Here is a 72,089-nt window from a genome sequence, read left to right as displayed (position 1 = left end):
CTTCCCTGCGCGGCTACTGGGACGCCTACAAGAACGGAGCTGATGAACTGACCGCCAATCTTGCTGCTGCCGAAGCCTTTTTCAAGGCCTTTGCTCAGGGATCCAATATTCCAGTTGATTCCCCCTGCGCCGCTTCAACTAGAGCCTATTATGCCGCCCTCCCCAACCCCCCGTCTGGACCCAACAAGGCGGCTATGGAAGCATTCATGGATAAAATGATTGCTGATGGTAAAAGAACACCTGACCCCGTATGTGCTGCCTCTACCCGTGGTTACTGGGACGCCTACTACAAGGGTGCCACTGAATTGGCGGCCAACAGAGCTGCCGGCGAAGCCTTCCTTGAGGAATATGTGAAAGGATCCACCATCCCTGCTGATTCTCCTTGTGCTGCTGCTACACGAGCCTACTGGGAAGCTATCCCCAAGCCACCCAGCCCCGCCAACCGTGCTGCTATGGAGGCATTTATGAACAAGCTGATCTCAAGTGATGGTGGTAAGAGAAGCCAAGATCCAGTGTGTGCCGAATCCCTGCGTGGCTATTGGGCAGCCTGGAAGGATGGCAAGGGAGAATTGGAATCCAACAGGGCTGCTGGAGAAGCTTTCCTGGAAGAGTTTGCCAAGGGATCATCCCTGCCGGCTGATTCTCCATGTGCTGCCGCAACAGTTGCCTACTACACCAATCTGGCCAATCCTCCTTCCGGCCCCAATAAGGCTGCCATGGTTGCTTTCATGGACAAGATGATCAGTGGCAACGGATCTCGTACTGCTGACCCCGTGTGTGCCGCATCCCTGAAGGGCTACTGGGAGGCATGGAAAGCCGGGGCTGGTGAGCTAGAATCCAACAGAATGGGTGCTGAATACTTTATGGAGGAGTTTGCCAAGGGCTCCAAGGTGCCAGTTAATTCTCCCTGTGCCGCTGCTACCAAGGCATACTACCAGGCCCTTGAAACACCCCCCAGCCCACCCAACAAGGCCGCTATGGAAGCCTTTATGGCCAAGATGATAGGTGATGGATCCAGACAGCCGGATCCTGTGTGTGCAGCCTCAATGAAAGCCTACTGGGTTGCCTACAAAGCTGGTGCCTCTGAAACCGCTGCTAACCTAGCTGCTGCTGAAGGCTTTTTTGATGCCTACAACCAGGGCATGGACATTCCTGCCGACTCACCATGCGTTGCTGCCACCAAAGCCTACTATGAAACACTTGATCGTAAACCCAGTGGACCTAATGCCGAGGCTATGATTGCCTTTATTGACCACATCATTGCAAAGAACGGAAACAAGAGGGAGTATGATCCTGCTTGTGCCGAAGCCACCAGAGCCTTCTTTACTGCCCACAAGAACGGCGAAGGAGAGCTGAAGGCCAACATGATGGCGGCCCAAGCATTCTTCCAAGAATTTAAGAAGGGAATCACTATCCCTGCCGACTCTGCCTGCCTGGCCGCCACCCTTGTGTACACCGACAAGATCAAGCACTACCCCAGCTACCCCAACGCCATGGGCATGATCACCTACATGCAGGAGGCAGTTGCTCAGGGCAACAGACAGATTGATCCAGTGTGCGCCGCCTCGATGGACGCCTATTTTGAGGCATACATGGGCGGCAAGTCGGAGGCTAAGTCCAACCAGGCGGCTGGTATTGCCTTCCTAGACGCTGTGGCCAACAACCCTGATTACTCACCAGACAGTGCTTGTGGCAAGTCAGCCTCAGCCTATATGGCAAATTTTGAACTTAAATAAAAAGTATTTGGACGGGAACTGGTGAATTTCACTTGTTCAGTTCCCAGGCTAAATTTAATATTGTAGTATACAGTAAATTGTTTATAATGTCAATTTTGGTACAATAATTGTAATGTAATTTAATTTTTTATGTACAAATTTTCAGTAAGATGTGTTAAAAAATCAGATCCTAATCTGAATTAGTAAATAAATATGTCATAAACATGAAAGAGAAATAAATATTATGACAAGAAATTGCTTTTCATTAATTTATAATATGACAACATAAATTAAAGTGAAGCTTTGGAATGGTAGGACAAACCAAATTAACTCTTATATAATGTCAACTGAAAAACCAGAATGTAAATTTGTAAAAGTCTAAAGAAACTTGTAAGTAAATTTGTTGCCATAAATACAGGATACTGTTAAAAGACATACATACATTTTTAGGATTCGTTTATAGAGATACTTTACCAGTAACTTTGTACTAGGAGGTAAACATGTATAGCGAAGCTAAATAGATTAGAAGGTTAAATATACGAACATTAACAAATATATAGCATCAATTTAATCTAATTTAACACAATGTTAAAGTTTCAATTCTGTAAATATATAACCTAAAATTATCTAAATTTAATTGTTAAATTTTTACTATTTTAAACTTTTTAAAAGCGAAGCTTTACTATAATTAGGGTCGGTCCGTCCGTACGTCTGGAACGGATAGATTTTTTCGTTAATTTAGGTATGTTAGAATTTTCCTATCGATTTCAAACTTTGCATGATGATTCCTTTAGTAGTTAGGTACGATTTAGAAAGCGTGGCAACAACTATACAATCATTACCAGAATGTCCTTACTTCCATTTTAAACATGTTGATTTTATAAACTTTTTTAACAACTAATTTTTATGTGATCTAATTATCTGATTGATCTTATTTTTAGTATATTGATTCCTGTGACAAAAAAGTACAATATTATAAGCGAAGCAACTCTATAATCAAGTCCTAAAAATGTAGTTATGTCCATAAACATTATCCTGTATCAAGCAGTTTTTTAACAAATTTACTTTCAACTTTGCTTTGACTCTTATAAATTAATATTCTGATTATTCAGTTCTGACACTATTCAAGTGTTAATGTCCGTTTGTCCTACCATTTCAGTGCTTCGCTGTTATGGATGTTGTCATCCTTGTTCATTCATATAAATGCTTCGCTTATAATTTCATATCTGTTAGTCTTGTGAATCAAGTTAATATCGTACCTAATTTCTCCAGGAATTACCATTCCAAGTTTAAATTGATAAGACAATTATAACATCATAAAATGTTTTTAAAGGTTTGAAACGTTTGGGCATTTTAATAATATTTTTATTGATTTTTTTTTTTATAAGAATTGAAGCTTCTCTATGATACATTTTTAGGTAGGACGGGTTATTGTGTCTTCCCCCTTTCCTTTTTCGGGAAAGAAAAATATGACGTAACTGGAAAAATGTTCCTTATAAGTAATACAAAATCGGGACAGATTGTATTGTGTCTCAGTATCCTATTTATTTTCAAAATAAAAAAAACTTTTAATGAAAAATTCTTTATTTCTTTGGTAACAATACAAGTAGTTTGTACAAAATTTAAACATTGGATACAAAATATGAATACAAAATATTCTACAACTAACAATTTATTACTATATAATTTCAAGAAAGTTACACAACGAAAAATACCCCAAGAAAATGGTTTAAAACCATCGCAGGACCAGTCGGTTCAGTGGTTACAGAGATCTTTCGCTTCAGACAGACGTACTAACGAATAGACATCGTTTATTTTGTTTTATAGCTAAATTTTTCTGACAAAAAAGTTGACTGAATTAAATTTCTTTAAAAGGTTTCGTGATTTTTGAAAGAAAATCTATTATTTAATATGAACATAATTACCCATTTTTATCAAGGACCGGAGGGTAAGAAAAGTTGAAGACAAATAAATCTTGCTATATATTCATTTAAAAAAAAACTTTATTCTATCCTATTTAAAAAGAAGTCAGGATTTTATGTCTGAAGCCTAAAATCTCAAAAACTTCTGAACCGCTTGCATTCTCTATTTTAGGTATGCGTCACATAGGTCCTGTGAATGTTTTAGTCCATTCTATTTTTAGATTGGGATGGTTTTAAGCTATTTTTCTAACCCCCTTCTGAAAACAAAGCCCCTAGAAGTTAGAATAGTATTAAATATATGTATACATAAAATTGAGTACATTTTAAAAATTAAATGACAAAAATCAAATTTTTTTTGAAGTCCCCAAAAAGTATTTCTATGCCTTCACCAGCTATCTACATATGTACAAATGGCAGTTTCCCTAAAAGTGCCTCATCAAGCATAGAACCCCCCCCCCCTCTTTCTCTAAAATATTTGAAATTAATTGTTAATTAGGGGGAGGAGGGTGTTAGTTTAATTATTAGGTTAGGTTAGGTTTTATTGGGAATTGGGTAGCCATGCAGGGTTGGGGTGTAAAAAAATACACTCACACCCCTTTATTTACATTAATTAAAAAATAGGGGTTGGGGAAGCTTATTGCTTGGCAGGCAATTTAAGAGAAACCACCGTAAAAATTAACTTTTTTGGCATTTTAAAAAATGTCTTAAAAAAGAACACAGTAATAGTGTCTGACTGCTTATGACGTAACAAAAAAAAATTAGCCAATGAGAGGCCGCTATTGACCAATGGTAAAATTTATAGTGGCCTCTCATTGGCTATTTTTTTTTGTTACGTCATAATGAGTCAGACACTATTACTGTGTTCCTTAAAAAATAGTTAATTATTAAGTAAAAAATACTATTTTCGTTGTTGAATTAACTTAAAGTAACTTATTTCACGTAGCTTAAAATGCCACATATACAATATAAAAATATAAATTTATTTTTTTCCCCGTATTAATTCTAAACCGATTAATATCCGGTGGATTCGAACCGGTTCTCAGCCATACGGAAAATTATGTCTTGCATCGTATTATATCCAGTTTTCTATGTATATAAAAATGTACAATTATAAGATTAAAACCAGTTTTTTTAGCCCGTGCCTTCGGCATCTCGTAGAAAGCTGTTTGTAATACGATGCGAGAAATAACTATTAAAAAAAAAATGGACGACGACTCAAATGTCGTCTTTGTGATAAAAATATGTGGATTTTTGCATTGGATTTTGGTAGATTTTCTTTTCAGCGAGTACAAAGCTACTCTACAACTCGAGTTCTTTGTTCACTTGACAGGTACAACACGAGGGAAATCTAGAAAAAATTTAAATTAATTTCATAAATTAAATTGGGGAAAAAAACAGGGATCTAAAGGGATAAGACAATGGACGATATATACATCACCAATATGATAATAAAATATTTGGTTTAAAAGCTTGGACAAAAATATTTTGGAATCTAGAAGGATAAGACAATGGCTGATAGATTGATGTACATAACCAATGATAATAAACAAAATAACCCCTTCTGTAGATTACAATTAGTGGTTAAAACGTTTTGAAAACAAAACAATTTCAATAAACGTCCCCAAAGTTGTTAAGCCAACTAGTAAGCAAAGGTAATATAAAACTTGGAGACTAGTGTAATAAACAGCCCAATGTCCCCTCCATACCTTTGTGCAGAGGTGTATGTTCTGCAAATTTGAAAAATAAAGGGGGGGGGGGGTAAAAAATAAAAAAAATATGTGGTTAGGGGGGGGGGATGTAAAAATTAACCCTTACAGATCGGGGCCCCTATTCCTACCTTAATAGATCGGGGGTGGGGTCATATTGACCCCCCCCTCTATCTCGGCTTCTGTTACAGATAAAGACGTAAAATTTTTTTCTGGTGGTTCATGTGTATTTTTAGAGAAAATTACTTTTTCTAGTCATAGCGATCAGGCCGCTCCTTAGCCGCTTTTTAGATCATCGCCAAAAAACGGCAAATAACGGAAACCGCCATTTTCGGCGGTTACGGCGGTAAAACGGCGGTTGGCGGCGCCAATTAATATTTTTATCTGTTAATTATTGCTCAAGGATTTACCAAAAAAAATTATAGGTCTCTAGCTGTAATAGAAGCCACGATATTCATGATATATGTCTGTAGTAAAAGCCGGACAAAAATCGGTCATAAAGTCGGTCAGGGTGCGGTCAAACGGTCATAACACCATTTTTCTCATTCACCAAAAAAATTTTAGGTTTCTACCTTATATACAAAGTCATAATGTAGAAATTAAGATTTATTTAGAATTTTTTTTTAATTTTGGTGCTACCCAACCGACTTTGACCGGACACCACGACCGACACAGACCAGATATCCTAATAAAATCAACTCTTGCCGACGTATAATTACTAAACTTAAAAAGTCATGAAGTCACAACTCTCTGACTTACCTACAAAAAAAATGACATTGAAAAAATAGAGGGGGGGGGTCAATATGACCCCCCCCCCCCCGATCTGTAAGGGTTAAGAGACTTGAAAACATTATTTTCAATTATAATATTATATAATATATGAATAAAAAAAAGAGTTCTGAAAATAATTTTCCTTTTCCCCTTCCTTGCTGGAAAAACTAGGAAGCGAAAAAATTAAAACTTTTGCAGCCGGGGAGAAAAATAAATCTTGTGCAGAATGTACACTCCTGCCTTTATGTAAACAAAATGTTACCTAAACGTGTCAATAATCAATTCCTCCCCATCTTGGTCCAGAGCTAGAAGCTTGTGTTCAGTGTACTCTTGTTTACATCTGGTTTTGTGCCCAGGTATCTGTCCTGATAGGCATGCCCTACCAGCATCTAAAAAAGATATAATTTTTGTGACATGGCCGACATACTGACGGATCAAGTAAGTTGTATGTTGGAGACATCAGGTTATCCTTAATTCATATTTACAGACTGACAGACAGACAGACAGATAGATAAAATGACAGGGACACAGACAGATAGACAGACAGACACAAAGACTGAAAAACGGATTGACAGGGGCGTCCAAGTTTTTTTTTTTTTTTTTTTTTGGGGGGGGGGGTGTAAAAATTTGTTAAGGGGGGGGTAATTCGTTTTTTTTTTTTTTTGGGGGGGGGGGAGGTAAAATAACGTGCGAAGCGCGAAAATTTTTTTTGTTAGAGATTTTTGATTTGGGGGGGGGGGAAATACACCCTCCTAAATTGTTGCTTACGGCACCCCCAAGCAAGGGGTAAATTTTGAAGGGGGGGGGGGTAAAATGAAAAAATATTTGGGGGTGCCTACGGCATTTTCAAACAACGTTATGGATTGACAGAAAAACAGACAGAAAGGCAGACAAACATAAATACAGAGGGACAGACAGACGGACAGACAGACAGAAAGACAGACAGAAAGACAGAAAGACAGACAGAAAGACAGACAGACAAAAAGACGAACAGAAAGACAGACAAAAAGACAGACAAAAAGACAGACAAAAAGACAGACAGAAAGACAGATAGAAAGACAGACAAAAAGACAGACAAAAAGACAGACAGAAAGACAGATAATAAGACAGACAAAATGACAGGCAGAAAGACAGACAGAAAGACAGACAAAAAGACAAACAGAAAGACAGACAAACGGATAGACAGACAAACAGACAGACGGAATTACCTCTACAAAGAGTGATATCCACGACTTGCATATAGTTCTTATTATCTCCATTTTGATCATTCAATATCCACATCGGACAGACAGACAGATAGACAGACTGACAGACAGGTGGACGAACAGACAGTCTTACCTCTGCAAAGAGTGATATCCACAACTTGCATATAGTTTTCATTATCCCCCTTCTGTCCATTTAATATCCTTGTGGGCGTTACAGATGGACAAACAGACAGACAGGTAGCTTTACTTCTTGCAAAGAGTGATATCCACGACTTAACATATAGTTCTCATTATCCCCCTATTATTCATTTAATATCCTTGTGGGCGTTACAGATGGACAAACGGACAAACAGACAGGCGGAATTACCTCTGCATAGAGTGATATCCACGACTTGCATATAGTTTTCATAATCCCCCTTCTGTTTATTCAATATCCACATCTGACAGACGGACAGACAAACAGACAGACAGATTGAAAGACACACAGACAGACAGAAAGACAGATTGACATACAGACAGACAGACGGAATTACCTCTACAAAGAGTGATATCCACAACTTGCATATAGTTCTCATTATCCCCCTTCTGATCAATGAATAGCGTTAGGGACAGACAGACAGACAAACAGACAGATAGACAGACTGACAGACAGACAGACGGAATTACCTCTGCATAGAGTGATATCCACGACTTGCATATAATTCTCATTATCCCCCTTCTGGTCATTCAAGATCCATATGGGCGTTACAGTCAGACAATCAGACAGACATACAGACAGACAGAAAGACGAACAGACAGACAGATAGGTAGCTTCACCTCTGCAAAGAGTGATATTCACGACTTGCATATAGTTTTCATTATCCCCGTTCTGTTCATTTAATATCAGGGCCCTTACAAACAGACAGACAGACAGACATACTGACAGGTGGACGAACAGACAGTCTAACCTCTGCAAAGAGTGATATCAACGACTTGCATATAGTTTTCATTATCCCCGTTCTGTTCATTCAAAATCCACATTGGTTCGTCCCGTATATTACGGGCTACTTTGGGCATTATCTGAAATTTGGACAAATTATTGGTGGAAAAGTTTGAACTCCGCAAGTTTGAACCAACCATTCAAAATTATACAAGAATATCCAACGTTTTAACCCTTACAGATCGGGTACAATTCCCACCTTCACAATAAAAGACTGCATAAAAAAATTGGTTGGTCTAGAGCTGTTCTAAAATTCGGCAACTGGCAGCTCAAAAACGGCAAAATTACAGGTAGGAAATAGAAAATCGGTCAAAAATCGGTCTAGGAGTGGTCAAACGGTCATGACCTTACTATTCACGGAAGTTCATTATTGCTCAAGGATTTACCAAAAAAATGTATAGGTCTTAATACAAAAAAGTCATAATGTAGAAATTAAGATTAATTTATATTTTTATCTAATTTTGGTGCCACCTAACCGACTTTGACCGGACACCACGACCGACAAAGACCAGATATTGTTATAAAATCAACTCTTGCCGACGTATAATTACTAAACTTAAAAAGTCATGAAGTTACCGACAAGAGTTTCTTTATAAAAAGTAACCAAACGAATGTGTGAATGTTGTTATAAAACTTTGGGTACCAGTATAATTAACTTTGGGTACCAGTATAAAACTTTGGGTACCAGTATAATTAACTTACCCACTTCCTTTCTGTTTCACAAACATTTTCTTCTAATACAATGTTATCATCTCCAAAGGGATCTAAAAATATATTATAACTTTTAAAAATTTATTTTTAAGTTTTTTAGTTTATACTAGCAGATACGCCACCCAAGAGGCCTCTAGGGGCATTTGAGGTAGTTAGGAGCGGGAGTAGACCCTTTACTTGCCATTCTATTTTAGGTTTTAAGAAATAAACTAAAAAGAAATTTTGTGGGGGGGTATTTTTTCCAGGGGTAGGTACTTTTTTTTCTTTTGGGAGGGTGAAGATACCCTCCCAAAAAATAGTTCTAAACCTTTCCTGGACCTATCAGAAGCTTTTCCATACATGAGTACCATGCCGGTTTAAGCTTACCATCAGATTTTAATAATTTTATCAAGGGATCTGTATAAAATATTTGAAAACACGGATGACAACATCCATAAAATCGAAGCACTAAAACGGTAGGACTAAACTGGTAATGATTATAGAGTTGCTACACTTTCTAAATCGTACCTAACTACTTCAAGAATTGCCATGCAAAGTTTAAAATCAATAGGACAATTCTAGGAAAACAGTAAAAGTGTCTGACTATGACGTCAGAAAAAATTAACAATTAACCAATGAGAGGCCGCTATATATTTTACAATTGTGGATACTGGCTTCTCATTGGTTAATTGTTAATTTTTTTCTGACGTCATAGTCACACACTTTTACTGTTTTCCAATTCAAGGACCGACCCTAATTATAGAAAAGCTTCGCTTTTAAAAATTGCAATCAAATTCCATACAAGTCCCCAAAAATGTTAGCACAACTCGAGTAAGTAGACGTTTAGGTACTGATGACCCCAAAGTTGTTAGGACAACTAATAAGAAAACGATTTTAAAACTTTAGGGACTATTATTATTGTCCCCTCGCTCTCTGGGAAGCAATAAACAAACTTCAATCTACCGATCAATCTTTCTATCTATCTATCTATCTATCTATCTATCTATCTATCTATCTATCTATCTATCTATCTATCTATCTATCTATCTATCTATCTATCTATCTATCTATCTATCTATCTATCTATCTATCTATCTATCTATCTATCTATCTATCTATCTATCTATCTATCTATCTATCTATCTATCTATCTATCTATCTATCTATCTATCTATCTATCTATCTATCTATCTATCTATCTATCTATCTATCTATCTATCTATCTATCTATCTATCTATCTATCTATCTATCTATCTATCTATCTATCTATCTATCTATCTATCTATCTATCTATCTATCTATCTATCTATCTATCTATCTATCTATCTATCTATCTATCTATCTATCTATCTATCTATCTATCTATCTATCTATCTATCTATCTATCTATCTATCTATCTATCTATCTATCTATCTATCTATCTATCTATCTATCTATCTATCTATCTATCTATCTATCTATCTATCTATCTATCTATCTATCTATCTATCTATCTATCTATCTATCTATCTATCTATCTATCTATCTATCTATCTATCTATCTATCTATCTATCTATCTATCTATCTATCTATCTATCTATCTATCTATCTATCTATCTATCTATCTATCTATCTATCTATCTATCTATCTATCTATCTATCTATCTATCTATCTATCTATCTATCTATCTATCTATCTATCTATCTATCTATCTATCTATCTATCTATCTATCTATCTATCTATCTATCTATCTATCTATCTATCTATCTATCTATCTATCTATCTATCTATCTATCTATCTATCTATCTATCTATCTATCTATCTATCTATCTATCTATCTATCTATCTATCTATCTATCTATCTATCTATCTATCTATCTATCTATCTATCTATCTATCTATCTATCTATCTATCTATCTATCTATCTATCTATCTATCTATCTATCTATCTATCTATCTATCTATCTATCTATCTATCTATCTATCTATCTATCTATCTATCTATCTATCTATCTATCTATCTATCTATCTATCTATCTATCTATCTATCTATCTATCTATCTATCTATCTATCTATCTATCTATCTATCTATCTATCTATCTATCTATCTATCTATCTATCTATCTATCTATCTATCTATCTATCTATCTATCTATCTATCTATCTATCTATCTATCTATCTATCTATCTATCTATCTATCTATCTATCTATCTATCTATCTATCTATCTATCTATCTATCTATCTATCTATCTATCTATCTATCTATCTATCTATCTATCTATCTATCTATCTATCTATCTATCTATCTATCTATCTATCTATCTATCTATCTATCTATCTATCTATCTATCTATCTATCTATCTATCTATCTATCTATCTATCTATCTATCTATCTATCTATCTATCTATCTATCTATCTATCTATCTATCTATCTATCTATCTATCTATCTATCTATCTATCTATCTATCTATCTATCTATCTATCTATCTATCTATCTATCTATCTATCTATCTATCTATCTATCTATCTATCTATCTATCTATCTATCTATTTATCTATCTATCTATCTATCTATCTATCTATCTATCTATCTATCTATCTATCTATCTATCTATCTATCTATCTATCTATCTATCTATCTATCTATCTATCTATCTATCTATCTATCTATCTATCTATCTATCTATCTATCTATCTATCTATCTATCTATCTATCTATCTATCTATATATCTATCTATCTATCTATCTATCTATCTATCTATCTATATATCTATCTATCTATCTATCTATCAATATATCAATATATCAATCTATCAATTCTAACCTCCGCCAATTCTGAGAGAAATCTCTGGGTTATCCTCCTCCGGGGTCCTGCCAGCTCCGCGAGGTGGTAGCGGCGTGGCCAGCGAGTTTATCAGCCTCCGGGTAGTCTTACTGCTTCCCTTCAAAGCCTAAAAAATAAAATTGAGTAAGTATAATCTCATGAAAATGTAACAGGATCTGTGTTTGTACCAAGATCTCGCTAACCGCTAAACCAATATGGTTCCCATTTACAGGATAGCTTCTCATAGGTTATAACTATTTTGGGGAAGGGTACCTATCCTCAGGGTAGTTTTAATCCTTCCTTTCAAAGCCTAAAAAATACAAGGATGAGTGAAAAAGCAACACGACCTGTGTCTGTCTGCCTGTCTGTACCAAAGGATCTCGCTAACCGATATATTTTTCCTTTGCAAGATAGCTTCTCATAGATCCTGGGAAGGTTTATAACACCACTAGTTTAAACAAACCAATAAAATTCAAAGAGAGTACCCAATGTTTTAGTGCTAACAAATTACTTTGGGTACCAGTGTAATTTACAGTCCAATGTCCCCTTCCTCCTCCCTAAACAACAAGCTAAATAAAGGTGTACTAGTTTGAACACTCAACTTAATGAACCAACCAATCAAAATTCAATAAAAGTACCGAAGATGTTGAGACAACGAATAAGAAAACGTTAAAATATAACTTTGAGAACTATAGTAATAAACAGTCCAATGTCCAATTATTACTGTAAAATTTATTATTATACGATACGATACATGCTTTTTTAGTATGGCTCAAACCTGTTTTAATTCAGCCGAAATTAATCGGTTTCATATCCAATCCATACTAGTAATAAAAATTTTCAATGGACAATTAAATGTTTATTGCACTAGTCCCCAAAGTTTTATAATAAAGTTTTCTTTTTCGTTGGCTTAACAACTTTGGGAACTTCCGTAAATTTTGATTGTTTTGTTCATTAAGTTGAGTTATCGGATCTACTGCAGTTCACGGTAAAATATTGCTGGTACCAAATATTGCCAAAAATCTATGAATTTAAAAGGCTGCTAGCTGCCAAACGGCTAAACGTACAGATCATGCCCGCACACTGTTTTAAGCGGCATAAGAAGGCCTACAAATAATCTGGAATAGCCATAAATCAATAATGCATAATCATCTCGCAGTGCAGAGAAATGCGCGAAAATGGCCTATTTTACGCGTTTTTTCTTTAGTGAAGCTTTTCCTGTGCATCATTGGATCTTGGCTATTCCAGACTATTTGTAGGCCTTCTTATATCGCTTAAAATGGTGTGCGGGTATGATGTGTAAAGTCAGCCGTTTGGCAGCTAGCAGCCTTTAAAATTCATAGATTTTTGGCAATATTCGTTACCAGCAATATTTTACCGTGAACTGCAGTAGATCCGAGTTATCAAATGTTATCAAGTACTAATTTTAATCTACAGAAGGGGTAATTTTGAATATCACCATTTAGGATGTACATCAATTTATCGGCTATTGTCTTATCCCTTTTAGATCCCTGAAAATTATTACCTTTTGAATCTTTTTTTCAGGGTAGGCAACTGTAGGGTCACAAATATTATACTCCAAGCATTGAGCTGTACGATTGTACGGCAACCCAGCTGTGGGTCCATCTGACCTACGCCGCGATGGGTTACTTCGCTCTTGATCGGGTATTTCATTACTGAAACATAATAACATAAATTTTCAGTATGACATTTATTCCAAGAATATTAAAATAAAAATCATAAAACTAATAACAGTTTTGTTAGACCATATTGTTTATTTATCTGTCTATATGTCTATCTGTCTATCTGTCTATCTGTCTTTCTGTCTATCTGTCTATCTGTATATCTGTCTATCTGTCTATCTGTCTATCTGTCTATCTGTCTATCTGTCTATCTGTTTATATGTCTATATGTCTATTAGAGGGTTTTTAAAAAACAATTGCTTCACTTTTTTCAATATAAATACAATACAGTTTTGGCAAAAAACTGACAAAAATATTTTTTTCTCATTGTCATTGCTTGGGCATAATTTGGGTTAACTGTTTATAATTCTATAAGTCTATCTGTCCATGTGTGTAATTATATAACTATTTGTATGTCATTTATCTATATGTCTATCTATCTATATGTCTACATGACTAGTCAATCTGGTCACATTTATCTATCTATAAGTCCATAATCTGTCTATCCAAATATCTATATATCTGTCTGTCTAAATGTCTACCTGTGTTTATTTCTAAAGTTCATACTTCTTTATGTCTATCTATCTATCTATCTAACTGCCAAGATACCTGAAAAATATGGCATCCAAGCCTTTGGTTGTTTCAGGACGCACACTAAGAATCTCATGCGAGGCTTCTTCCGCAATATCTTCCAACGTGCTCAAAATTGGCGCGAAAAAATTGCGGGAATTCCACACGGGAAGACGACTTTTGGCGGGAAACGCATTTCTGGAGTCTGCGGATTTTTGTTGGCGTCGCCCCCAGAAAAATCTGATGATTTGTTTATGTTTTGTCATGTTATTAAGTTTTTATTTCATATTTCTGTTAATTATATATAAGTAACAGGATGTATGTCTGTCTGATTGTATGTCAGTCTGACGGTGTATGTACCATAAGATCTCGCTGAAGATGAAGAAAGTCCCTCAATGACGACATAAAAATGAGGGAGGAGGAGTGGGAAAGAAAATCCATAAAATAGATATGGATAATCCCTCATTTTTATGACGTAACATGTTGATTTTTTTAGGGACTTTTTTCGTCTTCGATCTCGCTAATTGCTTGACTAATATGGTTCTCCTATAAAGTGAAGCTTTGCCAGGAAAGGTTTATAACTAATTTGGAGAGGGTTTCTACACCTATCAAAGAAAAATTACCCATGGAAAGAAATATTATGAAGATGATTAGAGTCCCACCACAGATTATAACGTCATAGGATAGAATAACCAATGAGAGGCCAGCATAAATTATACCATTGGTCAATTATACTGCCCTCATCTTGCCCCCTTTTTCCCCCTTCTTACCTCAAGAGGCCTTTAGGGGCGTAGTCCCTAGTATAACTATAGTTAGCTTAACAAAGATCACCAAATTGAAGTAAACTTAAAAGTTCAACTAATAAAAAATAACTTATATATTTCAACAGATACAATTTACCAAATGTACAAATATATCATGGAGAGGGGAAAAATAAATTTATTTACTATTAACCTATCCCAATAATGCCTTATTATGTTAATTTTAGTGTAAATGGATATAGAATATATGGATATATTGACAGGGGAAATTTGTCATCATTGGAAGTTGCTAATATGAGACTCATTCATTGTTCAGTTCGTTCATCCAGCAGAAGGGAAGGGGAGATGGGTAAATTAGGTAGATAGGGGGTATTGTTATACTAGCCAGCTGCGAGTATCACTTCATTAGAGTACATGAAAATACGGTGCAACATCCAAATATTTATATATCGTTTTTAGTATACATTAAATTTTATAACTTTGAAACCTCCGGAAATTCCATTCAAAGGTCATATTGAAAAATATAGAACAAGGATGACAACATTCATAAGTAGCGAAGCACAAGAAATATGCAGGGATGGAGGGGACATTGGGCTGTTTATTACACTAGTCCCCAAAGTTGTATATAACGTTTTTTTCCGTTGGCTTAACAACATTGCATGGGTATTAATATTAAATTTTGATTGGTTGATCAATTAGTTGAGTGTCACAACGTTTTTAACCACTTATTGTAATCTACAGAATAGATAATTTTGCGTATCATCATTCGAAATGCATATGAATTAATCGCCTATTGTCTTATCCCTTAAGATCCCTGATTTATATGGCAACATTTATAAATATAAAAATCCTATATTTGCAGGGATCTAAAGGGATAAGACAGTGACCGATAAATTGATGTACATCCTCAATGATGTTATACAAAATTGACCTTTCGTTAGATTAAAATTAACAGTTGAAATGTTTGGACATCCAATTTAAAGAACCAACCAATCAAAATTCAAGAAAACTAACCCTAAATTGTTAAGCCAATGAATAAGAAAATGTTAATATAAAACTTTGGGGACTAGTGTAATAAACAGCCTAATGTCCCCTCTCTCCCTGCTAATATTTGGTCCGGAAATTCCATTGAAAGGTTATATTATCTATAAAGAAGGTGTATCAACTTTTTTGCTTTTTATTTAAGATAGCTAGCCGGTTCTTTCAGTAAGTAGTAGATGTAAAAAATTTCATAGAATTCAGATATGCAATCGGTTTTTTTGTAGACCTCTTATTTTTTAAGTAATTTAAGTTTTAAAAAAAAATAATTAAGTTGGTTTTAAGGTACTAAAACGCAACAAAATAAAAGAAGAAAATAGCCAGTATGAACAAAAATAGTAAGATCTTTAATTTGACACCTTACTTTTAAAATTCTGTTGAGTAATTGTTGAAAAAATCTATTTTTTTAACCTCTGTTTAATCAAAACATTAAACCTAAATATTTTCTCATACAGACATAAAAAATATGGGTTCATATATACCATTAGAATGAGAAAAATAATATGAATTCATTCTAAGCAAAATTGAAAAAGTTTAAAAAAATTGTAATAAAAAATAGAAAAAATAAAAAAGTTTATTTTAAGAATTGTAACTACTAAACTAGCCAATCACAAATTGCAAAAATTGACGAATCGGGAAGCTTAACCTATAAGATTAACCTATAGAATTGCCAGAAAAAAAGGAGAACGTTCATACAATATATACAATAAATACTACAATAAATATAGTGATATTAAAGAACATGTAAAGAATGAAAAATTATGAACAAATATGCATCAGTCTGTTTATAAACTTCAAAACAATGCAGTTAAAAATACATTATTGTTTCTTGTGTTTAAAAAATATCTGCTACATTGCATTGTCTTTTGTTTAGGTTTGGTTCAGGTTTGGTTCAAGCTAACCCTTTAAAGCCGAAAATTATGATTCTTAAAATAAACTTATTTTTTTTTATTATAGTTTTATAAAACTTTTTCAATTTTGCTTAGAATAGATTCGTAATATTTTTCTGATTCTAAAGGTATATATGAACCCATGTTTTTTTTGTCTGTTTGAGAAAATATTTAGGTCTAAAGTTTTTATTAAACCGAGGTTAAAAAAATAGATTTTTTCAATAATTACTCAACAGAATTTTAAAAGTAAGGTGTCAAATTAAAGATCTTACTATTTTTGTTCATACTGGCCATTTTCTTGTTTTATTTTGTTGCGTTTTAGTACCTTAAAACCGACTTAATTATTTTTTTAAAAAACTTAAATTACTTTAAAAATAAGAGGTCTACAAAAAAACCGATTGCATATCTGAATTCTATGAAATTTTTTACATCTACTACTTACTGAAAGAACCGGCTAGCTATCTTAAATAAAAAGCAAAAAAGTTGATACAACTTCTTTAAGATTTTTTTGCTATTATCAAATTAAACGTAAACCTTATTTAAAGTAACTGTCTGTCTGTACTGAAGGATCTCGCTAACCGCTAAAATGATATAGTTCTCCTTTATAGTTACTAGCGGCTACGCCCCTAGAGGCCTCTAGGGACATCTTAGATAATGGAAAGTAGGAATAGTAGACACTTCACTTTTATTTTTAGGCTTAAAAAGGAAATATGTTGAGTTTTTTTTTCAAGAGTTGAATATTTTTTTTCTAGAGGCTATTTCTCTTCGGATAGTGGATATACCCTCCCACAAAATAGTTAAAAACCTTTCCTGGACCAATAAGAAGCTTCACTGTAAAGGAGAACCATATCGGTTCAGTGGTTAGCGAGATCCTTCTTTATATAATAGGACTAGCGATTGCGCTCCTAGCCTCTACGGGCTCTGTATCTAAAGGGTATGAAAAAGACACAAAAACAGTCTAAACCATCCCAAGACTTATATATAAAAAAAATCGCATAAAACCACAGCTACTAGGACCTATAAGAAGGTTCTATAAAATGGAGAACTCAATCGGTTCAGTAGTTATCAAAATCTTAAGCTACAGACAAAAAAAACCTTACTACTTTATATAGGACTAGCCTAAGCTTTGCCCGAAGAGGTGTGGTCAACCTAATTTTTGTATTTTTTTGAGGGGGGGGAATGGGACAACCCCCACCCCCCAAAAAAATATATATATAGCTTAAAACTATCAAAGCACCAGTAGGTATATTCCCTGAAGAGTAGAGCCCAATCGGTTCAGTAGTTACTGAGATCTTAAGCTTCAGACAGACAGACAGACAGACATCGTTTTACTTTATATTATAGATAGAACATGTAATAATTTCACGCGGAAATTTCTATTTATTCGCCTTTTTAAGTTTTTACACATTTTTGTTGATAATTTTAAATTAGCCAACCGTAAATAATCGCAAAAATATCTTAGCGCGAAAAATATACAAAACATCTAATTTTAAAATATATTTAGCAGGTTAAAAGTTAGGTTTAAAAGTTCGTCCCAATTATTGCAGACAAAATATCCCTGAGATGCCGAAAAATATTATGATTGTACCTTTTTATACTCGTAGAAAACTGGATAATATACGATACTTGATTTTTCAGTGTGGATGAGAAACGGTTCTTATTTATGGATACTAATCAGTTTAAAGGCCATCCTTATACTAAAGTAACAGGATGTCTGTTTGTGTGTTTGTTTGTACCGAAGGATCTCGCTAACCGCTGAACCGATCGGGTTCTCCTTAACAGGGTAGATTCTCATAGGTCCCGGGGAAGGTTTATAACTATTTTGGGGGAGGGCACCACCACCCTCCCAAGAGAAATCCCCAAAAAAATTAATTTATCGATTTAACAAAGAGAGTTCAACGAAACATAAACGTCAAACGCAACATAGACATATTTAAATATAAAAAAAAAACATTTAAAGTGCCACTAGAGACCTCTAGGGGCGTAGCCGCTAGTACTAGAAATTGTATGACAACTCGCAAATGCAAACAGTTTTGAACAAGGATGACAACATCTACTTACAAGTAGCGAAGCACAATAAGATGGTTTGTTCATGTGTTTTCTGGCATTACTGACAAACCGACAGACAAACAAAATCATACACTAGATGCTCATCGGTATAGAGAATATAAACCAAATAAATCAGCCTTCTATCTTCAATAGCAGACAAGAAAACCACAATACGTCACTGACTGACAGACAGACAAAGTGAATTATAGAGTAGCTTCCAGGAAGGGAAAATACATTTGGCTTTTTATTATGTTACTCCAAAAGGTTTCAAAATAATGTTTTATTATTCGTTGGTTTAACAATTTTGGGGACTTTGATTGGATGGTTCATTAAGTTGCATGTCCAAACGTTTCAACCTTTATTGTAATCTACAGAAGGGGTAACTTTTGTCTTATGTCTACTAAAATTAGAAATAACCTGCCATAATTGTCCATTCTTTTTATTTTTTTGCAACATTTTTTGCAGAACTCACGCGCGCAAAATTTAGGGGTTGAAGTTGCAACTCATTACTATGGTTTCACGCCCAGGGAGCTAAAGGGATAAGACAATGGCCGATAAATTGATGTACATCCCACATGATGATACACAAAATTACCCTTTCTGTAAGATACATTATTAGTTGAATTGTTTAGACACTCGCTTAAATAAACCAACCAATCAAAATTCAATAAAAGTCCCCAGAGTTGTATACGAATAAGAAAATGTTATAATAAAACTTTGGGCCAAGTGTAATAAACAGCCCATTGTCACCTCCCTATTTCACGTCGCAATTATAAAGAAAACAAGGATGACAACATCCATATAGGTGCAAGCGAAGCCCCCCCCAAAAAAAAAAATAATAGATGGACTTACGTACAAAGTGAGTCATAGATCAGATGTTCCGCTGTTATTTAAAAGATTTCAATAATTCCGACACGAAAATTATATATATCTTTTACAGCTTTTATAATTTTAGTTTCTTAATAAAAAAAATTCCAAATAGCAAAAAAAATACTTTATTCAAATTTTCTTTGAGTAAAAGGAGTAAAATTTCATGGATCTAAAGGGATAAGAAAATAGCCTATAAATTGATGTACATTTAAAATGATGATGCACAAATTTACCCCTTCAATAGATTACAATCATATTGGTTAAAACATTTGTACAATAAACTTAATAAACCAACCAATCAAAAGTCCTCAAAGTTGTTAAGCTAACGAATAAGAAAACGTTATTATAAACTTTGGTGACTAGTATAATAAACAGCCCAATGTCTCCTCCCTCCCTGAGTAAAATTAGATTAATGATTTCTTTTTGTTTATATAAAAAAAAGCTTGAAAAAGACACATTTTTACACTTGATTAACTTTTGCCACCTTAGCTGTAGCTAATACATGGAAAAAGTCAGGAATCTAAAGGGATAAGACAATGAACGATAAATTGATGCACATCCCCAATAATGAACAAAAAATTAATTAAAATTATTGGTTGAACGATTGGAAGCAACTAAATAAAAGAACCCAAAGTTTGAATCCAACAAATAAGATAACTTTATTATAAAACTTTGGGTACCAGTAAAATTTACGGTCCAATATCCCCTCCTCTCTGCAAATATTAGTAAACAAGGATGACAACATCCATAAAAGCAAAGCACTGAAACGGTAGGACAAACGGACATTAACACTTATATTGTGTCAGAACTGAATAATCAGAATATATTATGTATAAAAGTCGAAGCAAAATTGTAAGTAAATTTGTTGAAAAACTTCTTGATACAGGATAATGTTTATGGACATACTTACATTTTTAGGACTTGATTATAGAGTTGCTTCGCTTATAACATTATACTTTGTTGTCCCAGATCTTAACATACCAAAAATCAAATCAATCAGATGATTAGATCACATAAAAATTTGTTGTTAAAAAAGTAAAAAAATCGACATGTTTAAAATGGACGTACGGACATTCTTCTAATGATTATAGAGCTGCTTCGCTTTCTAAATTGTAACTAACTACTAAAGGAATCACCATGCAAAGTTTGAAATCTATAGGACAATTCTAACATGCCTAAATTAACGAAAAAAACTATCTGTCTCAGACGTACGGACGGACGGACGGACCGACCCTAATTATAGAAAAGCTTCGCTTTTAAAAACCAGTATCACTAACTGTATATAATTCAATAATTTTTGTAATTTACCAAAATGCTAATTCAAAACATTTATTTCTAAAATCTAAGCGAATCTACTTTGTATATATATATCAGCGGCTACGCCCCTAGAAGATTCTAGAGGCACTCAAAAGAAAATTTAAAAAATAACTATTTTTTTTGGGGGGGAGGGGGTAATTTTCTTATTGGGAGGATGGAGATAACCTCCTCCAAAATAGTTCAAAACCTTCCCTGGACATATAAGAAGCTACACTGTAAAGAATAACCATATCAGTTCAGCGGTGAGAGAGAGAAACAAGCTTACTACTTTATTTGATAGGATTATAGAACAGGGATCTTAAGGGATAAGACAACGGAACATAAATTAATGTATAAATGGTTGAAAAGTTCAAACACTTTTAGTTTCAAACCAAGCAATCACAATTTAATAAACTTAATGAGTCAGCGTATAAGAAAACTGGTTATAAAACTTTGGGTACCAGTGTAAAATACAGTTCAATGTCCCCCCTCCTCCCTTAGGTTTTATTATAAGCAAAGCTTTTCTATAATTAGGGTCGGTCCGTCCGTCTATAAGTTTCTCCGTACGTCCGTCCGGCTTTTTTCGTTAATCTAGGCATGTTAAAATTGTCCTATCGATTTCAAACTTTGCATGGTGATTCCTGTAGTAGATAGGTACGATTTAGAAAGCGTTACCAGAATGTCCGTACGTACTTTTTTGTTACTTTTTTAACAATAAATTTTTATTTGATCTATTTATACAATTGATTTGCTTATTCAGTTCTAACATTCTACAAGTGTTAATGTTCGTTGTCCTACCATTTCAGAGCTTCGCTTTTATGGATGTTGTCATCCTTGTTTAGATATAGCCCAGTTCACAAAAGGCAAAGGTCGACCTCCGGAGCTTTAGTTCGACCTAAAGAAGCTTTAGGTTGACCGATTTTATAAAAGTATTTGTGGGTTGTACTTGTTTAGGTTGGCCTACAAAAAAATCGATCGACCTTTAAAAGTTATTTGTGATCTGGGCATATGATTTAGCCTATGTGAATCCTATTTAAAAAAAATAACTCAACCAAGTTCTAGTTTCAGTTAGAGATTTAAAGTCTTTTATATAAGGGAGGGAGTGGCCATTGGACTGTAAATTACACTAGTACCCAAAGTTTCATAACCAATTTATCTTATTTGTTGACTCATAACTTTTAGGTTCTTTTTATCTAATTTTGATTGGTTAGTGCAAAATAATTGGTGTCTAAACGTTTCAACCAATAATAAGGTAATCTTGTTTATTCTCTTGGAGGATGTATATCAATTTATCTTCCATTGTCTTATCTCTGAGTATCTAAGATTTCATCATACATGAATAAAATTCAGGGATCTTAAGGGATAAGACAATAAATTTATGTAAATCTCCATTGAGGATAAACAAAAACACCCCTTCTGTTGATTAAAATTTATGGTATAAAAGTATGATCAAATAAATAAGATTTAGGCGTTATGAAACTTTGGGTACCAGTGTAATTTACAGTCCAATGTCCCCTCCCTCCCTGTATAAGTTGTAAGATTATTATATGTCTAAAGTTTAAGATATCTACTGAACGGGAGACCCTTCACATAGGTCCGAGGATGGTTTAAGACTATTTCATTTTTATATTCAAATCTTTTAATGGTTTGATGCTATTTTTCAATCTTCAAATAGTTTCTACTGGCATAGCCACTATTATTCAATAATCAATGAACCATGTAAATGATTTCAATTAGGTATTATATATTTCTCGCACCGCATTATAAACAGCTTTCCGCAAATAAAAAATGTTCAATTATAAAATTATGCCGATGGCACGGGCTAAAAAAACTTGTTTTAATCTTATGAGTGTACATTTTTATATTCGTAGAAAACTGGATATAATATGATGCTAGACATAATTTTTCAGATAGACGGCTGAAACTCTACGGGGCTTCGATATAACCTAACCTACCCTGACCCCTTTTTATTAATTTTAATGAAATGATCTTCCATTCATCAATCCCTCCAATCCTGAAAAAAATAACCACCAATTGCATGTAATTGTAATATATATGTAATTCTAGTCGATATATTATCACTTGGATGTTGCACCAGATTTTCATGTACTCTAATTAAATGAAACTCTCCAATCCAACCCCTTTACCCCATCCACATCTAATGGATGAACGAACTGACCATTAAATGAGGTCCATATTAGCAACCTCAATTGACGACAACTTTCCCCCTGTCAATATATCCAACGTATTCTATATCAGAGAGAGAGAGGGGACACTGGGATGTTTATTACACTAGTCCCCAAAGTTTAAAAAAACCGTTTTCTTATTCATTAGCTTCACAACTTTTGGGATATCAGTAAATTTTGATTGGTTTGTTTATTAAATTGAGTGTTCAAACGTTTCAACCTATAATTTTAAGCTACAGAAGGGATATTTTGTGTGTTATCATTGGGGATGTACATCAATTTATCGGCCATTGTCTTATCCCTGATTCTACATCCATTGTAATTCTATATATTACTCATTAAAACAGGGACGAAGGGATAGAGCAATGAAAAATTAATTCACTCCCTCTAAAATATTGTTTCGCAAAAGTATGAATTTCATTGCTAGTTAATAATACAAGGGGTAGATTAGAATGAAGAATATGTTATCTGTCATTGTCCTTTCCCTTAGTCCCTGTTGCATAGTACATTTGGAAAAGTGGTGTTTTTCCTTAGTGACTATCAAGCACTAATCCCCCCCCCCCCCCGGGGCTACCCAGTACCCAATATAATCTAACCTAACCTAACCAAAAGTAATAAACAATCATTCGAAAAACTACCACCCCTTTATTTTCAATGTATTTATAAAATGAGGGGGAGGTTTTTTTTTGCTCAAAACGACAATTTAAGGAAACACCAGTAAAGTAAATAGTCTCCTAAATGAATAATATAACAAGGATGACAACATCAATGAGTTGAAAAGCACCAAAAATAATCATAAAACGAACCAAACGGTCAAAGTGAGCTATAAAGCAGATGCGGAGGTAGAAGGCACCCTCTTCCAAAATAGATATAAACCTTCCATGGAGCTATATTAAAGCTTCACTGTAAAGAAGAACCATATCGGTCCAGCAGTTAGCGAGATCCTTCGCTACACACACACAAGAAGGCATCCTGTTACTTTTAAATAATGATATTCTGATAGATTATGCAGTAATTGTTATCAGCGAAAAAAAATTTAAGAATAAAAATTTTAATTGATTGAAAAGTTATGGGTTTAATAAGAGAGAGAGAGAGGACAATGGGCTGTTTATTACACTAATCCCCAAAGTTTTATAATAACGTTTTCTTAGCAACTTTGGGGGCTTTCTTGAATTTTGATTGGTTGATTCATTAAGTTGAGTGTTCAAACGTTTCACTTTCAACCACTTTTTTAATCTACAGAAGGGTTAATTTTGTGTATCATCACTGGGGATGTACTTCAATTTACCGGCCATTGTCTTATCCCTTTAGATCCATGGGCAGTGACCAAAAAAACATGACAAAAAAACCTTGTTTTAGCCGAGAAAGCATTTTGAAAAAACACCAAAAATAGCACAGAAACTGTTAGCCAATTCATGATCACTTTAAATACACGTCTTTACTTGGCAGTAGTCCAAAATAAACTGAAGCTTTTCCAACTTCGCAAACACTCTAATATAGAATAACTCGACCATGCATGGTTGTTAGTGTGGCCAAACTGTACTTTAGAAAATATTTATTATGTGATTAGATTAAAACACTAGAGGGGGAAGGAGATAAATCACTGTATGTCCCCATCCCGAGGACCTTGTACTGACTCTCAATAATTTTAAAATTAGCTGTTAACCTCAAAACCTGTATATAAATATGTTTGTCTTAAATTGGTATTTTTAGCTTTTGCAACGGCCAACCCAAGTTGCAAACACTCTGATATAGAATAACTCATGCATTCATGGTAGTTAGTGTGGCCAAACTTTACTTGAAAAAATATTAAAATATTTAATTAATATCAGATTAGAGTAAAACACTAGAGGGGGACAGGGTTAGATAACTGTATGTCCCCATCCCAAGGACCTTGTACTGAATAATTTTAAAATTAGCTGCAAATCTCAAAACCCTTATATAAATAGGTTTGTCTTAAATTGATATTTTTAGCTTTTGCAACGGCCAACCCACATTGCAAACATTCTAATATAGAATAACTCATCCATGTGAGGTTGTTAGTGTGGCCAAACTTTACTTGACAAAAAATCTAATATTTTTGAGCGAAGATTTCTATAATTAGGGACTTCTATCAATTTGTCTACAGAAAATAGTCATAGGTATAGTTATAGTTGAAATTGTTCTACTGATTAATAGCGAAGCAATAATAAAATAATATCAATTAGAAGGAGAGTGAATTAAGAAACCAGGGTAGATGGTGGGTTTCGCTTTTTTAGCCAGCTGCGAGCATCACTTCAGTTTGCTTGAAAATCTGGTTCAACATCCAAGTAATAACATATCAAGTGGTCATGGATTTTTTTATGTAAATATATTTTTTTTAAATCTTGGCCACTTGATAATAGAGATGGCTTTAGTTAGCCATGCATGTGTGTGTGTGTGTTCGTGTGTGTGTGCGTGTGTGTGTTGGTGTGTGTGTGTGTGTGTGTGTGTGTGTGTTACGTCAATGAGTCAGAATCCGGGTTATACACTACTGTTGTAATCAGGGATATCAAGGGATAAGACAATGGATGATAAATTGATGTGGGCACCAAATGATGATAGACAGTATTACCCCATCTATTGATTAGACCTATTGATTAACAATTATAGATTGTAATCAAACTAAATTGGATAAAAGTACCCAAAGTTTTTGAACCATCTAATAAGATAACGTTGTAATAAAACTTTGGGTACCACTGTAATGTACAGACCAATGTCCCCTCCCTCCCTGGTGGTAATATATATGTATGAACCATTAATTGGGATAAATATTATAAGGAAAAAATCAAAGCATCAATAAACAAGGATGATAACATCCATAAGTAGCGAAGCACAAAAAATCGTCGATGGGAATACGTACAGGTAGATTTAAAAGGTTTTTACTAAAATCAAGAATAGATTTATTGGATAAAATAGACATGAAACCTTGTTTTATTTTGCATGATAACGATGGTCAAAGTAAATTATATTAAAGATGCTCATAACAATGGGAAAAATTATTTTGATACTGATATCCCACAAAAGTTTGAAAATTGCATCAAAATAAACAAAGATATGGGGAAATATGTAAAACATATAAAAATAGCCAAAAACCTGATAAAAGGCAGTCTGGCCGTCATGGTTGTTTTATTAAAACGACAAAAAATTTAATTTTTAAATCCTTAACTTAAAACTTTGGAAAATCGGACCATATACACTGAAGATATGGAAAAAAGTGTTAAATATATAAAAATAGCCTAAAACCTGCCAAAAAGGCAGTCTGGCCGCCATGGTTATTTTGTTTAAAAGACGGGAATTTAATTTTGATATCTATAACTGAAAAATTTTGAAAATCGGACTATAAACACTGAAGATATGGAGAAAAATGTTAAATATATAAAAACAGCCTAAAACCTGCTAAAAAGGCAGTCTGGCCGTCATGATTGTTTTCTTTAAAAGACGGGAAATTTAATTTTGATATCTATAACTGAAAAATTTTTGAAAATCCGACCATAAACACTGAAGATATGGAGAAAAATGTGAAAAAAATAAAAATAGCCTAAAACCTGCTAAAAAAGGCAGTCTGGCCTTCATGGTTGTTCCTTTAAACGACGGGGAATTTAATTTTGATATCTGTAACTGAAAAAATTTTGAAAATCGGACCATAAACACTGAAGATATGGAGAAAAATGTGAAAAATATAAAAATAGCCTAAAACCTGCTAAAAATCGGTCCGAACGCCAATGATGTTTTATAGTCAATTGTGCTCTTTAATGATGGGAATGTTGTCAAAAAATTTCAGCATTCTATCTTTTATAGGAGCTGAGTAAATCCCATTTCCCCCATAGCGTTACGGACGTTACGGACGGACGGACTGACTGACGGACGGACGGACTGACTGACGGACGGACAAAGTGAATTATAGAGTAGCTTCGCTACTAAAAAAATAATAAGAAAAAAAGAAAAATATTAACTTTTGACTGTCCATCTGTATGTCTGTCAGAATGAAAATATGATTATCTGCATTTGGAGTATTTTATATTTTACACTTTTAAACCTACATATCTTTAGAAGAATCATAGCTATTTCTCTTGGGAGGGTGGTGATACCCTCCCCCAAAATAGTTATAAAACTTCCCAGGACCTATGAGAAGCTAACCTGTAAAGGAGAAACATATCGGTTCGGTGGTTAGACAGAAACATTATTACAGACACACAGACATACTGTTACTTTTATATAAGGATTATCGTTAGGTTAGGTTAAGTAAGGTTATGTGATTGCCCCGCCCGGTTAAGCAATTGGCCCCTCAGGGTTTCCTTCACATGACCCGAATTATCTGTACTCTACTATTTTTTTCATAATACCAGTCTCTACCCCAAAAATACGAACTGTTTCTCATCAATACGTAAAAACTATGTCTAGCATAGTATTATATCCTGTTTTCTACGAATAAAAAATGTACAATCATAAGATTATAATATATAATTATACATTGTATATCCGCGGAAAGCTGTTTATAATATGATACGAGAAATAATTATTATAAAACCAGTCCCCATCCCAAAAATACGCACACCCTAGCGATTTTCCTACCCTTTTTAATAGCAACAGTTACCCTTCTCCAAAATACTTAAGATAAAATAATAGGTAACTTTTCTTTTAAATAAGTATGTGAAGGAAAGGATCTCTCTAACAGCTTAGCCGATATGATTCTCCTTTACAGTGTAGCTTCTCTTAGGTCCCAGGAAGGATCATAATATCTACCCTCCGAAAATAAATAACCAAGTAAAAAATTTAAGGGGGTCAACTTACCCCCCCCCCCCAAAAAAAAAAAGAAAAGAAAATTCACATGGGGTTGGTTTAAGGCTAATTTTTGCCTTATTCTTGCTTACCCATTTCATTAAATAGCCCTTAGATCCTAGGGGTGTAGCTTCCAAAAACATAAATTAGAACAATTATGAAATAAGACTGTTTCCCTTTTTGCTTTGAAACCGATTAATATCCGGTGGATTAGAACCGGTTCTCAGCCATACTGAAAAATTATGTCTAGCATTGTATTGTATACAGTTTTCTACGAATATAAAAATGTTCAATTATAAGATTAAAACTATTTTTTTTGCCCGTGCCTTTGGCATCTCGGGGCAAAAAAACTGATTTTAATCTTATAATTGTACATTTTTATTCTGCGGAAAGCTGTTTATATTACGATGCGAGAAATAACTATTTTAAAATACATTTTTTTATCGCTTTTTCTCTGCTAGATGTAAAAGGTCATACTATGTTAAAGCTATTTCACCATTTTACTACAACAATCGAGCCATCCCCCCCCCCTCTCCCCCTTTCATATACTTTTTTAAAAAGCAAAGCTACTCTATAATTAGGGCTGGTACGTCCGTACGCTCGTCCGTAATGATCAGCTATTTTAATTTGGGCATGTTAGAAATGTACAATTGATTCTAATCTTTGCATGAGGATTTCTTAATTTTGAAAACAACTTTTTGTATGATATAATTATTCTATTCAACGGATTTTTAGTGTAATGATTCCTGGAACATTATTGTAAGCGAGGCATCTCTAAAGTATTTCCTTTTACTGTTTCTTGTATGTTTGTTTATGGTTGTTGTTATCCTTGTTTAAAAAAAGATTATTTCGATCTTTTTTTGGATTGTAGTTTTAATGGATGTGTGAATTGTCCTATCGCTTTCAAACATAAAATGCTTGTAGTTAATGTACATGAACTTTAATAGTTAGAGATCTCAAGGGATAAAACAATAAACAGTACGTAAATTGATGTACATTCCCAATGATAATAGACAGATTTACCCTTCTGTAGATTAAAATTATTTGTTTAAAATTTGGACACTGCTAGTTTGAACCAACCAATCAAAGTTTAATAAAAGTACCCAACAAAATTTATGGATTTCGACATCCTTGTTCTTTTTCTTTAACGACACCTCTTTATGTGACCGTTAGTCTCTCTCTCTCTCTCATTCTCTCTGTGTATAAAATATGCTAGAAAAATCCGGGATGCGCTTTGGCTACAAAAGAGACAGCTATTTTCATTTTTAAACATTTATTTTTATAGAAAACAGTGGCGTGCACTGGGTTATGCCAGTGGAATGCTTAAAACTAAAGAGGGGGGGGGGGGGCAAAAGCTTTAGTCGCGAGGTCCCTATTTCAGAGTTGTGTAATTTTTTTCTTGAATTACCCCATTGGCTGTATTAGGGGGTTGTATCATGAGTGTTGACCCTTGCGCAAGGAGGGGTTTAAAAGGATATACGGGATTTGAAACCTAGGGTGGTGAAGAGAGGGGGGTAATATGACCACCCCCCTCATTTTGCAAAGCTTTGTTTATTACATTACAACTTTACTAGCGGCTACGTCCCTAGAGACCTCTAGGGGCACTTGAGTTGGTGTGGAATTAAATTAGAGCCCCCCCGCCCCCCCCCCCCCCCTCCGTTGTTTCACTTTAGTTTCATAAGGATTGAAAAATTTAGGATTTTTTGTACCTTCCCCCAAAACAGTTATAAACCTTCCCATGACCTATGGGAAATCACACTGTAAAGGAAAACCATGTCGGTTCAGCGGTTAGCGAGATCTTTTCAATACAGACAGACACAGAGTTCATGTTGCTTTTATATAAGGATTATTTTTTATAGCTTTTGTTGACAGGGATAAAAAAAATGGTTTTTTTGTTGCTTTTTGGTTGCAGTCCCTTTACAAAAAAAAATATAGATTCATAATTACACCTCGGCGCGGCTTTTGTTTGTGTGTGTGTGTTTGTCTGTGAATCTGTGTTTGTATTTGTGTGTGTGAATAATGAATGTCTAATGACGTCACAGAACTTGATTTTAGTTTCTTAAGAAAGCAATATTATGACCTAAATAATCATTAGATAAAATGTTTCTTAACTTCAAAGAAAATCAAACGGATGGAAATTTTGATTTATTATTAAAAGCTATGAATAATAAAGTTATAGATCTATTCTATGAATAACATTTTTTTATTTAAATTCTTTATCGGTTAAGGTTTTTTGGGCTGATTTAATTTGTCGGTTTGTCCATCCGTCTTTCTGTCAGTAATTGACGCTATTTGAAAATGTGATTTTCTAGACTGCTATTTAAGATAGAAGGCTGAAACTTGTCATTATTTTGGAGCATAACTAATAAAACATCCATAGCGGTCGAACTCAGGGAGTAAGGGAGGGGACAATGGATCGAATATTCAATTTTTAGGAGTCTCAGACTTTGGGGACTGGCTTAAAGGGAATGTGCAAAAATTTAGCAGTTTCTGACTGAGTTTGGGGACTAGCGCATAGAATGCCGCTACTCGTTATGTATGTTTTGAATATTGCAGACGGGGAGACGGGATAAGGGAAGTGGGGGGAAGGGAAATAAACACTCGTTGTGTTAGTTTGGAATGTAGCAGACGGGGAGAAGGGAGGTGGGGTAAAGGGGCAAGGGAAATAAACAGAATAAAAAGGGGCAGTCATATTCTTGCTAGGAGCTGGCCGGGTCCAATAATCTTTTAATATAAAAATCACACCAAAAAACCTCAATATATTTCATCAAAAACAAGTTGTGATTTCACTTTACATGACGCTATGGAAATCTATTATTCAATTAACAATCCCTTTATAATTTCCTACAAATTTATTGGATTAAACTGGATTTCATGCCCTTTCTTTGATAACTCTTATATTGAATTAATTGCCCATTGTCCCCTCCCTTACTCCCTGGGTCGAACTGCCTTTTAGCAGGTAAATAGACGCGTGAATAAACACACTATTACTATTTTAAAAAGCTTCACTTTTTAAAATTCATGTTGCAATCTCAAAATAATTTCATCATTTTTCAACAACACAGCCACGTAATAAATAAGGATGACAACATCCATAAGTAGCGAAGCATAAAATAACTAATGGCCGGATATACTAATCAAGTAACTTAAAGAGCTGTTAAAGCATGACTAATAGACCGACGGACTATATAAATTACTAGCGGCTACGCCCCTAGAGGCCTCTAGTGGCACTTTAAATGTTGTTGTTTGTTAAAGTTATTTTTTTATGTACGATACCACCTTATTTGACGTTGAAGTCTCCCCTAAATTTAAAATTGTTTTGATTTTTTTGTCATTTCTCTTGGGAGGGTGGTGGTACCCTCCCCCAAAATAGTTATAAACCTTCCCGGGACTTATGAGAAGCTACCCTGTTGAGGAGAACCCGATCGGTTCAGCGGTTAGCGAGATCCTTCGGTACACACAGACAGACACACAGACAGACACACAGACAGACAAACATCCTGTTACTTTAGTATAAGGATATACTGGTTGTTCATTGGTACAGGGTATCTATCAGCTGGCTATCTCAAATAGCAGCCACGGAATTTACATTTAAGCCATAGCATTTCTGAGCGACAAACGGTTAGATAAAGTGAATAATAGAGTAGCTTCGCTACTAAGCAAGGATGACAACATCTATAAAAGCGAAGCTCTGAAACGGTTGGGCATACTTACATTTTTTTGACTTGATTATAGAGAGGCTTTGCTTATAACATTGTACTAGCGAAGCGCAAATTTTTTTCTTCAAATATGCAGGGAGGGAAGGGTTTTTAGGCTATTTATTACACTAGTCCCCAATATTTCATAGCAGAAACCATTTGGAAGGGCGCGAAGCGCAAATTTTTTTCTTCAAATATGCAGGGAGGGAAGGGTTTTTAGGCTATTTATTACACTAGTCCCCAATATTTCATAGCAGAAACCATTTGGAAGGGCGCGAAGCGCAAATTTTTTTCTTCAAATATGCAGGGAGGGAGGGGTTTTTGGGCTATTTATTACACTTGTCCCCAATATTTCATAGCAGAAACCATTTGGAAGGGCGCGAAGCGCAAATTTTTTTCTTCAAATATGCAGGGAGGGAGGGGTTTTTGGGCTATTTATTACACTTGTCCCCAATATTTCATAGCAGAAACCATTTGGAAGGGCGCGAAGCGCAAATTTTTTTCTTCAAATATGCAGGGAGGGAGGGGTTTTTGGGCTATTTATTACACTTGTCCCCAATATTTCATAGCAGAAACCATTTGGAAGGGCGCGAAGCGCAAATTTTTTTCTTCAAATATGCAGGGAGGGAGGGGTTTTTGGGCTATTTATTACACTTGTCCCCAATATTTCATATAAAGATTTCTTATTTGTTGGCTCAACAACTTTGGGGACTTTAATGGAATTTTGATTGGTTGGTTAATTAAGTCGAGTTTCCATACATTTCATCTAATAATTGTAATCTATATAAGGGGTAATTTTTTGTATCATCATTGGGGATGTACAAAATTTCTTTGGTAAAAAGTTTATATTATACAAAATAAAATACTTCCTATAACCTGGTTTGTTATGTTCAGTGAAAAAAGGTTATAACCTAACTGTCTGGTTGGCGCGAAGCGCCAAAATTTTTTGTTTGTTGAGTATTTCTTGATCTTTTTTTTGGAAACTGGGATAGTTTTGCTTTTTGTAGGGTAGGGGGCAAAAAGGGGCATTTTTGTTGACCAGGGGGGGGCAAAATGGGGCATTTTTTAACATTTAGGGGGGGGCAGGGGGGGCGGTTGCTAGGGGGGGGGGCAGAGGGGGGCGTTTTGGTCGCTAGGGGGGGGCGATTGCCCCAAATGCCCCCTTCGGTTCGCACGCCACTGCCCCCCTTCCCTTTTTGGGGAAAGAAAAATATGACGTCACTGGAATCGTGTTCCTACAAAAGTAATACAAAAGTGGGAAAGATTGGGTTGCGTCACTAGAATTGCTCTATCGACTTTTATCACTCCAAATTAAAAATAGTTATTTATCGTATCGTATTATAGACAACCTTCGTAGATAGTAATATGAAAAATCCCATGTTTAAAGCCCGGGCCTTCGGTCTCTCGGGGCTAACAAAACTAGTATTAATATTATGATTTATTTCTAACAAAATTTTTGATAATATTTTAAGATACATGGTTTCAGTGTGGCTAAGAACCTGTTCTAATCCAGCGGATATTAATCAGTTGCAAAGCCATGCTTGACAGGGATTTCTTGCAGACCATTTATATCCATTGGATAATGCATATGTATATGGTTTGAACACTCAACTTAATGAAACAACCAATCAAAATTCACTGAAGTCCCCAAAGTTGTTGACGAATAATAAAACGCTATTATAAAATTTTTGGAACTAGTGTAATAAACAGCCCATTGTCCCCCTCTTTCTCTCTGTGAAATTGGACACAGATCATTAGGCATTTATATCAATTTATCGTCCATTTTCATATCCCTGATAATCCCTGAAAGATTTTGCAAGAAACAAACGTTTGTTTTTTATTAGCGGGGCTATTCTAATTTTTGCATGTTTATTTCATCTAATGGCGGTCACACAACCCACCAAATAGCATAAACGCTGCCATGATAATCGATAGAAATTTTAAGCAGATATACAAAAATATGTCATACACCCAGACATCATGTTACTTATATGTTCATGTTAATTTATATTATAATTTTTTTTTTACAAAATATTTTTTTATATGGGGGGATTAGAGGTACCCTTCCTCTATACAAAGCTTTAATGTAAAGGGGATACACTCCCCCCCCCCCTATATTTTTTTAATAATTAAACCTAACATGATCTTAAAAAACCCGCGGCATTTCTCTAATTGATGACGTGTCGGCTTGCTGTCAGGTAGGTGTCGTGTTCGAGTCTTCACAACACCGTGTCATACTAGAGACGTTAAAAACTGTATGTCGAGCGCGTGACATCAACGGATACTTTACACCGAAATTAGGAAACGCCTTCGGACAAACTAGCTTCGGACAAAGTAGCTTATGACAAAGTAGCTTCAGGACAAAGTAGCTTCAGGACAAAGTAGCTTCAGGACAAAGTAGCTTCAGGACAAAGTAGCGTCCGGACAAAGTAGCCTCCTAAGGAAAGCAGCCTCCACTGTTAATAAAGGTCATGGTCGCAGCACTCGGCCCCCTGGCCTGCCTAGCTGCGGGCGCTCGGCCCCCTAGCCTATAACCTATCCTAACCTAACCAAAAACTTGTAAAAACATTATTAAAAATTGTAAAAATCTATCAACAACTTTTTGCAAAATCCACTAAATTCTAAGCCACCTATGTATTATCAGTTGATTAAATTTTTCTTAAATAAATGTTCTGAGGCTAACATAGGTTAGGTTAGGCTATAGGCTAGGGGGCCGAGCGCCCGCAGCTAGGCAGGCCAAGGGGCCGAGCGCTGTGGCCATGACTTTTATTACTATTGGAGACTATTTTTCTTAAGAAGCTACTTTTCTTAAGTAAATGCCCTGAAGCTACTTTGTCCTGAAGCTACTTTGTCTGAAGCTACTTTGTCCGAAGCTACTTTGTCCGAAGCTACTTTGTCCAAGATCCTTTCAAGGTGCACTGAGAGGTCTAGAACCCAAAGCAACAAGCCCCATAGAGGCCATCAATCATTACCTATAGCAATAAACAAACGAATAACTACCAGCCATTTTCAATTTGTTTTAAACAAATTTAAAGGGGGTTAACAGGGTACTTTCTGTGAAAGCGTAGTGAAATCTTTTGTTAGCAACACACAGGGGACGTCAGACATACACACAGACATGTAGATACGGACAATCAATTACAATATTTCTAGAGTAGCTGCGCTTATAAAACGAGGATGGCAACATCCATAAGTAGCGAAGCACAAAAAAATCATGGATGTGAAGACAGATAAGAAGATTTAAAGAGCATTTATTAGAATCAAGAATCACGAAACCTCACATATTTTTTTTATAATAACCACCTTCCTTAAAGGAACCCTGCAAGAAATGCCAGGTTTTAATTGCTGAAAGACTGCCACAAGTAGATCCAATACCCCAAATTTGAAGCCTTCTGCTGTAATAACAAAAAAGTTTGATTTTAAAATGACATTTTATCTACAATGAAAATTTTGAAGAAAAAAATAAATTGTGGCAGTCTTTTAACAGTTAAAGCGTGTTATTTCTTGCGGGCTCCTTTAAACTATATTGTTACGGACGGACGGACAGACTAAGTAAATTATAGAGTAACTTCGCTACAAAAAAAATCTTTTATTAAATGATTTTATTTACAGAAAGACTATTTTAAATGCAATATGATTTTATTTTTTAAATATCTGATTTTGCAGGGATCTAAAGGGATAAGACACTGGACAATATATTGATAAAAATCTCCAATGAGATAAACAAAATTACCCTTTGTGAAGAATACGATTGAAAAGGTTGGATACTGTAAATAAAATATTTAAAACTTTGGGCACCAATGTAAATTACAGTCCAATGTCCCCTCCCTTACTCCCTGGCTATAATGCGATTGTGAGTATGACAAAAACAATTAGGTTAAATAATAGCGAAGATTTTATCAAAGATGTTGTAAAACAAAATAATTTTAGGTAATTACTGAAATCGACAACAAACAATTTTGACCAAATCTCTTAATTAATATACATTTTTAATTTAAATTAAATACATAATTGTTGAATACAAAATATATATAATTAAAATATTTATTATAGCAGATCTACAATATTTTTATTTCCCCCACCCCCTCCCTTTAGATTTTAAGTAATACAGTTATAAACAAAAAGGCAAGAAATAAAGATCTTTAGAATTAAAAGGGATCTTAAGGGAAAAGCCAATGGACGATAAATTGATATACATTCCCATTAAAGATAAACAAAATTATTACATCTGTAGATATGAGTTATTGGAACCAACAGATCAAAATTCAATTCAAATATTAAGTAACCATTTTTTTGTTATAAAACTTTGAATACCAGTGTAATTTACCGTCCAATGTCCCCTCCTCCCTGAAGATTTCAAAAAAGGACAATATTGTCTATAAATAGCGCAGTAATTTTTAGCTAATAAAACAATTTATTACATGCATTTATACCGAAATATTGTATATAAATCACTGAATATGACTTCTATACGTAGATTAATAAATCAACAAATCTGTGTTGTCCAAAAGTTGTCAAAAAAACTAGTAAATCGGACAAAAAGACGTACAGGCAGACTTGAGTTATACAGAAGCTGTGCTTATAAAAAAGAGAATAATGTAGTCATACAATACAAATGACCAATGTTAGGCCAGTATACATTTTACCGTTGGTCAATTACTATGTATACTGGCCTATCATTGGTCATTTGTATTTTATGACATCATTTTTATTAGGTACTCTAAGCTGATTATATATATAAAAAAAAACAATGTTAAATTAAAATTTGTAAACAAAAAAACATATTGATTAGTTGATTTACATTATACAATGTTTTAGTAGTACAGCTACTCTATACTATACATTGGTAATGTCCGTACGTCCTTCAGTCATAGGAATTGATCAATTGGATCTTACACTAAATTATCATGTACTGTAAAAAAAGTGTAACTTGTAGCGGGCCAAAATAACGTTACAACCTATCCACGCCCTTTGCCCCATCTTCTTTTCTCATACTTGATGAACGAACTGACCATTAAATAAAAGGGGAAATAGCTTTGAATTTTATCCCTGTCATAATATCCATTTATATTCTACATATCCGGTGGATAAGAACCGGTTCTCAGGCACAATAAAAAATCATGTATCGTATCGTATTATAACCAGTTTTCTATGAATATAAAAATGTACAGTTTTTAGCCTGAGCCTTCGGCATCTCAGGGCAAATAAAACTGGTGCGATAAATAACTATCCTTAAATATTTGACTTTGTATTGCTGCATTACGTATGTACTTATGGACATAATTGTCTTGGTTTTTTACAATTATTTTACAAAGAGATTTCAAGCAGTTATTTTTATCAGGGATCTAAAGGGATAAGACAATGGTCTATAAATTGATGTACATCCCCAATAATAATACACAAAATTCACCTTCTATATATTACAATTAGTAGTTGAAATGTTTGGACACTTAACCAAATGAACCAACCAATGATAATTAAAAAAAACGAGAATGTTAGGAAACCGACTTTGGGGACTAGTGTAATAAATAGCCCATTGTCCCATTCCTCCCTGACACAATTCACAAATATTTTACGCAGAGATTTCAAGTAGTTGTTTTTTTTATTCATTGTTGTTGACTTCAACCCCAACCGCAGCTGTGGATTGTGGTTGGGCCAACGGCATCGGCTTTCCCTCGTTTCTGAACCTGGAATGTAGTAAAGTTGTGTTAAGTGCCTTCCTAAAAAGTACCTAACTGTTACCAGAAAGTCTATACGTCCAAAACACTAAGTGTAATTGGTTGATTTAATACATGTACGCATCTCCTATTGGCTAATATAAAACTATCTTAATCCTGATTGGCTGATATGACTTACCTTCTCCGTATAGAAATAGATTAGCTAGATTCTTAAACCATGCTCTATGATTGGTTGATTCTATACATGTACACATCTCCTATTGGCTAATATAAAACTATCTGAATCCTGATTGGTTTATGTATCTTACCTTCTCCGTATAGATCTAGAATAGCTAGATTCTTAATCCACGCTCTATAATTGGTTAATTCTATACATGTACATTGTACACATCTCCTATTGGCTAATATAAAACAATCTTAATTCTGATTGGCTGATATGACTTACCTTCTCTGTATAGATCTAGAATAACTAGATTCTTAAACCACAATCTATGATTGGTTGATTCTATACATGTACGCATCTCCTATTGGCTAATATAAAACTATCTGAATCCTGATTGGTTGATGTACCTTACCTTCTCCGTATATATCTAGAATAGCTTGTTTCTCATTTGCTAGCAGACTAAACACTATCTATGATTGGTTGATTCTTTACATGTACGGCATATTAATCCTATTGGTTAATCTTTGAATAAACTATTCCTTAATGGTTGATATATATTACCTTCTCCGTATAGATCTAGAATAGCTAGATTCTTAAACTACGCTCTGTGATTGGTTGATTCTATACCTGTACGCATCTTCTATTGGCTAATATAAAACTATCTGAATCCTGATTGGTTAATGTATTTTAACTTCTTAGTATAGATCTAGAATAGCTAAGCTAGATTCTTAAACCATGCTTTATGATTGGTTGATTCTAAAAAATGTACGCCATCTCAATTCTATTGGCTAATAATTGAATAAACTATTCCTGATTGGTTGATGTATCTTACCTTCTCAGTATAGATCTAGAATAGCTAGATTCTTAAACTACGCTCTGTGATTGGTTGATTCTATACATGTACGCATCTCCTATTGGATAATATAAAACTATCTAAATCCTGATTGGCTGATATATCTTACCTTCTCCGTATAGATCTAGAATAGCTTGTCTCTCTCATGCTGGCAGATCTTAATGGACGATACTTCGGCTTGTCATCACCGTCTTCCTCCTATAGAAAGTAAAATTGATTATTTAACAAAATAAAGCTTTTTGGATAAGCTAAGCTTTGTTTTTTACCAAGGGAAATATATTAGATGAATGAAATAGCTTTTCTGGAAACAGCGTCTAGTGTCCACTAAAAACTGACGTCATTCAGGTATACAATTTACCATTGGTCAATTACAATGTATACTGGCCTATCTATCATTGGTCATTTGTATTGTATGATGTCATTTTTATCTTTAAAATAGAAAAGCGAAATAGCGAATATTTTCCAATAAAAAATGACTTCATACAATACAAATGACCAATGATAGGCCTGTATACAATTTATCATTAGTCAATTATAATGTATACTGACCTATCATTGGTCATTTGTATTGTATGAGGTAATTTTTATCTTTAAAATAGAAAAACAAAATAGCGAATAGTTTCCAATAAAAAATAACGTCATACAATACAAATGACCAATGATAGGCCTGTATACAATTCACCATTGGTCAATTACAATGTATACTGGCCTATCATTGGTCATTTGTAATTCATGACGTCATTATTTATTAAAAACTATATGCTATTTCGCTTTTCTATTTTAAGGATTGGATAGCTCTGATCATAGATTGTCCCCACATATTTCAAACATGATGATACCTGTAACATTTAGGTACAATTTAGCAAAAGTCCATTTTCATTGTAGAATCTTTACAAAGTGTCTAAAAGAATCCGCCATGTGATGTCATAAAAATAAGGTGTTCTTTTCCACTTCTACTCTCATCCCTTATTTTTATGACGTCGTATGGCTGATTTTTTTAGACACTTTGCAAAGCTTCACAATGCAACATATTGACTTTTTTATATGTGAAATAATTATCCCATTCTTCTGATTTTTTAGAATAATGATTATCTAAGCAATTAAGCATTTTTAAGGACTAGAGTTAGACTGTTCATGGTTAAAAGACTTTTAGAGTAAATCTATCCGCGACCGTGGCTCTACACGTAGCGCATCCACTAGTCACCGGGAAGGTTATAGTGTGGTAATACGGCAAACAGACAGACGGGCAGTTTACAGAATTGCTACGCAGTGACTTATCATAACAAGCCTTCTGCACTAATCCCATTATATCACCATTTACCTCATGACCGCCGGTGACCCCGATGTCCAGCAGTCAAACTAGCCTGCCTAAATATGGGGAGGGGCACGGACACGCAGCTATCACGCGCCCCTCACGCAATTATACAACCGGGAGGCGCTGCCTCCCCTTTACCACAGCTACCCCCGCAGACTGTCTACCGCCGTGGGCTAAGCCCTTGTGTCCCACACCCCCTTCAAACCTAACCATTGTTATAATCTGTTGTATATATATAGTAAACATCCATTGTAAATATTATTCAGTTAAATATATAATTTCTGTATGACTAAATCCTGCTAGTTTGTTTTGGTAGAATAATTCAAGGCTAAGGCTCGTTGGACTCGAACTCGCAACCGGTGAGCTGAAACGTTCGGCTTACCACATCTTGGTGTCAGCTGTGAGATCGAGCCTTACAGAAATTAGCCTATTCTACCTCTGATTGGACCCTTTGGCAAGTAAGGGGACAGTCAGCCGCCAACTGAGAAGCCAACTGACCCGTGAGACGGCCTTTTTTAGGTCGAATTTCCATCATTTTGAACGCAATGTGTAGGCCTTTGGCCTACGGCAAGCAGATTTAGCCTGCTAAAAGCGCCAGTTACGGCGTTTTTTCCGTACCGTGTAGGAGTAGCGCTAGGTGCGCAGCCACGGTAATTGGATAATTTAGCTCATACGGCTACAAAACTGAGTCTAAATTGGCAAGTGTAGCTGGGACAAGCCCCAGGACACCCAGGCCAAACCTAGGAGACGGACAGCTAAGTGCTGGTCTCCCTGAGAAGGCAATGTGTGGCTGCGAAGCTTCAGCACACAAGTAAGGCCTACCACTGCGACGGATAGCAGAATCTGAGCCAAAGGCACAGCAGGACGGGACATTCCCTGCCGCTGCCTCCCAGGATTCGAACCCGAGGCGCTGCAGGACGGGCCATTTCCTGCCGCCATTTTTCGGGATTCGAACCAGCGGCGCTGTAGGACGGGACATTCCCTGCCGCCGCCATCCCTCTGAACCTTGCAGGACGGACATTCCCTGCTGCCAGTGCTTCCAGAATCACACCTAGAGCTCCTAGTGATAACTACACATAAGTGTGTATAAATGTCAACCAAGTGATAAGAAGAAATATAAAATTGTTGACCCAGTGATAATTGATAAGCTCTAGTGATTCGAAGCTACAGTCTAAGCCACCACCAGCGGTCTACACACCATGGTAAGCGATACTACCATAGCTGCGGTTCGGCCACCGCCGAAGTTTCTGCCGACCCCCGCCGAACGGGAGGCCCCCCTGTCTCAAGGGCAGGACCTCCACTTCCCCTGCCATATCAGGGTGAGGTTTCCCACTCCAGACCCTGCCCAGCACGTACAGGTTGATGCCATGGTTGATTCTGGCAACCGTGTACCAGGGTCTGCCGTCATTTCTGAACACCTCATGCACGCAATGGGCGTGCAACGCATGTTGGTTCCAGACAACACCCAAATCCTGACTGCTAATGAGGAAGGCCAGCCCCTCCAGGTAATCGGAAAATTATATGAATTATATATGGCAGTTTCACACACTCTTATACTCCATCTGTACCACGTGACTGTGGTACGGAATCTCTCACACCCTCTGAACCTAGGAGGGTATTTTCTCAAGGAGTTCGGAACTAGGCTCTGTTTCAACATGCAACCCCCCTGCTTGTGGGTGCGTGGGGAGTTCATCCCACTCCGTGGTGTCCCCATCGACCGGGAGACAGCCGAGAGAGAGTTGAGTTACGAGGGGCCTCTGCCAGGCCCACTGCCAGAGCAGCCGCGTGTGGTTGAGAAAGGCACGCACTGGGTGGATGCTGCGCTAAACGCCCATAGGGGGACCAACCTGCTAGCCATGGGGTTGCCCCCAGTGCCCAAGGTGCCTCTGGAGAACCTGCCAACAACGTTTCCCGAGATTGCCAGCCCTCCAGAACCGATCTTCTCCGCCGACACCTTCATCAATGGCCAGCCGTGTCCACCTGGCCCCCTCTACCTGGGACCCCCAGCCATTCAACCGGCCAAGTCCGAGTCCATGCCCTTCAAGTCGCGGTCTGATGCACCCGGAGCCACGCTCAACTCCCTGGAATCAGCCTCTCCCGGCGCCGTGCCCGTCAAGTCGTGGCCGGCCGCCTCCGGATCCACGCATGGCTCCGATGCCTCAGCCTCTCCTAGCGCCGAGCCCGTCAAGTCGGGGCCAAACGCCCACGGAGCCCAGGCTGGTCCCAGCGCCCCGGCCTCTCCCAGCGCTGAGCCCGTCAAATCGTGGCCGGACGCCCTCGGAGCCACGACTGGCTCCGACACCTCAGCCCCTCCCGATGCCGAGTCTGTCAAGTCGCGGCCGGTGGATCCCGGAGCCGAAGCTGACCCCGTGCCAGCCACGTACAGGCTAAGCGCTGTCACTCCAACTGATGGCCAACCACCCCAACTCCGTACGGCCAAGAGGGTGGTCTTGCCTGGCCGCGGTGTCATGGCTGTCCCTGTTGAATTAGTGGGGCACCGTACTAAGGATGCCATCCAACTATCTGCCCCAGAACAGAGGTTTGGGGAGGATCTTGTCATCCCAGAAGGCCTGTATGCCCACAGGCCTGGCTCCGCCAGCGTGTTTCGAGTACTGGTGGTAAATGAAGGGGAGACGCCCCTCCTGCTGGACGCCGGCCTCCCCGTGGCTGGGGAGCTGGTAAAGCCTGACATTTTGGAGGTTTCTGATAAGCCTCCCCCTCGTATCCATTCGTTCCAAGAGCCTGTTGAGCCCCCAGATATGCAGGAGCTGTGGGAAGCCCTTGAGATGGAGGAGAACGAGTTTCTGCGCAAGGACCCCCTGCTCAAGAAGGAGGTCTGGACCATGTTATCAGAGTACAGGGACGTCTTCTCAAACTCTACCCCCGGCTGCACTGACGTAGTAGAGTTACAGCTGCGCCTCAAACCAGGGACCCAGCCAATCCGCCAGAGATTTAGGGATCTGAACCTGCGGCAGGAGGCTGAGCTGGAGAAGCAACTGGACACCTGGCTGCAAGAGGGAGTCATAGAGCCTTCAGACTCCGCCTGGAGTAGCCCCCTGGTGCCCATCAAGAAGAAGGACGGGAGCACCCGCTGGGCAGTCGACTACAGAGCCCTCAACAAGTGCCTTGAGCTGGACAGCTACCCCTTGCCCAGGATCCAGCAGCTGGTAGAACGAGCGGGAGGACACCGCGTCTACAGTGCCTTAGACGCGGTGGCCGCGTACTACACCATCCGAGTGTCCGAGGACAGCCGGCACTGCACCGCCTTCACCACCCCTAGGGGCTTGTACCAATGGAAAAGGATGCCCTTTGGCCTCGCTACGGCACCATCTGTCTACTCCAGATTTATTGCAGGGGTCCTGAACCCATTAGGCACGGCCAACCTCCAGTCATATCTTGATGACGTCCTGACCTTTCACCAGGATACCTGGGCCCACCTGGCTAGGCTCCGGGAAGTCTTGGAAGCCCACCGCAGGGGAGGAATCCGCCTCAAGCCAGCCAAGACCAAGCTGTTTCGAGCCAAGGTGGACTATCTGGGCCACACCCTCAGCCGTGAGGGGATAGCCATGCAAGAGGATTATATTGACCGTATCCTGGACTGGCCGGCCCCCATCACCCCCAAGGACTTGCTGGCGCTCCTGGGGTTCTTTGGATACTACCGCCTGTTCATCCCAGAGTATGCCGACCTCACCTACGAGATGAATCGGCAGAAAACGGCCAAGACACTGACCTGGACGCCTGAGATGGAAGCCCAGCTGCTACAGCTCAAGGACAAGTTTCGCCAAGCCCCCATCCGAGCGCCGCCTAGGTTTGACTTGCCGGCTGTGTTCCAGCTCACCACAGACTTCAGCAGCCGCGCCATCTCTGCCATCCTTAGTCAATGCCAGGACGGCAAGGAGAGGCTGATTGCCGCTGTGGGGCGCAAGACAACCGACCCCGAGACTCGCTACCCGTCCTGGAAGGGAGAGATGGCCGCCATTATGTATGGAATTCGGAAATTTCACGGCATCTTGTCCTACCGCAGCTTCCAGATCAACACTGATTCCTCAGCCTTGCTACAGATGAAGTCGCTGAACACATCCACAGGGATGGTGGCTCGCTGGCAGGAGGAGCTAGCGGCCCTAGATTTCACTGTCTGCCACCGTCCTGGCACCCAGAACACCAATGCTGACGCCCTCAGCCGCCGGGAGGACGATAATATGCCGACAGCTACCGCTGAAGAATTAGCAGAGCAAGCTGAGTACATTCACACCCTCTGCCAGCTAGGGGAGCCCGCAGCTGGCCGGCCCTCTGCCGCACGGCTGGACCCGGCTAGAGTGTTAGAGGCACAGACACAGGACCCCCTCCTGCTCCGTGTCCGCCAGTGGGTGGCCGATGGCAAAGCCCCAACTAAGGCTGAGCTGCGCGGCAAGGAACGAGACGAGCAGCAGTACGCCAGCCGCTTTGCAGCCCTGGGGCTCGACGAGCATGGCTGCCTCACCACCACTGACCAGACCCTGACAGGAGAGAGAACAAGATACCTGCTGCCTTCGGCCCTCCAGCAGGACGCGTTCTTTTTAGCCCATGGGACCCCCATGGCCGGGCACTTTGGAATGGACGCTACTATTGCCCGCGTCGCCATGCATTTCTGGTGGCCCAACCTGTCCCGTGACGTCCGCCTGATGGTTCAGACTTGCCCTGAGTGTGTACAGAAGGTTACCAAGGAAAGGTTGAAGTTAGGGATACACGTGCCCTCCCGCCAGGGGTATCCACAGCAAGTCCTGTTTATTGACCTGGTGGGGCTGCTGCCAGAGACCCCAGCCGGGAACCGCTACATCCTTACCTGTCAGGATGGGTTCAGCCGGTTTGTCAGCCTCTACGCCATCCCCAACAAGCGCACTCTCACGGTGGCTGAAGCCCTTCTGCACCGCCACCTGGCCACGTTCGGATGTCCCCTGAAGATCCACTCCGACAATGGGATGGAGTTTACCGGCCAGGTATTCAAGGAGCTGGCCTCCAAGCTCGAGATTGGCCTGACACATCCACCGCCCTACAACCCGCAGTCCAACCGGGTGGAGAGGTTCCATCGGACGCTCAACACAGGCATGCGGCTGTTCCTAGACAGAGACGACAACAACTGGGAGCCACACTTGCCTGCCATTGCCTTCGCCTACAACACCAAGGCCTGCAGATCCACGGGCGTGACCCCGTTCCTGGCCTACTTTGGGAGAGAGGCCAAACTTCCGGTGGACATGGTGCTCCGGCTGCCAGACACAGAGTATGCCTCGGTCCCAGCCAACGTCCAAGCTCTCCTGCAACGCTACCATGCCGTGTACGACGCCATCCAGCAGCAAGAGGAGGGAACCATCCGGAGGAGCGCGGCCGCCTACAAAGGCACGGCCAAGTACGAAGTTGGAGACCTGGTCTGGTATCTGGCCCCCCGCCTGGTGCCAGGGAAGGCAGCCAAGATTACCAAGAGATGGACTGGCCCTTGGAAGATAGTGCGACAAGCCACAGACGTCCATTATGTCATCAAACCTGCCTCTCCAACAGCCAGGATCTCGGAGGTCACCGCGCATGTAGGCCGACTGCGCAAATACACTGGAGATGTAACTGCCCATCAGATTCCAACGGACATTCAAGGCGACCTGGACGGCGACGAGGACGCCACCGAGCTGCCTGCCGGAGCTGCGACGCCGCCAGCTAGCGACCCAGAACAGTTTCCAGTGTACCAGCCAGCCGCCGCCGCCCCACAGCCTAGCGGCCAGGATCGCGACCCTGTAGAAGAGAACCTGCAGCACCAACCCAACGAACTACCGCCGCCGCCGCCAGCTCCAGAGCCACCTAGAGATGCCATCTGGAACCCTGATACTGACATGGAGAACCTGCCGGCCAGCAGCGAGCCTGCAGGAGGAGAGGCGGCCACTGAGATGGAAGAAGCGGCCCCAGAGGACGAAGCTGAAGCAATGTGCCCCCTGTTGATGACAGCCGTCCCCATCCGAGTGGGAGCTAGGAGGCCAAGTAACCTGGACCAGGCAGGCGCCCCCATGGAATTTTACGCGCCCTCATCCATCGTTATTCCCCCCTTGGGAGCCTCCAGAGTTAGCCTGGGTCTCCGTGTCCAGCTACCCGCCGAGACAGAACTAGTCCTGCAGACAAGGCAAAACTTCCAACGACGGGGCCTGGCCGTCGCTAACCCACGGCTGGAAGCCAACCGGGAGTTGACCATGTTGATATCCAACCACAGCCAGACAGAGCAGCGAGTGTCCCGCGGAGCCTGTATAGCCAGAGCTGTCCTCCACCGAGCTGTGCCCCAGGAAGATGTTGTCCTGCGCAGACATAGGTTGCCGTATCCCCAGGTTCAAGGCCTGGTGGCTCGGGAGCCCCGCAGCCCTTGAAGGGGAGGTTGTGGTAATACGGCAAACAGACGGACGGGCAGTTTACAGAATTGCTACGCAGTGACTTATCATAACAAGCCTTCTGCACTAATCCCATTATATCACCATTTACCTCATGACCGCCGGTGACCCCGCTGTCCAGCGGTCAAACTGGCCTGCCTAAATATGGGGAGGGGCACGGACACGCAGCTATCACGCGCCCCTCACGCAATTATACAACCGGGAGGCGCTGCCTCCCCTTTACCACAGCTACCCCCGCAGACTGTCTACCCCCGTGGGCTAAGCCCTTGTGTCCCACACCCCCTTCAAACCTAACCATTGTTATAATCTGTTGTATATATATAGTAAACATCCATTGTAAATATTATTCAGTTAAATATATAATTTCTGTATGACTAAATCCTGCTAGTTTGTTTTGGTAGAATAATTCAAGGCTAAGGCTTGTTGGACTCGAACTCGCAACCGGTGAGCTGAAACGTTCGGCTTACCACAATAGGTTCAAATTTCAGCCCTACACCACGTCATAACTAAAGACCTTAATAATGGTTCCTTCTGCTGCTATGTCAGGTATGAAACATAAATAGTTGAGTATAGGTAATAAGGTAATGCCTTGGCCATAAACAGGCGCAACTCATTACCATGCACAGTTAGGACTTTTCAGACGAAGGTCGAACAATCAAATAATTGGTTGTCTGTTGGATGTTACTTCATACCTAATATCCTTGGGTGTTACATCACTTTACATTCTCTGGATGATCACTTAAAAATCTAAGGAGAATCCCACACCAAAGAGGTAATTACAGTAAATCTACTCTATAATTGGGTATGTATAGAGAAATGGTTAAAAAAGACTTTATGAGTAAGTCTGCTCTGTAATTTGTACCTGTACGGTCAGTGTTGACGGATGGAAGGATGAAAGTCTCATAGAATAGTTTCTCTTTAACTCACTCTCTTGTTTATGGACCTAAAACAGTTATTTATTTATCTATTTTTCTATCTATTTATCTGTCTGTCTATCTATCTATCTGTCTATCTATTTATCTATCTATAGTTTCATAGAGTAGTTTTTCTTTAACTCACTCTCTTGTTTATGGACCTGATTTTATCTATTTATCTGTCTGTCTATCTATCTATCTGTCTATCTATTTATCTATCTATAGTCTCATAGAGTAGTTTCTCTTTAACTCACTCTCTTGTTTATGGACCTAAGAAAGTTACATATTTATATATCTGTCTATCTATTTATCTATCTGTCTATCTATAGTTTCATAGAGTAGTTTCTCTTTAATTCACTCTCTTGTTTATGGACCTAAGAAAGTTATATGTTTATTTATTTTTCTATATATTTCTCTATCTATCTATCTATCTATCTATCTATCTATCTATCTATCTGTCTGTCTATTTATCTATCTATCTATAGTCTCATAGAGTAGTTTCTCTTTAACTCACTCTCTTGTTTATGGACCTAAAAGAGTTATTTATTTAACTATCTGTCTGGTTATTTATATGTCTATCTATCTATTTATCTATACATCTATGTATCTATCTATCCCTTTTTAACTAGCTTTTCTTCTTATGCACCTATAAAAAGATTAAAACTTTTTATCTGTCTGTATCTGTCTGGCAGGCTGTTTGTTTGTTTGTCCGTCAGTTTGTTTGTATGTTTGTCTGTCTCCTTGATTCTCTGCCTGTCATTGGATGTCTGTCGGGCTGCTTATTTCTTTGTCTGTTTGTCTTTCTTTTTGTCTGTCTGTCTGTTTGTCTTTCTTTTTGTCAATCTGTTTGTTTGTCTGTCCGATTGTTTATCCCTTTGTTTGTATTTTCGTATGTCTGTTTGTTTATCTGTCTATATGTCTCTCTATATATCTATCCATCTGTCCTTCTTTTGTATTTCTATCTATCTACCTTCATTTTGGCCTCAAGAACTTCTTGACCAATATTAACTCTTCTTGTCCTATCCCTGCAAATAATAAAATATATTGGTTGAAAAGTTTGAACCAACCAATCAAAATAGAATATAAGTATCCATAGTTTTTGAGCCAAGGAATTAGATACCGTTATTATAAAACTTTGAGTACTGGTAAAAATCTTTTTTTTTAATCCATAATTATTTTTGTAATTCTACTTTTATCAGAGATCTTAAGGATTTACGAAAAAGGACAATAAAATGATATACAATTAATGATTTAAATTATTGGTTGAAAAGTTTGAACCAACAATCAAAATTGAATAAAAGTATCCATTGTTTTTTAGACAAGGAATTAGATGATGTTGTTATAAAACTTTGGGTACTTTGTCCCCTCCCTGCCAGGGTACGTCCGTTTGTCCGTCCTTACCTATGCTTTTTAAGTTCCTCGTCCAACCTTTGTTTTTCAGATTCCATCTCTCTCAATCGTATTTCGGCCTCGGTAGCCATTCTCTCCCTTTCCTCCTAAATGATAAAGAATGTTTTTAGGGACAAACGGACGAAAGGACGGAATGACTGACGGGCAAACAGTCAGCGACCCAGACATACAGACAGACAAACATAAATCTGATTTCGGCTTCGGTAGCCATTCTCTCTTTCTTCCTATATATATAAAATGTTTATTAGGGACAGACAAACAAACGGATAGAAAGACAGACAGACAGACAGACAGACAGACAGACAGACAGACAGACAGACAGACAGACAGACAGACAGACAGACAGACAGACAGACAGACAGACAGACAGACAGACAGACAGACAGACAGACAGACTGACAGACTGACAGACTGACAGACTGACAGACTGAAAGATAGAGAGACTGGCAGACAAACAGTTGGAATGACAGACAGACAGATAGACGGACAGACAGACAGACAAAAATCTTATTTCATCCTCTTGGTCATTCTCTCTCTTTCAATTGTATTTTAAGGTTTTTTTTTAGTTCATTTTTTCTAGGAGCGATTTTTATGAAAAATAGTTATAAACCTTTCTATGACCTAAAAGAGGAACATTATCGGTTCTGCGGTTTGTGAGATCCTTTGGTACACATAGAAAGACACACACACACGCACACATACACACACACACAGACTGAAACACAGACAGACATCCTGTTACTTTTAAAAAAGGATTATAGCCAATGATATAAAAATAATACAAATATCCATTTTTTTGGTACCTTAAGTTTTTCAAATTCAGCCCTCTTGCTTCGTTCCTCCTCCAACATTTGAGATTGTTCAGCCTTAACAAAAATTTCATAGGAATCTTCACTGAAAATTATCTTAAATAACAGCCGAGAAATTCATATCCCAGTAGCAGAACTGACTGACTGACTGTCGGAAAGACAAATTGAATTATAAAGTAGCGTAGCTTCGTTACTTAAAATTAATAAAAACAAGGATGACAACATCCATAAGTAGCGAAGCACAAAAATCGTGCAGATAAATATGTAGTTATATAGCAAATGGCATAGGTTATAAGTAAGAAATAAAAGAGAGATAAATGCAAAAAATGATTTGTGTCTTTTGAAGCAAGTCCGACAGACAGACGGACAAAACAATATATAGACTAGATGCACATATGTCCTAGGAATATTCACTAAAATTTTAGCTGTCTGTCTTAAATGAACACAGTAATAGTGTCTGGCTGATTATGACGTAACAAAAAAAATTAGCCAATGAGAGGCCACTATAAATTTTACCATTGCATTGGTCAATAACGGCCTCTCATTGGCTAATTTTTTTTGTTACGTCATAATTAGTCAGACACTATTACTGTGTTCGTCTTAAATGACAGCCGAGAAAATCCCATAGCGTTACATACTAAAGAAATTGTCGGACAGACAGAGTGAATTAAAGAGTAGCTTCGCTATTAAGAAATAAAATTAGGAAACTCAAATGATAAAGTAAAATTATTGGTTGAAAAGTTTTAACACTACTTGATTTGAACCCAAAAGCTTTTGAGCCTACAAATAGAAGTAACGTGGTTTTAAAACTTTGGGTACTAGTGTAATTTACAGTCCAATGTCACCTTCCCTCCAATGACAAAATATGAAACCTGTATTTTTTCAAGCTGTTCCCTACGTTCCCATTCTTCGGTGAGCATACGAGCCTAAAACAAAATTCGATTTTAAAAAATATTCAGAGCTTTATTCGAAGGTTGGTTTATATATTCCTGTAGGTCCTCATAACCTATTTTATTTTACAGGACCTATTTGGACAACAGCTATATTTTTTTGTAAAAGGGGATTTCAATAGTGACGGACGATTTATATTTTTTTTTTTTTTGGGGGGGGGGTATATACCTATATTTCTTGATGAAAGGCTCATAGTGTTCCACAACCCTTTCCTTGTATGATTTTTCATTAATTTGGAGAGGGGGGGGGGGGGTTTAATCATCCCCCCCTTGTTCTCTATAATTATCTATTTACCTGTAGAGTTTTAACAATTTCTTCACCAAAGGCTCATAGTGTTCCCCTCCCCCTATTTTTCTTGAGGGGGGTATATCCAACCCCCCCCCACTCTTGTTCTCTAAAACTATCTGTACCTGTAGAGTTCTAACAATTTCCTCATCTCTCTTTGCTTGTTTCTCCTCCTCTAGAAGTCTTTCCAATTCTTCCCTGGGAACAAAAATGAATACATCCATAAGTAGCAAAGCACATAAATAATCATGGAATAGACAAACAGAATTCCCACATTTCACTGTCTGTCTGTCTGTTTGTCCCTGTCTGTTTATTTGTCTGTCTGTCTGTCTATCTGTATGTTTGTCTGTCTGTTTATTTGTCTGTCTGTCTGTCTATTTGTTTATCTGTCTATCTATATGTCTATCTGACTAGCCATCTGTCTGTCTGTAAATCTATCTGTCTATCTGTCTATCCATCTGTCTGTCTGTCAATACCTGATACTCTCAAGTTCTCTCATTCTTTTCTCTTCAGATTCTTTCTCTTGGGAGAGGAGCAAAGCCTCTCGTTCGGCCTGAAATAGGGATAATTTTGTTTATCATCATTTGGGATGGATTGATTAATAGATTAATTATAGTTTTGTTAGTCTTGAAGGGCCGAAGGCCTGGGCCAAAAAATTATTTATTGATTTACTTTATTCATCGAAAATTGTTTATAATGTATATATGTATACGATACATGATTTTTTCAGTATTGCGTAGGACCGGTCCTTATCCAATGGTTATTAATAGGTTTCTTATCCATTTCTTAGTGCCGTGCCTTGGCCCTTAAAACGGATAAAAACTTGAGGGTGAAGACAATGGACAATATATTGATAAATGCTATGATGATAAACAAATTATCTCATCTGTAAATGACATTAATTGTCGAATAGTTTAGACACTTCTAGTCTGGAACCAACTTATACAAAGTACCCAAAGTTTTTAACCCAACGAATAAAATTAAGTGGTAATAAAACTTTGGGTACCAGTGTAACTTATTGTCTAATCTTATCTGGACTATAAAACTATGGGTACTTAATTTAATTGTGATTGGTTAGATCTAGAAAGTAGTGTCATAATTTTTCAATCAACATCAATCTACAGATGGGGTAATTGTCTTGTGGTATCTCATAAAAAGCTGTTGTTGAGATATTAATGTATTTAATCAAACAAGTCTCACCTGAATTCTGGCAGCCTTTTCCATTTCAAGTTCTGCCTTTGTCTGTTCTACAATGTCCTATATATAATAAAAATTTATGTCTGTTTTTTATCAGTTTGTCTGACTGTTTGTCTGTCTGTTTGTCTGTCTGTTTGTCTGTCTGTCTGTCTGTCTGTTTGTCTGTCTGTTTGTCTGTCTGTTTGTCTGTCTGTTTGTCTGTCTATTTGTCTGTCTGTTTATCTATCGTTTGTTTTTCTTTTGGTCTGTCTGTTTGACTGTCTGTCAGTGTGTTTGGACGTTAGTTTTTTGTCAGTCTGTTTGGTTGTCTGTTTTTCTTTCTATTTGTGTGTCTGTTTGTCTGTCTGCTTGTCTGCTTGTATGTATGTTTTTCTTAATTCCTGTCTGTTTGTAAATCTGTTAGTTTGTCAGATGTCTGCCTGTCTTTCTTTAATTCTGTCTCTTTATATGTCTGTCTGTTTTGGTAACTATTAGTTTTACTTCATCAGTTTGAACCTATGCTAAATATTCTATAACCACAAGACAAAAGTTTTACAATTGAAGATGTAACTTTACAAAGTGTCTAAAAAAGCAGCCATGTAACGTCATTTAAAATGAGAGAGATGAGAGGAGAAATGGTAAAGAAAACCCCTAAAAAAGAGATATATAATCCCTCATTTTTATGACGTCACAAGGCTGATTTTGTAAGGTTACATTGTCCGGAACAAAGCAATGGAAGTAAAAGTACCAAAAGTTTTGATCAAACTGAAAAGACTATGAAAATTTAACATACCTCTGTGATAACCCTTCCCTTTATATCTTCTTCTCTTTGTCCCTTCCCCTTGCATCCTCCATCCATTCCCTTCCCTTTCTCCTCCTTTTCCATTCCCTTCCCCACGCTCTCTTTCCCATCCCTTTCTCCTTAACTTCCCCTTGCCTTTCTCTTCCCCAATCCTTCCCCTTACCATTCCCTTCCCTTCCCCTCCCCTTCCTTTCCTTTTTACTACCCCTTCCCATCCTTTTATCCTACCTGTGTGCTGACCCTTCCCCTTATATCCTCCTCTCGTTGACCTCTCCTCTCCTCCGCCAGGGATAGTTGTAATCTAAACAGATACATGGATCTTAAAGGATAAGACAATGGCCGATGAATTGATGAACATTGTACATCTCCAATGATGATACACAAAGAATTATCTCTTCTGTAAATTACAATTTGTGGTTGAAACGTTAGGACACTCACTTTATGAACCAGCCAATCAAATTTCAATATAGGTCCCCAAAGTTTTTTAGCCAAGAAATTTGAAAACGTTAATATAAAATTTTGGGAACTAATGTGAAAAACAGCACAATGCCCCTCCCTCCCTGACAGAAATAATATTGACTTTTTTAATTTAACAATGGTAAGTTATACACATACATCCCTATGGCAAAATTAAGGGGGATATTATTATCACCATAGACCACCCCTGACAATTGATTACACCCCCTAAATAAACCAATGTGGGGGGGGGGTCATGTTAAAATAGCCGCACCATCCTAAAATTTCATGGAAATTTTATGAAGTTACTTTTATTTTATATTTATTATTTTTAGCTTGGAAGGGTTTTGGTATAACACCCCCCCCCCCCCCGAACATATTTATCTTGGGGGGATTTTGTTTACCGCTCCTCTCCCTTAAAATAGTCTCACCTAGAACCTTGGAATGAGAAGTCAATCGCCTTTTCCATAGCTGATATCCATTGTAGTCGTGATCTAAACATTTTTTGCTGTTTTTTTAAAAAATTTTAATATAGTGCCAAGTAAAAATGACGTCATACAATACAAATGACCAATGATAGGCCAGTAAACATTGTAACTGACCAATAGTAAATATCTATTTTTCTTGATTACATTTTTCTAATAGGGGTTGACTTTCATATCCCAATCCAAATATTCTAAAACCTTTCCAAGACCAATATATTTAATAAAATCAATCCTATTGCAAGATCCTAAATCAGACACAGACATATAGACATCCTGTTGCTTTAGTACAAGGTTACTACCTGTGATCAGACGCTTGAAATTCAAAATGCTTATTCTCACAATGCAGAGCAAATCTGAAATTAAACAACCATTATTTAATTTTTAGTTATGTGAAAAATTACCCAAAAATTTTTTTTGTACCAAAAATACACTATTATTTTTAAATATGCTCATCTGTATATCTGTATGTCTGTCAGTTTGTCTGTCTTTTGTCTATCCGTCTGTTTGTCTGTCTGTCTGTTTATCTGTTTGCATGTCTTGTTTGTTTGTTTGTTTTTCTATCCGTCTGTTTGTCTGTCTGTCTATAGGTATGTCCGTCTGTCTGTTTATGTGCTTGTCTGTCTGTCTGTCTGTTTCTATGCTTGTCTGTATATCCGTCTGTCTTTCTGTCTGTCTGTCCGTGTGTCTGTCTGACTATTTTACCTGTGTTTTGCGTGTCTTGTTGGCAATAGTGATTGTGGAGCTTCCAACTAAAAACAAAAAAGTTTTAATAAATTCGCAGGGGATAAGACAATGGATGTTAAATTATTAAACACACTTCCCTCTTAATTACTAAACAAATTCGTCCCTAGATTAAGTTATTTTGATTACAATTATTGGTGAAAATATTTGAGCACTGTTAGTTTGTAAAAAAAAACCTAAACATTTTTGAGCCAACGAATAGAAGAACGTGTATACTTTTCTTTCAGACGTCTAATATTCCCGTTTTTCAATGAATTTTAATTGGTTGGTTCCATGCTAACAATGTCCAAACAATTCAGCCATTAATTTAATCTACAGAAGGGTTAATTTTGTCTATCATAATTGGGAATGTTAATCAATTTATGGCGTTATCCACTAGGTTAGGTTAGGTTAGGTTATAGGCTAGGGAGCCGAGCGCTGTGGCTAGGCAGGCAAGGATGCCGAGCGCTGCGGATAGGCAGGCAAGGGGGCCGAGCGCTGCGGCTAGGCAGGCTAGGGAGCCGAGCGCTGCGGCCAGAGTTCATAGTTTCAAAATTGAAAAATAAATTTTTAAGAGGATATTACCCAATTTATTTAAGGTAATTAGGTCTAAACACAAAAAAGACAAGAAATTTAACTAATGAATCCTAGATTCAATTAATAAAAATGTACCTTCTCAATCCTAGATTGTTGATTAATCAAAATTTCTCCCCTCGCCTCTTTCTCAGAGGGGCTACTATACACTAAAATAAAATAATAGTTATTTCTCGCATCGTATTATAAACATCTTTCTGCAGATATAAAATTAAAAGTTTTAATCCAGTTTTTTGCCAAGAGATGCCTAATGAACTTGCTATAAAAACTGGTTTTTATCTTATGAGTGTACATTTTTATAGCAGTAAAAAATTGGATACAAAACGATGCTAGACATAATTTTTTTGAATGGATGAGAACCAAGGATGACAAGAAAACAAAATCATTTGTGGACAAACGGACAAAGTGAGTTTTAGAACAGATGATCAGTGGTCATAATTAAAACATAAAGCAGAAAAAGAGATTAAGATATAAAAAAACCTTCATAAAAATCTACGTTTTTTTTTGTAGCATGACATACCAAGTAAGTTATATGCCAGGGTTAGCCTGTCCCGGATTTGAAAAATTTTGTTAAAATTTTTGCCCCCAGCCATAATATAGTTGATTTATGCAAAATATTGACCCATGCAAAATATTTTTTCTGTAATGCAAAAATTGCGATGGTACAAGCACTGCAAAGTTTTTAAAATTTGCAAAAAGACCTGTTTTTAAAGCTCTTGTACCATCTCAATTTTAAAGATTTTACAAAATTTCAATTCTAGTGTGTCTATATAAACCTGAAATTTACCAAAAAAAATGGGGGCAGTCTCAATTCTAACATATAATGGAAGAAGGTGTAGCAAGTAATTTTCCAAAGTAAAAATTGTCAGATTTCATACATAAATAATGGGGTTGGGCTGGAATCGATAGATACAGATATCCGACTGATTCATAATTCTGGATATCAAGTATTTAGGGTTATATTGACACACTAGAATTGAAATTTCGTAAAAATCTTTAAAATTGAGATGGTACAAACTTTTTAAAATCTGCAAAAAGACCGTTTTTAAAGCTTTTGTTTCATCTCAATTTTAAAGATTTTTATGAAATTTCAATTCTAGTGTGTCAATATAAACCTAAATACTTGATATCCAGAATTATAGATTAGCCGGATATCTGTATCCATCCAATCCGGCCTAACCCTATTATTTGTGTATGAAATCTGGCAATTTTTACTTTGAAAGATTACTTGCTACACCTTTGTCCTTCATATGTTAGAATTGAGACTGCCCCCATTTTTTTTTGGTAAATTTCAGGTTTATTTTGACACACTAGAATTGAAATTTTTTAAAAATCTTTAAAATTGAGATGGTACAAGAGCTTTAAAAACAGGTCTTTTTGCAAATTTTAAAAATTTTGCAGTGCTTGTACCATCGCAAGTTTTGCATTACAGAAAAAATATTTTGCATGGGTCATTATTTTGCATAAATCAACCATATTATGGCTGGGGGCAAAAATTTTAACAAAATTTTTCTAAAACGGGACAGGGTAACCAGGGTAGGTGTATCTTAAATAGCAGCCTATAAAATCACATTTCCCCTATAGCATTTCGGACAGACGGACTTGAATTATACAAAGTGAATTATAGAGTAGCTTTGCTACTAAAAAAGGATGACAACTTCCATAAAAGCGAACCTGATCTGATCATTCCCAATCTTCAAAATAATCAAATATAACGAGCAATAATTTTATGTAGGGTTGTAGTCGCTTGGTACTTTGAGGGAAAGTGCCTAAGTTTGAATTTTTTAGGGCGATTTTAACAATAAAAAACGTGTACCTGTAATTTTATGGGGTTGAACAACCATCCAGAACTCTTTGAACGCGGGGAATATTTCCATTTTCTTCCTTAGCTTGCCCTGAATAAAAATAACTTTTAAAATAAAGTAACACGATGTCTGTCTTAGTGTGTGTGTGTCTGTCTGTTTGTATGTCTGAATGTTTGTATGTCTGTCTGTTTGACTGTTTGTATGTCTGTCTGTCTGTCTGACTGTTAGTCTGTCTGTCTGTTTGTCTGTCTGTCTGTCTGTTTGTCTGTCTGTTTGTCTGTCTGTTTGTCTGTCTGTTTGTCTGTCTGTTTGTCTGTCTGTTTGTCTGTCTGTTTGTCTGTCTGTTTGTCTGTCTGTTTGTCTGTCTGTTTGTCTGTCTGTTTGTCTGTCTGTTTGTCTGTCTGTTTGTCTGTCTGTTTGTCTGTCTGTTTGTCTGTCTGTTTGTCTGTCTGTTTGTCTGTCTGTTTGTCTGTCTGTTTGTATGTCTGTCTGTTTGTCTGTCTGTTTGTCTGTCTGTTTGTCTGTCTGTTTGTCTGTCTGTTTGTCTGTTTGTCTGTTTGTCTGTTTGCCGGGAATATTTTCATTTTCTTCCTTAGCTTGCCCTGAATCAAAATAATCATAATAAAGTAAAAGGATGTTTGTCTGTATGTGTGTCTGACTGTCTGACTGTTTGTCTGTCTGTCTGTCTGTTAGTTTGAAAGCTGGAAATATTTCTATTTCTTCCTTATTTCTTGCCCTTCATAAGAATTTATAAAAAAAATATCAAGCCACTGTTTTGAGGTCCCATAACGAGAAAGCATTAAAATAAATTTGATTGTTATAAGAAGTTCGACTATTTACCCTTGATTTCAAAAATACACAAAAATTTAACTATAAATTCACGCAACCTTGGTGTTAATAATTTTCTAATAATTTTTTTGTTGTGTAATTTTTTTAAAAAGTTACCTTTTTTATAACATCCAGTAAGAAATAGTCATGTAAATCTTTTACCTAAAATTAAAGTCATTAAAGATCTGTAAACATTAAAATAAAGTAACAGGATCTCTGACTGTCTGTGCGTCGGTCTGTCTGTACCGCTGATCCGATATGGTAATCCTTAGCTTCTCATGTAGCTTCTCATAGGTCCTCGAAAGGTTTATCAAATTTTGGGGGAGGGAACCACCACCAACATAAGATAAATTACTAAAATTACAAAAATTTTATATTATTATAAGTAGCTTGGAGAGTAGATTTGCTGAAACAGTAATTTATAATACCATTTTATATACAGCTTTCCGCGGATAAAAACAAAAATTAAAAGATAAAAACAACTTTTAGTTAGGCCCGGGCTAAAAAAAAACTGGCATTAAGGTTATGATTTTTATTTTAATATTCCTAGGAAATTGTCTGTAATACAATGCTATACAATGCTAATAATGTTTGGGTATGGCTAAAAACCGGTTCTAATCCAGCGGATATTAAACGGTTTCGAAGCCATTCTACAAAAAAAGGGTTATACTTACAGCCTCGTCCAAAGTGCAGCTGTCAATATCCTATAAGTTCAAAATAATAATCTTTATCTTTTAACAGCATTAAAAGGAAGGGACTGAAAAAATTCAGAGAGAGGGGACAATTGGCTGTTTATTATACTTGTCCACAAAGTTTTATAATAACGTTTTCTTATTTGTTTGCTCAATAATTTTGGGGACTTTTGATTGCTTCATTAAGTTAAGTATTCAAACGTTTCAACCGCATATTTTGATTTACAGAAGGGATAATTTGTGTATCATCATTGATAATGTACATATCAGTTTTTCGTCCATTGTCTTATCCCTTTAGATCCCTGGAAAATTTTACTGATACCCAAAGCTTTATAATTAACTTTTTTGCTCTTTGTTTTAAACTAGAAGTGTCAAAATAGAAGGGTTAATTTTATTTTTCATCATTGGGAATGCACTTTATTTAACATCCATTGTCTTATCCCTAAAGATTCTTGCTAAAAAGTTTTTTGTTTGTACGTTTAACCAAAGCTTCACATAGGTTCTGGATGATTTTAAGCTATTTAATTTTTGTTGAATTTAACACATAAAATGGTTTAAGTCTACTTTTCTGCCCCCGCTTCTTCCTTTTTAAAACCAGAGCCCATCAAATAAAGCTGCCATATTAAGTCATATTTCATGGATGCTGTAATGGAATACGCAACTCATCAAAAACAGCCCTAAAGCAGCCCCTTTACTATATTTTACCAATTTATATCCATACTAGCGGTTGCGCCTCTAACATCTAGCGGCATTGTATTCAAAATGGTAGGGAAGAAGCAAAAATACCAGCCTTTGACCATCCTATGACTTAAATCTAAAAATAAAATAGACTAAAACCATCACAGAACCATTAGAGTAAAACACTAGAGGGGAAAGGGGTCAAATAGCTGTATTTCTCTATCCCAATGACCGTGTGCCGACTCTCAATTGGTTTTTGAAAATCAACCAATGGTGTCGGAAATATTAACACAGCCAAGAAGCAGACAAAGTCATTGGCAAAAAGGAGTTAGTTATCTATATATACATCTTTACATAACAGAACCTAAGTGAGGCATCCTTTATTTGGAAAATTCAATCGGTTCATTAGTTATTAAAATTTTAAACTACAGAAGAAAACAAATTTTTCGGTACACACAAACAGACATCCTGTTACTTTTGTATAAGGATATGTATTAAGTAAGCATATTTATGAAAACCGCATTCCAAAACGGGCGAACAATAAAGTCAGATTGCTATGCTTTCAATTTAATGATTCATACAACATTAGATTTATGTACTCTTAAAATATTTTGTCTAAATAACGATCATTTTTGGACTAAGGAGTTTTTTGTCATTGTATATAATCCTTTTTTAGAGAGTGGGGGGGGGGGGATCCTTAAATAAAAGTAATAGGATATTTATTTGTCTATGTGTCTGTAAATTTAGATCTCCCAACTTGTGAACCGATTAGGTTCTCCTTTACAGAAGGAACTTGCTAACCGCTGGACCGATATGGTTCTACATTAAAGTGAAGCATCTTATATGTCCAGAGAAGGTTTATAACAATTTTGGGGGAAGGGACCTCCAACCTCTACAAAGAAATGGTAATATACTCTTCAACAGAAATAGATATAAACCTTCTTTGAATTCTTCACTGTAAAGGAGAACCATATCGATCAAGTGGTTAGCAAGATCCTTTGGTAGAGACAGACTGACAGACACACGGAAATATATCCTGTTACTTTATCATAAGAATTAATAATCTATAAAAGGGTTAACTTTGCTTATCATCATTGTATTGGGAATGTATGTCAATTTATCTTCCATTGTCTTATCCCTTCAGATAACTGATTTTCATATATCCTTATAATAAAGTAACAGGATGGCTAGCTGTCTGTCTGTTTGTTCAAAATGATCTCGCTAACCGCCGAACCGATATGGCGCTCCTTTACAGTGTAGCTAGTAAGTATATATAATATACTAGCGGCTTCGCCCCTAGCCTCTAGGGGCTTTGCCTCAAGAGGTAATTAAAAAAAAATTCTTTAAAAATAAGTATTTCTGGTGCTGCCATTTATTTTGAAGTAGTTTCCCCAGAAAACTATTTTTTTTGTATGGGGGGAATTTTCATTTTTTGGGGGGGGGGTGGGTTTGTCTCACCCCCCAAGACAATAGCCTTAAAATCACCACAGGACCAATAGGTATATTCCCTGAAGAGTAGAATCCGATCGGTTAAGTGGTTACAGAGATCTTAAGGGCTGGACGGACAGACAGACACACAGATATACATCCCGTTGCTTTTATATAATGTTAACATTTAGTAAATTGTGTTTGAGTAAATTTAAAATCAAAGGTTTGCTTTTAATCTAAATTGATCATCAATACAACAATGTTTTCTCATGGAAAGAGGGTGGGGACATTGGCCTGTTTATTACTGATCCCCAAAGTTTTATTAAAACATTTTCTTATTTGTTGGTTTACAACTTTGGGGAGTATTATTGAATTTTGTTTCGTTGGTTTGTTTCAATAACTAATTGTAAACTACAGAAATGGTTATTTTGTGTATTATCATTGGGAATTTAAATCAATTATTCGGCAATTGTCTTATCCCTTTTGAAACCTACAGAGATCTTAAGGGATAAGACAATAGACGATAAATAGATTTACGCACCCAATGGTGATCAACAAAATTTACCCTTCTGTAAATTATAAATTATTAGTATGGAAATTCAATAAAAGTACCCAAAGTTTTTAATCCAGCGAATAAGAAAATAAAATTATAAAATTAATAAAATAAACTCCAACGTCCCCTTCCTCCATGAGCTGCTTATAGACATAGACGTCCTTGTTGTATTATGAATCAAAAGATGTAAAAATCATGTTTAAATTAAACTAAAACCTACGTCGACTTTAATTAAATTATCATCCCTATCTTGTTCTTAATATAACAAGGATGACAACATCCTTAAAAGCGAGGCACAGCAACGATATGAAAAAGGACATTAACACTTGTAGAGTGTCACAACTGAATAATCAGAATATATATTTATTCGCCTATAACAATGTACTTTGTTGTCACAGGAATCAATATATGAAAAATCAGATCAATCGGATAGTTAGATCACATCAAAAATTTTTGTTAAAATAGTAAGAAAATCAACATGTTTAAAAAGGACGTACGGACATTCTGGTAATGATTATACAGTTGCTACGCTTTTTAAATCGTACCTAACTACTAAAGGAATCACTATGCAAAGTTTGAAATCCCTAATTATAGAAAAGCTTTGCTTTTAAAAAGCTTTTAGTTTTTGCATAATGAATTTATTAATACTTGGATGTTACACCAGATAATAATGCTCTCTAGTAAAGTGAAACTTGTAACTGGCTAAAATAACGATTTCCCCTAACCTACCCTTTTACACCATACCCTGAATGAACTGACCAATAAACATGTTAGCAACCAAAAATGACTACAATTTTTCCTTTTTCATAATATCCACGTTTATTCTGCATTCATTGCTTTGGCATTAGCTCTAGACAAGAAGGGGGGGGGGGGGGATATTGGACTGTAAATTATACTGGTACCCAAAGTTTTATAGCCGCGTTATCTCATTCGTTGGCTCAAAACTTTAGTTTTTATATGATCCAAACTATTATAATTAAATTAATTCTAATTTTAATGTTTATCATCATTGGAGATGTATCGTAGAATAGCTGATACGCCCCTATAGCCCTCTAGGGGCAAATGAGGTGGAGGCGGGGATGGTGAAGTTGCCTCCCCCCCCCCCACTAAGAAGGATATAGCTAACCGCTGAACCGATAGGGTTCTCCTTTACAGTGTAGCTTCTCATAGATCTAAAGGAATAAGATAATGTATGATAAATTTATGTACATCCCAAATAGTAAATACACGGAATTGACCCTTCTGTTAATTATAATTAGAGGTTGAAACGTTAGCACACTCAACTTAAAGAACCCACCAATCAAAATTCAACGAATTCCCCAAGGGTTTTAAGCCAACGAATAAGAAAACGTTACTACAATACTTTGGGGACTAGTGTAATAAACAGCCTAATGCCCCGTCCCTCCCTGATTTACTACTCTGAAATATTTCTCCGTGGTCTACCTTCCTGATTTACTACTCTGAAATATTCCTCCATGGTCTCTGTCAAAATGATTTTTGCAAGTAATGCATTTAAACAATTATCAGTCTAGTTTTCTCACGATTTAAATTACCCAGGGACGGAGGGGACATTGGGTTGTGTATTACACTAGTCCCCAAAGTTTTATAATAATCTTTTCTTATTCATTGGCTTAACAACTTTGGGAACTTTTTATTAAGTTGAGTGTCTAAACGTTTCAACCACAAATTATAATCTAAAAAGGAGTAAATTTGTGTATCATCATTGGGGGGATGTGTATCAGCTTATCGGCTATTGTCTTATCCCTTCAGATCCCTGGAATTATCAGAGGTATAGAGAACAATAAAAAGTTCGCGTGATCTTAATGTATAAAAACAAGGACGACAACATCCATAAAAGCGAAGCACTGAAACGTTAGGACTGATTAATCAGAATATAAACGTATAAGAGTTGAAACAAAATCTTAAGAAAATTTGTAGAAAAACTGCTTTATACAGGATAATGTTTAAGGACATACTTACATTTTTAAGACTTGATTATAGAGTTGCTTCGCTTATAACATCATACTTTGTTGTCCCAGGAATCAATATACCAAAAATCAGATCAATCGGATGATTAGATCACATAAGAATTTGTTGTTAAAAAAGTAAAATATCTACATGTTTAAAATGGACGTACGGACATTTTGATAATGATGATAGAGTTGCTACGCTTTCTAAATCGTACCTAACTACTAAAGGAATCACCATGCAAAATTTGAAATCGATAGGACAATTCTAACATGCCTAAATTAACGAAAAAAGCTATCCGTTACGGACGGATGGACGGACGGACCGACCCTAATTATAAAAAAGCTTCGCTTTAAAAAATTTATACAATTTATTAGTATGTAGTGTTAATCTAATGACATGATCATAATTTTCAACATGATGAAAGACATATTTACCCTTTTTATAGAAAAAATGTATTAGTCCAATTGTTTGGAAACTGATAGTTAAAACCAACTAAGCATGTTTAACAAAAGTACTCAAAGTTTTTAAGCCAGCCAATGAAGTATAAAACTTTGGGTACTAGAATGTTTTACAGTCCAATATCCTCCCCCTCCTAGCCGACACATTAACATTAAGATTATTGATGAAACAAGGATGACAACATCAATAAAAGCGAAGCTCTGAAATGGAAGGACAAACGAACATTAACACTTGTAGATTGTCAGAACTTTATTAGAAGAATATTAATTGCATAAGTACAAACAATATTGTAAGTAAATTTATCGCAATAAATAGATGATACTGTTTAAGGACATACTTACATTTTTGGGACTTCTTTATAGAGATTCTTCGCTTATAACATTGTACCTTGTTGGAATAGGAATCGGTTTTTAAAAAATCAGAAGATTCGGATAATTTTAACATACAAAAATTTGTTGTCAAAAAAGTTAAAAATCGACATGTTTAAAATGGACGTACGGACATTCTGGTATTGATTATAGACTTGCTACGCTCTCTAGATTGTACCTAACTACTACAGGAATTATCATACAAAGTTTGGAATCGAGAGGACAATTCTAATCTGTTTAAATCAACGAAAAGAGCTAACTGTGACAGACGGACGGACCGACCCTAATTATAGAAAAGCTTTTAAAAAGTATGATTTTTATTTTTTTGGTGGATTTAGCGATCCCAATTTCTTTTAAAATTACTAGTTGCAAAAAAACGGATCATTGGCAAAAATAAAACAAACAAAATCTGGACTACCTTAAAAAGAAGTATTGAGATGTCTGTCTTTTTGTCTGTAATGAAATATATATAAATAACCTCTGGACCGATATGGCTCTCATGTACAGTGAAGCTTCTTATAGGTCCCAGTAAGGTTTTTAACTCATTTTTGAACCCCCCCCCCCCCAAATAAAACTATTTTGAGGTAGGGTGCCCCAACGATTACAGGAGAAATGACCTTTTGAAATAAATTACTTCCCCCTCCCCTCCCCCCACAAAAAAAACGAAATTTGTATTTAGGCATTTTAGAAAGGTTCCCTTTAGATCCCCTGTAATTATTTTGAAGGAGGGTGTCTCCACCCCCCCCCCCCCAAGATAAATCACCTTGTGAAACTTATTACCCCCCCCCCTCCAAATAAAACATATTTGTATTTAAAATTAGGCATTTTAGAATAGGTTTCCTCATAGTTCCCCTTTCACTATTTTGAGGGAGGGTGCCCCAACCCTTACAGGAGAAATGACCTTTTGAAACAAAAAAAAATTAATATAAGAATCCACTTAACTTGAGAAGATTCATGTATCAATAAGATACAATGTACAAAGCGTGGCAACTCTATAAGCCTAACCAGAAATTCAGTATATCTATTATAAATATGTCAAAAACTGTTTTTTTTATTGTAAGATTTCAAAAACGATTAAGAACAATGTTACCTTCATAAATAATCAACCTGTATTTGTACAAGTTTTGCTTTTATGGAGATTGTCATCCTTTGTGAAAGCGAAGCTTCTCTATAATCAAGTCGTCTTTAAACAGCATTCTGTGTTTAAGCAGTTTTGCAACAACTTTTCTTAAAATTTTGTTTAAACTATAATATATATTCTGCTTTTCAATTTCTGACAATCTACATGTGTTAATGTTCGTTTGTGCTACCTTTTAAGAGCTTTATTTTTATGGATGTTGTAATCCTTTTTTGTTTAAAATTAAGATAATACATTTTTTTGACATTTTATCGCATTAACTTATTAGCACTAATAAATTTATATATGCTTTTACTCAGGTAGGGACTGGATATTGGACTGTAAATAACACTGGTACCCAAAGTTTTATTATCTACATTGGCTCATAAACTTTGGGTACTTTTATTATATTGTGATTGGTTGGTTCCAAACTTTTAAACCATAAATTGAATTTACAAAAGTAATTTTGTATATCATCATTTGGGATGTATATCAATTATAAGAACAGTATAATTTGAGGTCTATATACCCATGCTATTGTCAGTGATGTAAAGTAAATGAACCAACCAATCAAAACTCATAAAAAGTCTTTATAAGGTGATAAGCCAACGAATTATAAACTTTGGAGACTGGTATAATAAACAGTCCAATGTCCCCTCCCTCCATGTGCTATTGTATACAGTGGGATCTTTTGCCAAAAAACAGGACATTACGAGTAGACAAAAGTAAACTTCAATAAATAAGCTTGTATTTGAAGAAATGATGTAATTTCTTTTGCTTTAACTCGGAAATAACTTAAATTTTGCCTCTGTTAACTTCTAATGTGCATTTGGTAAGTACGTCTTGCTGTTTTGGAGGAGCGAAGCTACCCTATTTTTAAAAAATCTATAAAACTTCATAACTTTAGTTAGGATAGGAATATTTTAACAAAATCAACGTCTATGTAAATATTTCTTCAATGCAAACAATGTTTGTGAACAAGAATATAGCGTCAGGTGCACCCAGTTCGAGTCCCGGCATTTTTAGGTAGGTCCAGTATAAGTAAAATAGGACACTTATAAGGCATGTTTTTAAATATTTTTTTTACAGATATAAACAACAATAACATATTTTTCAAAACACTTTTGATTTTGTGTTAATACCTTTATTCTAAGTCTAGCTATCTTCATTTAAAGTTTGTATAAGAATATAAACATAATTACTTATAATATATTCTCTCTCAAACGTATATTTCTCTCTCTCTCTCTCTGATGCGTATATAATGTTATTGCAATATTATAATTAATCCTCAAATTTGAATTTCTGCTGGACCAAAACCAGTTAGAAATACAATTTTTTTAGAACACATGAAATTTAGCAAATTTAATTGCTAAAATAAAAGTATTTATAAGTCATCTTTTTTAAACGACTCCTTTATCCCTTAAATGTCCATTAAAACCGCGAGAACGGCAAAAATCGTTAAAAATCACGCCAACGGCGGCAAATAACGGCGAAACGGTTCGCCAGAGGCAAATGATGCATAAGTCAAGAAAGATCCGCCTTAAAAAGTTTGAACATATTGCAGAGATGAATTTGGGCTCTAAAATGACTCCTTCCCCCTCTAACGGGGGAAAATTTGAAATTAACAAGAACGAAATTGTTCAAACCATGCAATGTAAAATGCTCAATTACTCAAAAACGGACAAGAGGCCCCAGGTTGTGAAAACTGTTTTATACACAATACATGTTGTATATTGATATTATTATTGCAAAACCCGGGGCCTCCTGTCCGTTTTTGGGTAAAATGGAGAAAACTGATTTTTTGGGGTTAAAAATCTTAATATTTTTGGTGAAATTTTCTCACAAAATGTCAATTTAAACCACCAAAAAATATTTTTTTAATTTTTTTTTAATTAGACATTGGTACAGGTATCTGAAAAGTACCTCAATAAATTTTTTTTTTCATAAGATGAACATAAATGTATTTTTTGTTGCTTTGAAAAAATTGTGTAAAAAAATCTGGAAAATCATCAAAACTGAAAAGAAATTTTTCACTACCTTTTTTAAAAATGGCATAAACTCGCCAAAAATTAATATTTTTTAAAAATTTCTTTTCTAGCTGTCTACTTACAGCCATTATTAGGTCCTAGGATAGATAAAAGTCGATTTTAGATTTTTTGGATGTCCCGATTTTTTTCAAAAGATCTCACTGTGTGTACTGGTATATTATAGTAACATAATAGTTTTAGACCCGATTTTTATTTGAGTCTTTAAGTCCTAACTAAAAAGACCACAATAGATTTAAAATATACGTGGATATATTAACAGGGGGAAAATTAGTTGTCAATCCAATTTGCTAATATGAACCTCATTTATTGGTTAGTTTGATCATCCAGTAGAAAGAGAAGGAATGGGATAAAGGGTTTGAATGGGGGGCTACGTTATTTTAGCCACCTGCAAAGTACATGAAAATCTGGTGCAACATCCAAGTATTAATAAATCCATTATTTTAGCTAAAACTGAAAGGACCACACTTTAGATAAAAGTCAGGGAGGAAGGGGACATTTAATTGGCTGGATCCAAACTTTTCAACCATTAATTCTGTTCTAAAAAAGGGGTAATTTTGTTTATGATTTTAGAGGGTGTGTTGTTTATCAATTTATCGTCCATTGTCTTATCCCTTGAGATCTCTGATCAATTACTAACTTCCCTAAATCAGGGATCTAAGGGATAAGACAATGGACGTTATATTGATATACACTCCCAATGATGATAAACAAAGTTAACCCTTCTGAAGAATAAAGTTTCTAAATTGCTAGCTTGCACCAACCAATCAAGATTTAAAAGTACCCAAATTTTTAAGCCAGCCAACATAGGAGTGTGTTTTTAAAACTTTGGGTACCAGAATAATATACAGTACAATGTCCCCTCCCTCTATCTAAGTAACCCGACCCATTTCTTTTGTCTTTATTCTTACCAGGGAGGGAGGGAACATTGGAATATAAATTATACTGGTACCCAACGTTTTATAAAACACAATAACTCATTCTTTAGTTTAAAAAGTTTAGATACTTAATTAATTCTTATTTTCAGTCAGAAGTGGTAATTTTGTTTACCATAATTGGGTATGTACATATTTTTATTGTCCATTGTCTTATCCCTTAAGATCCCTGATTGCTTACAAATGAGTTTGTCAATATAACTGACCAACAGTAATTTATCAAGGTGTCTCCTCACGTCCGCATATAATCCGCACAATATCTGCATATTATCCGCATATTATCCACATACTATCCGCATATTATCCGTATATTATCCGCATATTATCTGCATATTATCCGCATTTTATCCGCATATAACTGACAACAGTCATTTGTCAAAGTGTCCATTTGTTAAAGTCTGCATATAATCCGTATATCATCCGCATAATATCCGTACATTATCCGCATAATATCCGTACATTATCCGCATAATATCCGTACATTATTCGCATAATATCCATATAATATCCGTGGTGGATTCTTAATAAAAAATCTACTAAAATCATAAAAGGGTTACAAACTTAATTTTTGTAGATTTGTAATGCGATTTTGGAGGATTTTTCACAAACAAAATTTTTCGAGTCTCACTAATTTAAATGAGGCAGTGAGTCAAAAGTTTTTTTTAAGAATCAACCTCTGCATTTTATCCGCAAGATTAGTTCCTTGGCATATTTAGATTATAACAACGCCAGAAAGATAGATCCGTACATTATCTGCATACTATCCGAATATTATCCATACATTATCCGCACACTATCCGTACATTATCCGCACACTATCTGCACATTATCCGTATTTCATCCGCATATAACTTACCAACGTAATTTAACAAGGTATCCCCTCACATCAGCATATTATCCGCATAATATCTGCATACTATCCGTACATTATCTGGATACTATCCGTACATTAACCGCATATTATCCGTACATTATCCGCACAACATCCGCATATTATCTGTACATCATTCGCACACTATCCGCATATTATCCGCACAATATTCGCTTATCATCCGCATACTATCCGTATGTTATCCGCACACTATCCGCATGTTATCCGTAAATTAAAGATAAAGATTAGTTCCTTGGCGTATTTAGACTCTAACAACGCCAGAAAGATGGAAAACTTGAACACAGGCATCACTGAAACTATCTAAAATTAAGGAAGAAGCGGTGGAAAGTGTCATTTGTGACGTAATAAAAATAGGCCTTAATAGGAGTGATGAGAGGTGAAACCCCTAAAAAGAGATAAATTTAGACGTATTTTTATGACGTCACACATAACTCTTTCCAGCGTCTCATGAAGAATGTATGGAGATTTTACACAAACTGTCCTGTTAAGCACTGAAAACCCTCCCCCCATCTTATTTTCTAAATACATGGAAAGAAGGGGAGAACCCTTGTGGGGAGCCATAACATTGCGGGGCTACCAAGAAGCTAATATAACCTAACCTAACACGACCTAAAAAACAAATGATCCCCCCCCATCCTTTTAAGGTGGAGGGGGAATGCTCAAAAGGGTATTTTGTGATTTATAGACATTTTTCCGCGGATATGTAAATGAAAAGCTATATTATTAATCCCTGTATTACATAAACAAAATAAAAATCATAGGATCATTGTCTTAATCCTTAATATCCCTATGGTGGAATGAAAAACGTCCTCAGCGACTGACAGACTGACCGACAATGTTAACCTATAGAGTAGCTTCGCTACCAAAAAATAAAATTGTTACCTCGTCAAAGGTTTCGGGCTCCCAACTCTCACTGTTGCCGAGACAATTCAAAAACTAAAAAAATTAAACCCAATGATGATATACAAAAGTACCCCTTATGCAGATACAAAATAATTGGTTTGAAAGTTTGAACACTTCTAGTTTGTATCCAATAACTAAAAAAATATGTTAATTTGTTCCAATGATGATATACAAAAGTACCCCTTATGTAGATAAAAATAAAAGGTTTCGGGTTCCCAACTCTCACTGTTGCCAAGACAATTCAAAAACTAAACAAATAAGTTAATCTAACCAAATGATGATGTACAAAAGTACCCCATATGCAGATAAAAATAAAAGGTTTCGGGTTTCCAACTCTCACTTTTGCCAAGACAATTCAAAAACTAAAGAAAACAGTTTAATTTAACCCAATGATGATAAATAAAAGTACCCCCACATAATAAAATTATTGGTTTAAAAGTTGGGACACTTCTAGCTTGTATCCAATAACTAAAGAAATAAGTTAATTTGATCCAATGATGATATACAAAAGTATCCCTTATGTAGATAAAAAAATAATTGGTTTAAAAGTTTGGACACTTCTAGCTTGTATCCAATAACTAAAGAAATAAGTTAATTTATCCCAATGATGATAAATAAAAGTACCCCTACTAAAAATTATTGGTTTAATAGTTGGGACACAGAAACCCACTTAATCATTTTCAAATATGTTTGTTTAGTACTTTAGGTAAGGTTAGGTTAGTTTATAATAAGTAATGAAAAGCCCCGCAGGGTTAGAGCCCTTCGCAGGGGTTAGGCATAGGGTTCAGTGCTCGATATGCACTTTGAGGGAAAGCATCAAATATGTTATATAAACCTGTTGGCAGACTAATTCAACTTCTCTTGCCGCCATAATGACCTGAAAATAATAGAATTATTTGGTCTATATATACATTTAGACACAAAAATTCGCCCAAACTAAACGAATTTCTGTCTGTATATCTAACTCTCTTTCTGTCTCTATGATTGTCTGTCTGTTTGTTTGTCTGCTTGTCCGTTTTTCTGTTTGTCTGTATGTCTGTATTTCTGTCTGTCTGTCTTTTTGTCTCTATGTTTTTTTTCTGTCTAACTGTCTATCTGTCTTTCTAACTGTCTGTCTAACTATTTTTCTGTCTTTATGATTGTCTGTCAGTCTGTACAATTATCTGTCTGCCTTCTGTTTATCTGTCTGTCAAACTGTCTCTCTGTCTTAAAGTCTTTATGTATGTATATCTGATTGTCTGTATTTGAGTCTGTCTGTTTGTCTGTCTGTCTGGCTGTCTGGCTGTCTATCTGTAAAAAATTCTGTCTGTCTGTCTGTATGTATATCTGCCTGTAATTCTATCTGTCTTCCTGTCTGTTTGTCTTTCAGATTGTCTGTTTGTCTATCTTTCTGTCTAACTCTTTGTCTGTCTGTATGTCTGTCGCTAAGTCTTTCTGAATGTATGTCTGTTTGTCTGTCTGTCTTTTTGTCTGCCTTTCTATCAGCATACCTGAATGCTGTTAATATCTTCATCATGTGTTAACTCATAATCTCTCAATCTATTTGTCCCTGTGTCTGTCTTTCTGTCTGTTCATTTGTCTGTCTGTATTTATATATGTCTGTCTGTATACCTGCAGGATGTTAGTATCTTTATAATGTGTTACTCATAATCTTTTTCTCTGTCTGTCTTTCTGTCTGTCTGTCTGTCTCTCTGTCTGTCCGTCAGTCTGTCTGTCCATCTGTCTTTATACCTGCAAGCTGTTATTATCTTTATCATGTGTTAACTCATAATCTGTCTGTCTTTCTGTCTGTTTGTCTATCTGTCTGTTTGTTTTCTGTCCATCTGTCTGTATACCTGAAGACTGTTAGTATCTTCATCATGTGTTAACTCATAATCTACCTGTCTTTCTGTCTATCTGTCTGTCTGTCTGCCTGTCTATCTGTTTGTCTGTCTGTCTCTCTGTCTGTCCGTCTGTCTGTCTGTCCATCTGTCTGTATACCTGGAGGCTGTTAGTATCATCATCATGTGTTAACTCATAATCTGCCTGTCTTTCTGTCTGTCTGTCTATCTGTCTGTCTGTTTGTATGTATACCTGGAGGCTGTTAGTATCTTTATCATGTGTTAACTCATAATCTACCTGTCTTTCTGTCTGTCTGTATATCTGTCTATCTGTCTGTTTGACTGTCTGTCTGTTTGTATGTATACCTGGAGGCTGTTAGTATCTTTATCATGTGTCAACTCATAATCTACCTGTCTTTCTGTCTATCTGTCTGCCTGTCTGTCTGTCCATCTGTCTGTATACCTGAAGACTGTTAGTATCTTCATCATGTGTTAACTCAGCTAACATACAGAAAATTCTCCAGAGCTAAATATAAAACATGAATAATGTATTTTAGCACTAGTGATTTTGGTCCTAAACGCCCCCCCAACCTCCCCTTTACTTTTGAGCATTTTTTCTGGGAGCAAAACCTTTGGAAGGTTGAGATGATCTCCCTCAAAATAGTTACAAACCCTCCCTTGAACTAAATATCAGAAGCTTCACTATCCTACAAACACACACACATCTTTATATTTTATTGAATAATTTCTTGTTTAATTAACGTCAAATTATCTTATGAATTTAATTTAAATCTCAATAAAATAAACTTACGTGTAACTTAGATTCAATGATTGATTGATAATACCTGTTTTACACATTTTTCACTAAAGAGCGGATTTCCTCGTTCTAAAAAAATTGTAAATAAAATGAATTTATTATTACTTGGATCTTACACTAGATT

The 72,089-nt window shown here is 36.4% G+C and overlaps 4 protein-coding genes across 4 annotated transcripts in view; 1 reads left to right on the top strand and 3 right to left on the bottom strand.

The window, feature by feature from the left end:
- LOC145306238 (uncharacterized) overlaps positions 1 to 1,970 on the top strand; it is an 8,333-nt gene extending 6,363 nt beyond the window's left edge. The window contains exon 5 of the mRNA XM_080148301.1: positions 1 to 1,970. This exon is cut by the window's left edge and continues 294 nt beyond it. Coding sequence (XP_080004427.1) covers positions 1 to 1,736 — 1,736 coding nt within the window. The 3' untranslated portion in view covers positions 1,737 to 1,970.
- Positions 1,971 to 3,281: 1,311 nt separating this feature from the next.
- On the bottom strand, positions 3,282 to 24,649 carry LOC145306156 (neurotrophin 1-like). The gene is made up of 8 exons (XM_080148134.1): positions 24,497 to 24,649; positions 14,097 to 14,297; positions 13,331 to 13,481; positions 11,806 to 11,932; positions 9,001 to 9,062; positions 8,267 to 8,378; positions 6,377 to 6,503; positions 3,282 to 4,985 (listed from the first exon to the last, which is right to left on the bottom strand). The coding sequence occupies exons 1-8, from the start codon at positions 24,562 to 24,564 to the stop codon at positions 4,937 to 4,939; spliced, it is 897 nt and encodes a 298-aa protein (XP_080004260.1). The 5' UTR covers positions 24,565 to 24,649; the 3' UTR covers positions 3,282 to 4,936.
- A 12,266-nt stretch (positions 24,650 to 36,915) lies between these two features.
- On the bottom strand, positions 36,916 to 57,987 carry LOC145305835 (uncharacterized). The gene is made up of 18 exons (XM_080147658.1): positions 57,962 to 57,987; positions 57,405 to 57,449; positions 56,471 to 56,549; positions 54,733 to 54,803; positions 54,043 to 54,089; positions 53,640 to 53,693; positions 53,287 to 53,349; positions 52,628 to 52,700; positions 51,622 to 51,678; positions 50,898 to 50,974; positions 50,547 to 50,619; positions 50,058 to 50,111; positions 49,180 to 49,242; positions 48,368 to 48,462; positions 47,937 to 47,991; positions 46,915 to 46,995; positions 38,449 to 38,537; positions 36,916 to 37,332 (listed from the first exon to the last, which is right to left on the bottom strand). The coding sequence occupies exons 3-18, from the start codon at positions 56,529 to 56,531 to the stop codon at positions 37,248 to 37,250; spliced, it is 1,098 nt and encodes a 365-aa protein (XP_080003784.1). The 5' UTR covers positions 56,532 to 56,549; positions 57,405 to 57,449; positions 57,962 to 57,987; the 3' UTR covers positions 36,916 to 37,247.
- A 10,627-nt stretch (positions 57,988 to 68,614) lies between these two features.
- Positions 68,615 to 72,089, bottom strand: part of LOC145306354 (switch-associated protein 70-like) — an 8,054-nt gene continuing 4,579 nt past the window's right edge. The window contains exons 5-9 of the mRNA XM_080148444.1: positions 71,994 to 72,034; positions 71,612 to 71,674; positions 70,164 to 70,205; positions 69,308 to 69,361; positions 68,615 to 68,725 (exon numbers count right to left, since the gene is read on the bottom strand). Coding sequence (XP_080004570.1) covers positions 68,615 to 68,725; positions 69,308 to 69,361; positions 70,164 to 70,205; positions 71,612 to 71,674; positions 71,994 to 72,034 — 311 coding nt within the window. The remainder of the gene's footprint in view (positions 68,726 to 69,307; positions 69,362 to 70,163; positions 70,206 to 71,611; positions 71,675 to 71,993; positions 72,035 to 72,089) is intronic.

Source organism: Acartia tonsa, chromosome 14 (genome assembly GCF_053477335.1).
Source record: "Acartia tonsa isolate MP-2025a chromosome 14, ASM5347733v1, whole genome shotgun sequence".
Classification (NCBI taxonomy): Eukaryota; Metazoa; Arthropoda; class Copepoda; order Calanoida; family Acartiidae; genus Acartia; species Acartia tonsa.
The sequence above is the reverse complement of the archived record's forward strand: the minus strand, read 5'-3'. Positions and strand labels throughout refer to the sequence as shown.

Excerpts from the sequence above, each read along its gene's own strand:
- LOC145306156 (XM_080148134.1), bottom strand. The coding sequence starts at position 24,564 with ATGAATTGGCTAACAGTTTCTGTGCTATTTTTGGTGTTTTTTCAAAAT. Across the intron at positions 13,482-14,096 it reads TTGGATGCCATATTTTTCAG|TAATGAAATACCCGATCAAG; the intron begins GTATCTTGGCAG and ends ATTATGTTTCAG. Across the intron at positions 4,986-6,376 it reads TTGATTATTGACACGTTTAG|ATTTCCCTCGTGTTGTACCT; the intron begins GTAACATTTTGT and ends AATTTTTTCTAG.
- LOC145305835 (XM_080147658.1), bottom strand. The coding sequence starts at position 56,531 with ATGGAAATATTCCCCGCGTTCAAAGAGTTCTGGATGGTTGTTCAACCC. Across the intron at positions 50,112-50,546 it reads AAATTGTTAGAACTCTACAG|GCTCGTATGCTCACCGAAGA; the intron begins GTACAGATAGTT and ends ATTTTGTTTTAG. Across the intron at positions 48,463-49,179 it reads CTGAATTTGAAAAACTTAAG|GAGGAAAGGGAGAGAATGGC; the intron begins GTACCAAAAAAA and ends TTTATCATTTAG.